The sequence below is a fragment of the Dama dama genome, chromosome X (assembly GCF_033118175.1).
Source record: "Dama dama isolate Ldn47 chromosome X, ASM3311817v1, whole genome shotgun sequence".
Lineage (NCBI taxonomy): Eukaryota > Metazoa > Chordata > Mammalia > Artiodactyla > Cervidae > Dama > Dama dama.
In genome coordinates this window covers 131519540-131591628 of record NC_083714.1, presented here as the reverse complement: position 1 = coordinate 131591628, position 72089 = coordinate 131519540, and the positions used below count along the sequence as shown (strand labels likewise).

Genomic DNA, 72089 nt, shown 5'->3' with positions numbered 1-72089 from the left:
TCATCTAGTATTCAGGGCAGACCAATGGAGTGGACCCTGGTAGCTGTTGACCCTCTATAACCCTATGGGGACAGTGCTTCACTTCTGAGGGCTATACGCAGCATCTGCCAATATACAGTGTTTGACATGGAAGGATACGTGAAACCTTAGTCCTGCATTGACATTGTGATTTGCCAAGTGGCTCCCAATCCCAGTCACTATGATGTCCAGGACTGCTTCCATATTGAGTCTCTGAGGAGGGAACACAGGGCTGAGTGGTGGGATGCAAGGACATCACCTTGGTTTTGGAGGGCCCCAGTGTACCCTCTTGAGCTTCAAGGACAGCCTGACCCAATGCCCGACCCAGAGCCTTATTCCTGGACAGCACCACTGAGGGCCCAGCACTTTTCAGAGATTTGGCCTAGGGTGGCCCAGTTCTGGAATCTGCAGTCTCTATGTCAAGGGCGACCTTCTCCAATGCCAACACACCATTCCTCCCAGAACTGCTGCTGCCAGTGCCCCTGACACTGTGGCAGGCCACTGTCAACCCACACCTCTGCCAGAGACTCCCAAACACTCACAGAAGATGAGTGCACGTCCTTCTACTCGACCTTGTGTAACTCAGTGAAGTTACGAGCCATGCAGGACTCAGGGTCACCCAAAACAGATGGATCACAGTGGATAGTTCCAATAAAATGTGGTCCACTGAAGAAGGGAGTGGCAAACAACTTCAGTATTCTTGCCTTGAAAAGCCCATGAACAGTATGAAAAGGCAAAAAGATATGACACCAGAAGATGAGCCCCCCAGGTTGGTAGGTGTCCAATATGCTACTGAGGAAGAGCCCAGAAATAGCTCCAGAAACAATGAAGAGGCTGAGTCAAAGCAGAAACAACACCCAGTGATGGATGTGTCTGGTGTGAAAGTAAATTCCAATGCTATAAAGAACAATATTGCATAGGAGCCAGGCATGTTAGGTCCATGAATCAAGGTAAATTGGAAGTGGTCAAACAGGAGATGGCAAGAGTGAACATCAACATTTTAGGAATCAGTGAACTAAAATGGATGGGAATGGGTGAATTTAATTCAGATGACCATTATATCTACTACTGTGGGCAAGAATCCCTTAGAAGAAATGCAGGAGCCCTCTTAGTCCACAAAAGAGTCCAAAATGCAGTACTTGGGTGCAGTTTCATTAACAAAAGAATGATCTTGGTTTGTTTCCAAGGCAAACCATTCAACATCACGGTAATCAAAGTCTGTGTCCCAACCACTGATGCTGAAGAAGCCAAACAGTTCTATGAAGACCTATAAGACCTTGGAGAACTAATACCAAAAAACATATCCTTTTCATAATAGGGGCGGCTGCTGCTGCTAAATCACTTCAGTCATGTCCGATTCTGTGTGACCCCATAGACGGCAGCCCACCAGGCTCCCCCATCCCTGGGATTCTCCAGGCAAGAACACTGGAGTGGGTTGCCATTTCCTTCTCCAATGCATGAAAGTGAAAAGTGAAAGTGAAGTCGCTCAGTCGTGTCTGACTCTTATGGATCCCGTGGACTGCAGCCCACCAGGCTCCTCCGTCCATGGGATTTTCCAGGCAAGAGTACTGGAGTGGGGTGCCATTGCCTTCTCCGTCACAATAGGGGATTGGAATACAAAAGTAGGAAGTCAAAGAGATACCTGGAGTAACAGACAAGTTTGGCCTTGGAGTACAAAATGAAGCAGGACAAAGGCTAACAGAGTTTTGCCATGAGAACACACTAGTCATAGCAAACACCCTCTTCAAACAACACAAGAGACGCCTCTACACATGGACATCACCACATAGTCAATACCAAAATCAGATTGATTATGTTCTTTGCAGCTAAATATGGAGAAACTCTAAACAGTCAGCAAAATCAAGACTGGGCACCGATTGTGGCTCAGACCATCAGCTTCTTATTGCAAAATTGACTTAAATTGAAGAAAGTAGGGAAAACCACTAGCCCAATCAGATATGACCTATCAAATCCTTTCTGGTTATACAGTGGAAGTGAAAAATAGATTCAAGGGATTAGATCTGTTAGACACAGTGCCTGAACAACTATGGACGGAGGTTCATAACATTGTACAGGAGGTGGTGACCAAAACTATCTGCAAGAAGAAGAAATGAAAGAAGGCAAAGTGGTTGTCTGAGGAGGCCTTGCAAATACCTGAGAAAAGAAGAGAAGTGAAAGGCAAAGGAGAAAAGAAAAGATATACCCAGCTGAATGCAGAGTTCCAGAGAATAGCAGGGAGAGATAAGAAAGCCTTCTTAAGTGAACAAAGGGAAAAAAAATCAGGAAAACAATAGAATGGGAAAGACTAGATATCACTCCAAGAAAATTAGAGACATCAAGGGAACATTTCATGCAAAGGTGGGCAAAATAAAGGACAGAAATGGTATGGACCTAATAGAAACAGAATTATTAAGAAGAGGTGGCAAGAATACACAGAAGAACTATACTAAAAAGATCTTCATGACTCAGATAACCACAATAGTGTGTCACTCACCTGGAGCCAGACATCTTGGAGTGCAAAGTCAAGTGGGCTTTGGGAAGCATTACCAGAAACAAAGCTAGTGGAGGTGATAGAATTCCAGCTGAGCTATTTCAAATCCTAAAAGATGATGCTGTGAAAATCTTGCACTCAATATGCCAGCAAATTTGGAAAACTCGGCAGTGGCCACAGGACTGGAAAAGGTCAGTTTGCATTCCAATCCTAAAGAAGGACAATGCCAAAGAATGTTCAAACTACCATATAATTGCATTCATTTCACATGCTAGCAAGGTAATGCTCAAAGTCTTTCAAGTTAGGCTTCAACAGTAGGTAAACCAAGAATTTCCAGATGTATAAGATGGCTTTAGAAAAGGCAGAGGAACCAGAGATCAAATTGCCAACATCTTTTGGATCATAGAAAAAACAAGAGAATTCCAGGAAGACATCTACTTCTGCTTCACCTACTATGCTAAAGCCTTTGACTGCGTGGATCACAACAAACTGTGGAAAATTCTGAAAGAGATGGGAATACCAGACCACCTTACCTGCCTCCTGAGAAATCTGTATGCAGGTCAAGAAGCAACAGTTAGAACTGGACATGGAAAAACAGACTAGTTCAAAATTGGGAAAGGAGTATGTCAAGGCTGTATATTGTCAACCTACTTACTTAACTTCTATGGAGAGTACATCATGCAAAATACCAGACTGGATTTCTCACAAACTGGAATATAGGTTTCCAGGAGAAATATAAATAACCACAGATATGCAGATGATAGCACACTAATGGCAGAAAGTGAAGAGGAACTAAAGAGCCTCTTGAGGAGGGTTAAAGAGGAAAGTAAAAATGCTAGCTTAAAACTCAACATTCAAAAAAATAAAATCATGGCATCTACTCCCTAACTTCATGACAATTAGATAGGGAAAAAACTGTGACAGACTTTATTTTCTTTGGCTCAAAAATCACTGTGGATGGTGAGTGCAACAAAAAAATTAAAAGATGCTTGCTCCTTGGAAGAAAAGCTATGACAAACCTAGACAGCATATTAAAAAGAAGAGGTGTCACTTTGCTGACAGAGGTCCAATTAGTCAAAGCTATGGTTTGTCTAGTAGTCATGTACAGATGTGAGAGTTGAACTATAAAGAAGGCCAAGCAGCAAAGAATTGATGCTTTTGAACTGTGATGGTGGAGAAGACTCTTGAGAGTCCCTAGGACAGCAAAGAGATCAAACCAGTCATCCTAAATGAAATCAATCCTGAATATTCACTGGAAGGACTGATGCTGAAGCTGAAGCTCCAATACTTTGGCCACCTGATGCAAAGAGCCGACTCATTAGAAAAGACCCTGATGCTGGGAAAGATTGTAGGCAGGAGGAGAAGGAGGCAACAGAGAATGAGATGGTTGGATGGCATCATCAACTCAATGGACATGAGTTTCAGCAAACTCTGAGAGACAGTGAAGGACAGGGAAGTCTCCTGTGCTGCAGTCCATGGGGTCAAAAAGAGTCAGATAAGATAGAGTGACTCAACAACAACAACAAATGAGAAACAACAAATTGTTGGCAAAAGTCTGGAGAGTGACTGTAGGTGTGAATGTAAATTGGCACAGCCACTATAGAAAATGATATCACAGTTTCTCCATTGATTAAAAATAGAACATGATCCAGCAATCGTATCACTGGGTATGTATGCAAAGGGATTGAAATCAGGATCTTTTTTTTTCCCAATTATTTTTATTAGTTGGAGGCTAATTACTTTTCAATATTGTAGTGGTTTTTGCCGTACATTGACATGAATCAGCCATGGATTTACATGTGTTCTCCATCTTGAACCCCCCTCCCACCTCCCCCCCCCCCCCATCCCATCCCTCTGGGTCATCCCAGTGCACCAGCCCTGAGCACTTGTCTCATGCATCCAACCTGGGCTGGCGATCTGTTTCACACTTGATAATATACATGTTTCAATGCTATTCTCTCAGATCATCCCACCCTCGCCTTCTCCCATAGAGTCCAAAAGTCTGTTCTATACATCTGTGTCTCTTTTTCTGTCTTGCATATAGGGTTATCATTACCATCTTTCTAAATTCCATATATATGCTTTAATATACTGTTTTGGTGTTTATCTTTCTGGCTTACTTCACTCTGTATAATGGGCTCCAGTTTCATCCATCTCATTAGAACTGATTCAAATGAATTCTTTTTAATGGTTGAGTAATATTCCATTGTGTATATGTACCATAGCTTCCTTATCCGTTCGTCTGCTGATGGGCATCTAGGTTGCTTCCATGTCCTGGCAATTATAAACAGTGCTGCGATGAACATTGTGGTACATGTGTCTCTTTCAGATCTGGTTTCCTCGGTGTGTATTCCCAGGAGTGGGATTGCTGGGTCATATGGCAGTTCTATTTCCAGTTTTTAAAGGAATCTCCACACTGTTCTCCATAGTGGCTGTACTAGTTTGCATTCCCACCAACAGTGTAAGAGGGTTCCCTTTTCTCCACACCCTCTCCAGCATTTATTGCTTGTAGACTTTTGGATAGCAGCCATTCTGACTGGCGTGTAATGGTACCTCATTGAGGTTTTTGAAATCAGGATCTTAAGGAGATATCTGCACATACATCCATGCTCACCAAAGGATTATTCAGATATACCTAAGATACAGAAAAATCCTTCATGTCCATCAATGAATAAATGGGTATTAAATAAGATATGACTGGCACACACACATGATAGATTATCATTCAACAATGATAAAGAAGGCCTCCTGTTTGTAAAAACTTAGGTTGACTTTGAGGGCACTATACTAAGTGAAATAAGTCAGAGAGAGAAATATTTTATGACATCACTGATATGTGGAAACTAAAAATGCTGACCACAGAGAAACAGTGGAGTTGTGATTACTGGGGAGTGGGGGAAATGGGAGATCATGGCCCAAGGATATAAACTTCCAATAAGAAGATTAACACATTGGGAGACCTAATATACAGTGTGGTGATTATAGCTAATAATACTGTATTATATGATTGAAGTTGCTGAAGTATAAATAATTTTCTCACCACACAAAAAAAGAAACAGTAATTATGTGATATGATAGAGTTGTCATCTAATGCTATGGTGGTAGTCAACTTGTTATATAGAAATATATAAAATCAATATGTTATACACAATAAACTCAGTGTTTTATCACAATTATATCAATAACACTGTGATCAATTTAAAAAAAAATTCCCATAACCTCCATCCAGATCGCAATCTATAATTATTTTCTGTACTGTTTGAGAATAAGTCATGTTCAGTTCAGTTCAGTTCAGTTCCTCAGTCATGTCCGACTCTTTGCTACCCCATGGATGGCATGCAGCACTCCAGGCCTCCCTGTCCATCACTAACTCCCGGAGTTTACTCAAAGTCATATCCATTGAGTCAGTGATGCCATCCAACCATCTCATCCTCTATCATCCCCTTCTCCTCCTGCCTTCAATCTTTCCCAACATCAGGGTCTTTTCAAATGAGTCAGTTTTTCGCATGAGGTGGCCAAAGTATTGGAATTTCAGCTTCAGCATCAGTCCTTCCAATGAATACTCAGGACTGATTTCCTTTAGGATGGACTGGTTGGATCTCCTTGCTGTCCCAGGGACTCTCAAGAGTCCTCTCCAACACCACAGTTGAAAAGCATCAATTCTTCAGTGCTCATCAGCTTTCTTTGTAGTCCAGCTCTCACATCCATACATGACTACTGGAAAAACCATAGCTTTGACTAGACGGACCTTTGTTGGGAAAGTAATATTTCTGTTTTTTAATATGCTATCTAGGTTGATCATAACTTTTCTTCCAAGGAGTAAGTGTCTTTTAATTTCATGGCTGCAGTAACTATCTGCAGTGATTTTGGAGCCCCCCCAAAATAAAGTCTGTCACTGTTTCCCCATCTATTTGCCATGAAGTGATGAGACTGGATGCTATGATCTTAGTTTTCTGAATGTTGAGTTTTAAGCCAGCTTTTTCACTCTCCTTCTTTACTTTCATCAAGAGGCTCTTTAGTTCTTCTTCACTTTCTGCCATAAGGGTGGTATCATCTGCATATCTGAGGTTATTGATATTTCTCCTGGCAATCTTGATTCCAGCTTGTGCTTCATCCAGTCCAACATTTCTCATGATATACTCTGCATATAAGTTAAATAAACAGCCTTGACGTACTCCTTTCCCGATTTGGAACTGGTCTGTTGTTCCATGTCCAGTTCTAACTGTTGCTTCTTGACCTGCATACAGATTTCTCAGAAGGCAGGTCAGGTGGTCTAGTATTCCCATTTCTTTAAGAATTTTCCACAGTTTGTTGTGATCCACACAGTCAAAGGCTTTGGCATAGTCAATAAAGCAGAAGTAGATATTTTTCTAGAACTCTCTTGCTTTTTTGATGATCAAATGGATGTTGGCAATTTATCTCTGGTTCCTCTGCTTTTTCTAAAATGAGCTTAAACATCTGGAAGTTCATGGTTCACGTACTGTTGAAGCCTGGCTTGGAGAATTTTGAGCATAAGTCATATAAGTCACACTAAAAGAGATCAATGTTTGTTTCCTAAAACCAAGGAGGTCATCATCACAGTACAGCTACTAAAACTAGCCTACTAATTTGAACTAGGGCTACTAAAAGTAGCAGAATGCTACCACAAAATATGCCACTCTGGCATAAGATTAATTTTCTCCTGAATATCATTGAGAAGAGGTGTATATGTGGAAAAGCTTTCTGTCCTCCACCCTTTGCCTAAAAGCCAGAGATAAATTTGTAAACGTGTCCCCCATCCCCTCTATGAGGAAGGACAGAAGTTAATCACAGGAGACAGCTCAAGACCCTTATCAGTCTGGAGATGGGACCAGAAGGCACTACATAACAAACTTTCCAAACTAACCCTTATGTTCACTAGTTTCATTCACTTTCCTACAATTTGCCACCCTAGAAGTTCAAAGTGCTTCTCTTTTCTCATGTCCCTTCTCTAAAAATGTTTTGTTCTTTTGTAAAGATGCCATATAATCCCATGTTTTTGAGGTTCTTGTGTTAATAAACTTCTTTTTCTCTCATTAAAAAAAGACAGTTGTAGTTCTGGCATAAAGATAGACATAAATCAGTGAAACTCAGAAATAAACCCACACATCTATGGTCAACTGAGTTTTGCCAAGGGCACCAAGACCATTCAATGGGGAAAAGAATAGCCTTTTCATTAATAAAATATAATCAATATAGAATATCAATATATTTTATAGAATAACTGGATATCCACAGACAAAAGAATGAGCTTGGATTCTGTACTTCACATCATGTATAAAAATTAACTCAAATGGATCAAAGACTTAAATGTAAGTGCTAAACGATGAAACATCCTAGAAGAAAACAATCTTTATAACCTTGGGTTAGGCATCCATTTCTTATATATGACATCAAAACCCAAGGAACCAAAGGAAAAATAGACAAATTGGACTTTAATAATATTAAAAACTTTTCTGTTTTAAAAGAAAGCATCAAAAGTGAAGAGACCAATAGCATCAAAAATAATACAATACTTGGGAATAAACTGAATCATGGAGGCAAAAGATATGTACACTGAAAACTATAAGACATTGATTAAATAAATTGAAGACACAAATAAATGTTAAGATATCCTGTGTTAATGGATCATAAAATTAGTACTAAAATTTCCATATTACCTAAACCATCTATAGATTCAATTCAATCTTTATCAAAATTACAATGGCATATTTTATAGAAATAGAAAAAGTACAACTGAAAAAAAAAACCCTAAATTTTATGTGGAACCACAAAAGACCATGAATGACCAAAGCAATCCTTAGAAAGAAGAACAAAGCTGGAGGCATCATCCTATTTTCTGATTTCAAATCCTACTACAAATCTATAATAATCACAACAGTATGGTACTGGTATAAACCAGACACAAAGACCAGTAAAACAGCATTGAGAGCCCATAAATAAACCCATGTTTATGTGGCCAACTAATATCTGACAAGGGAAGCAAGAATACTCAATGGCGAAAAGATAGTCTCTTCAATAAATGGTACCAGGAAAACTGTACATCCACATGCAAAAGAATGAAACTGGACGCCCTGTATTACACCATGCAGTAATTAGCCTAGAACTAATAAAAATAAATGAATAAAATAAAATAAAATAGTAAATTATCATGCTAAAAAAATTAACTAGAAGTGGATTAAAGGCTTAAATATAAGGCCTGAAACCATACACCTCCTAGAAGAAAACACAGGAAAAAACTGCCTTCACATGGATCTTGACAACAATCTTCTGGATATGACACCTAAAGTACAGGCAACAAAAGAAAAAACAAGTGAGACTACTGCATCAAACTATAAAGCTTCTGCACATTAAAAGAAACCACAAATAGAATGAAAAGGCAACCTACAAAGTGGGAGAAAACAACTTGTAAACCATCTTTCTGATAAGGAGTTAATATCTAAAATATATAACTCATACAATTCAGTAGGAGAAATACAAATAATCTAATTAAAATATGCCAAGGACCTGGATAGATGTCAGAAGGAAACAGAATCACCGTGTTCCTGTGTCAGCATGTTCACTGCAGTCTTATTTACTAGCCAAGACATGAAAATAACCTAAATGTCTTCAATTTATTTAATCAATGTCTTATAGTTTTCAGTGTACATATCTTTTGCCTCCATGATTCAGTTTATTCCCAAGTATTGTATTATTTTTGATGCTATTGGTCTCTTCACTTTTGATGCTTTCTTTTAAAACAGAAAAGTTTTTAATATTATTAAAGTCCAATTTGTCTATTTTTCCTTTGGTTCCTTGGGTTTTTCTAAATAAATTATTAAATGGCCAACAGCTCCACAAAGAAGTACTCAATGTCACTATCAGGAGAATACAAATCGAAACTACAAGGAGCTATCACCTCACGTCTGTTATAATGGTAACTATCAAAAAGACCAGAGATAACAAATGCTGACAGGTATGTGGGAAAAGAGAACCTGTGTACTGTTGGTGTGATTGTAAGTAGGTATGCCACTATGGAAGATAGTATGGAGATTCTTCAAAGAATTAAAAATAGAACTCCCATATTATATAGCAATTTAACTTCTAGGTGTATATCAGAAGGAAACAGAATCACCGTGTTCCTGTGTCAGCATGTTCACTGCAGTCTTATTTACTAGCCAAGACATGAAAATAACCTAAATGTCCATCAACAGGTGAATGGGTAAAGGAAATGGTGAAGGTGGTCCAATAGCCCAAACTTTCAGTTATAAAATGAATGAGTTCTGGGGATCTAATCTATGGAATGACGATGTTAGTTAACATTACTGTATGGTATACTTGAAGGTTGTTAAGAGAGTATATCTTAAAAATTCTTACCACACACAGAGAAATGGCAACTAATTATGTGAGGTGATAGGTATGTTAACTAACCTTTTTGTGTTATTAATTTCACAGTATATATGGATGTCAAATCATCACATTTTATACTATAAACTCATACAATGTTCTCTGTCAAATATATCTCAATTAACTTAGAAAAATAAAGTGAAAAGACAACCCATACATGTGTCAGTATGCTGTAATGTTCTTTATCTTTCTGGCTTACTTCACTCTGTATAATGGGCTCCAGCTTCATCCATCTCATTAGGACTGGTTCAAATGAATTCTTTTTAATGGCTGAGTAATATTCCATGGTGTATATGTACCACAGCTTCCTTATCCATTCATCTGCTGATGGGCATCTAGGTTGCTTCCATGTCCTGGCTATTATAAACAGTGCTGCGATGAACATTGGGGTGCACGTGTCTCTTTCAGATCTGGTTTCCTCAGTGTGTATGCCCAGAAGTGGGATTGCTGGGTCATATGGCAGTTCTATGTCCAGTTTTTTAAGGAATCTCCACACTGTTTTCCATAGCGGCTGTACTAGTTTGCATTCCCACCAACAGTGTAAGAGGGTTCCCTTTTCTCCACACCCTCTCCAGCATTTATTGCTTGTAGACTTTTGGATAGCAGCCATCCTGGCTGGCGTGTAATGGTACCTCATTGTGGTTTTGATTTGCATTTCTCTAATAATGAGTGATGTTGAGCATCTTTTCATGTGTTTGTTAGCCATCTGTATGTCTTCTTTGGAGAAGTGTCTGTTTAGTTCTTTGGCCCATTTTTTGATTGGGTCATTTATTTTTCTGGAATTGGGCTTCAGGAGTTGCTTGTATATTTTTGAGATTAATCCTTTGTCTGTTTCTTCATTTGCTATTATTTTCTCCCAATCTGAGGGCTGTCTTTTCACCTTACTTATAGTTTCCTTTGTAGTGCAAAAGCTTTTAAGTTTCATTAGGTCCCATTTGTTTAGTTTTGCTTTTATTTCCAATATTCTGGGAGGTGGGTCATAGAGGATCTTGCTTTGATTTATGTCGGAGAGTGTTTTGCCTATGTTCTCCTCTAGGAGTTTTATAGTTTCTGGTCTTACATTTAGATCTTTAATCCATTTTGAGTTTATTTTTGTGTATGGTGTTAGAAAGTGTTCTAGTTTCATTCTTTTACAAGTGGTTGACCAGTTTTCCCAGCACCACTTGTTAAAGAGGTTGTCATTTTTCCATTGTATATCCTTGCCTCCTTTGTCAAAGATAAGGTGTCCATAGGTTCGTGGATTTATCTCTGGGCTTTCTATTCTGTTCCATTGATCTATATTTCTGTCTTTGTGCCAGTACCATACTGTCTTGATGACTGTGGCTTTGTAGTAGAGTCTGAAGTCAGGCAGGTTGATTCCTCCAGTTCCATTCTTCTTTCTCAAGTATATGGAATTTAGAAAGGTGATAACGATAACCCTATATGCAGAACAGAAAAAGAGACACAGAAATACAGAACAGACTTTTGAACTTTGTGGGAGAATGTGAGGGTGGGATATTTCAAAAGAACAGCATGTATACTATCTATGGTGAAACAGATCACCAGCCCAGGAGGGATGCACGAGACAAGTGCTCGGGCCTGGTGCACTGGGAAGACCCGGAGGAATCGGGTGGAGAGGGAGGTGGGAGGGGGGATCGGGATTGGGAATACATGTAAATCCATGGCTGATTCATATCAATGTATGACAAAACCCACTGGAAAAAAATAATAATAATAATAATAATAAAAAAAAAGAAATAGGTGAAGCTAAAAAAAAAAAAAAAAAAAAAAAGACAACCCATACAGTGAGAGAAATATTTGCAAGTTATTTATCTGTTCAGCATCTAGAATCCAGAATATAAAGAGAACTCTTATAACTGAAAATAAAAAAATAACCCAATTAAAAATGGCAGAGGACTTGAATACATATTTTTCTAAAGAAGATACACAGATGGCAAATCAAATCATTGAAGTGTGAAGTGAAAGTTGCTCAGTCATGTCCAACTCTTTGCGACCCCATGGACTGTAGCCTTCTAGGCTCCTCTGTCTATGGAATTCTCCAGGCAAGAATACTGGAGTGAGTAGCCTTTACCTTCTCCAGGGGATCTTCCCAACCCAGGGATCGAACCCAGGTCTCCCGCGTTGCAGGCAGATTCTTTACTCAGATACTGTCTGAGTCATCAGGGAAGCCTAATTAATCATTAGGGAACTGCAAATCAAGACTACAATGGGATGCCAACTCACACACATTGGGATAGCAATAATAATAATGGGAGAGAGTCTGAAAAAGAATACACACACACACACACACACACACAGAAACACACATATAAAACACTTTGCTGTATACTTGAAACTAACAATATTATAAATCAACTATACTTTAATAAAATAATAGTAATAAATAACAGAAAATACATGTACTGGTGAGGATTTGGAGAAATTGGAATTCTCGTGCATTGCTGGTGGACCCAGGAACAGAGGAACAAGCCATGCATATCTGGACATCTGACCTAGAAAACTGTGAAATAATAAATTTATGTTAAGTCACTAAATTTGTGATAATATGATATGGTGGCAGTAGAAACAGTAATGCTACAAGCAATACTACACAAATAATGAACACAGTAATACTGCAAGACTATCGAGGCTAGGTTGTAAAAAGCAGAAAGGAAGTACAGTTTCAACCTGGCATGTTTCTCTCTGGGCTCATACCTTTGGAACCCTCAGCAACCATGTAAGAAGCATGGCTGATCTCAAGCCACCATGCTGGAGAGACCACATAGACATAGAGATGTCTGAGCTGTTCTTTGCCTAAGCTGCTTGAGTCTTCCAGTTTTAGGTGGCAGGCATCTCAGAGGATGCTTTTGATAATGATTTAGACTCAGCTACCATGGGACTGAGAGGCTCCTCATAAGTACCATTTAGCTTGGCCTTATCAACGTCCGTAACTATGAGATGATGATGATACACTGATAATTGTTTTTTGTTTTGTTTTGTTTTGTTTTTGTTTGTTTTTTGGCTGCACTGCATGGCTTACAATATTTTACTTTCTTACCCAGAGATTGAACCTGGGCCCCCCAGCAGTAGAAGCTTGGAATGCTAACCATTAGACACTGTGGAATTCCCACAATGATTATTGTCTTATGAAGCTAAGTTTGTAGTGACATTATGCATCCACAAAAATATCCAAACACTTGTTTAGCTTTTTGTCCCTCCACAAAGAGAGGCAATCAAAAACTTTCTCTGTATGAAAGAAGGAGGAGTTGAATCACAGAGTAGACCAAAAATCTGAGAATGAGGTACTGATATAGGCCTTCATCCTTATTTCTCTGGTAGGGCTAAGGGAAAATCATTTCTCTGTTAATATCTGTGACTCACTTTTCATCTAAAGAAGAAAGTGGCAAATTTTTACTTAAAGGGTAAGATAGTAAATAGGCTTCTCAGGCCAAGAAGCAAAATCAAGGCTATGATGTAGCAGCTTACATTTACCATTTAAGATATAATCCTTTACTTTTACTGCCTAAATAGTATGTTTTATGCTTTATATTTTGCATTTTTGCTTCCAAATATCCTGCTAAAGGCAGGTTGCTCTTCAGTGAAGGCTGTGTTTCTAGTTGTGAAATGTGAGTGCGTTTGATTCTGTAGACAAGGGTTGTGTGGGTTGTGATTTTAGCCATTTCAGTGGATGGCCTGCTTGTCTTTGCACTTGTCTTCTTTGACTTAAAAGTTGCCAGACACCTTGACTTAAGCTGAGCAGAACAATGCTAAATTGAATTTGAAACAGAAATTTTGGATTTTTCCAGAGCTTTCCCAATACTTTTGCACATGATGTCATTTCAAGTGTAGCAGAAAGAAAACTAGGTCTCAAGCTATGAGATTTGAATACGAGGCATTCTCTAGTTGCAGTGCAATGACTATGACAGTTAACATCTCTGAGCCTCAGTTTCTGTGAGCTGATGGGATTAATATCTTCTTGCTTGCTTACAATGAGTGGCTGAAGTTTAAATGAGATCAAATTTATGAAGGTGAATTGTAGCTTCAAAGTGCAAGGCACCTGTTAATGTTATTGATGTGCCTATTACAAAGCATTTGGTCTTCCTTTCTCTCAATATCTCTCCCTCCCCCTTTGTTGTTGTTTTTTCCATTTATTTTTATTAGTTGGAGGCTAATTACTTTACAATATTGTAGTGGTTTTTGCCATGCATTGACATGAATCAGCCATGGATTTACATGTATTCCCCATCGCGATCCCCCCTCCCACCTCCCTCTCTACCCGATCCCTCTGGGTCTTCCCAATGCACCAGGTCCGAGCACTTGTCTCATGTATCCAACCTGGGCTGGTGATCTGTTTCACCCTTGATAATATACTTGTTTCGATGCTGTTCTCTCTAAACATCCCACCCTCGCCTTCTCCCACAGAGTCCAAAAGTCTGTTCTGTACATCTGTGTTTCTTTTCCTTTGTTGTTTTTTGAAATCTTCACTATTTTTCGTTCTGCTTGGATCTTTGCTTAACTGATAATTTTTGTGGCGGATCATTCAGTATGCCCTCCTCTGCAAAAGTGAGGATCTTCTGTGGTGGACACTGTGGACATAAAGGCACATGACTGTGGGAGGTATACCTCTGGGAGCTTATGTTAGCCTTTTATCTATAAACTCATTATTTCTCAAATAGTTAAGAATGCTTGGTACTGCAGATAAAGTAGTGGATGAGACAGACATGGTAATAGACCTTACATAGATCTTACATGCTAATGGAGAGTGTTTTAGTTTCCTATTGCTGTCGTAACAAGTTATCACAAACTTACTGGCTTAAAGAAACACCAACTTATCTTCCAGTTTGCAGGTCAGAAGTCTGGATCCAGAGGGCTGCATTCCTTCTGGAGGTACCATTGTGTGTTAGTTGCTCAACTATGTCTGATTCTTTGCGACCCCATGGACTGTAGCCCACCAGGCTCCTCTGTCCATGGGATTTCCCAAGCGAGAATACCAGAGTGGGTAGCCATTCTCTCCTCCAGGGGATCTTCCTGACCCAGGGATCGAGCCTGGGTCTCCTGCATTGCAGGCAGATTCTTTACCAAAGTCTCTATTTTCTTGCACTTTCTTGCTTCTAGAGGATGCCTCCATGCCATGACTCATGTCCCTTTTCCTCTATCTTCAAAGCCAGGGATTTTTTCCTGAATGAGTAGAAGAGAAAACATTCTCTACTACTATAGCAATTGTCCAGTTCCAACCAGAGAAAATTCACTTGGGTGGTAAAGTAGCACACTGCTCATAGTGCTTCATTTTTGTCCTTATATATCCACATACTTGCCCTGGATTCCTGGTGAACTGAGTCTACTTCCTCAACTCTTGATTTTGGGCTTAGCCATGTGACTTGTTTTAGCCAAGAAAGTGTTAACAATTCTGACATAAGCACAGGCTATGAAATTACTTGCATAGTTGGGTTTAGCCTCTTGCATTCCTGTGATTGCCATGAGAACAGCCTATCCTGTGTCCACTGGTCCAAGGACAGTGTGGAGACATGTGGTAATGAAGTGAATCCAATCCAGAGGCTGACACTTGAGCCTGAAGTCCATCCTAGCCCAGCTGAAGTTATTGCCAATCTGCAGGTCTGTTTTAAGACACAGAATTTTGAGTTAATTTGTTACTCACCATTATGGAATCACCGCTGACTCATACAACAGAAATGCAAGAAGGATTTCTCCTTTTTTTGGAGCACTGTGTACATCAGCCTCCATTGTTTTTCCAAGCTCCCTCTGGATTTTACTTTTAATGTCAGGGAGACCAGACAGGAATTATTTACTTTCAAGGCAGTTTCTGTTAGTAGTTTTAAGAATAGGGAGACCTTCAAAGTCTAAGGATTTGTGTAACAGAAATTGCATGGCTCAGTGAGCAAGGCAGCTGAGTGGAATCCTTCACTTTAACAAGGTCTATTTCTAGCTTCAATGACGCAAATTTCTCCTTCATGAACTCACCATCTTTCAAGCCTTGTTACCAGGAAAGCAAGGGTAATCACTACCTAGTCTTCCTTTTGAACTAAGTGTGATGAAAAACAAAAGATGGCCAAGACTTTTAAAAGCCCACAGTACTTTAAATGTGTGGCTTTTTTTAAGTACCTAGATGGCTGAAAATAAACCTGGCAATACCTCTCAGATGGACAAGCTTAGCCACCTCTCCTGTTGTTTCTCCGCATGGCCAAAGTTGAGTGAATTTTTCTCCCTGTGATTTTTGTTGCCTCCTGAGCATTAATAATGCTGGAATGGCATTGTACTCTCCCCACAGGTGCATCGATTTTCCTGCTTGAATTGATGTAGTCTCACAAAGAGAACACCTCACTGTTATTATCCTTTTCGATGTTCTATTTGCTGGCTTGGCCACTCCACTCAGCTTAACCAAAAGTAGGTTGTGTCTGTGGAAGAAAGGACAGCTTTTCAGAAATGGGAAAATTCTTGAGCTTGAAGCATGAGAACAGGCATCTACACAGATTAAGGGAACCATATTCCATAAATTTAACATAGCAATTGATGAAGTTATCAATGGAACAGCAAACTACAGACTGCAAGATTTTGAACTCTGCTTGCTTTATGTATACACAGGGTAAAAAAATCATTTCTTGTGTGTTTGAATCTCGCAACAGAGGCTAAAAATCAAGATTATTGCCTGAATTTCCTCGTTTTGGATGAGGTTGTTACATTCTCTGAGGAAGATTTTAAATTGAGGCAGATAATTACCAACATCCACACAGGGAAGTTTGATGCATTCCTCTGTGCTCCTGTCACACTTGTTCAGCTCAGTTATATTATGCCTATTTGTGGCGTATGCCCAGAAACTTCTCCCCAGGCCAGAGGTCAGATAGGCTATCATAGTCCTCTGAGGACAGGACTAATGGAGCGATTCTTTTCCCTGAAGCTTCAGCATGGCCAAAAGCAAGCAGGATGCATAGCTTAGTTGAATAGGAAGTTTGACTCTATAAGCCATAAAAGTAAAATCAAAGCAGATGGTTAAAGTCACAAGGCCAGAAGCAGATAGTAGCAGGGATTTGGTGCCAGGGAGAAGAGAGATTCACTTCAAGAAATCAGGGAATTATCCCAGGTAATTCTTGGCACAGGCACTATTGTCCAAGCTGCACCTCTATGCCTGTAGGAGTATCTTAAGAAGGAGCCAGCTATAAAAGATAGAGATGGGCTCCAGCAGAGTGAAGTAAGCCAGAAAGATAAAGAACATTACAGCATACTAACACATATATATGGAATTTAGAAAGGTGATAACGATAACCCTATATGCAAAACAGAAAAAGAGACACAGAAATACAGAACAGACTTTTGAACTTTGTGGGAGAATGTGAGGGTGGGATATTTCAAAAGAACAGCATGTATACTATCTATGGTGAAACAGATCACCAGCCCAGGTGGGATGCACGAGACAAGTGCTCCGGCCTGGTACACTGGGAAGACCCAGAGGAATCGGGTGGAGAGGGAGGTGGGAGGGGGGGTCGGGATTGGGAATACATGTAAATCCATGGCTGATTCATATCAATGTATGACAAAACCCACTGGAAAAAAAAATAATAATAATAAAAAGAAAAAAAAAGAAAAAAAAAAATCCTAGAGGGCAAAAGAAAAAAAAAAAAAAAAAAAGATAGAGATGAGATGTGACCTATCCTCCAAGTCTGTCTCTCCCACAGACTGTGAGCTCCCTCAGGAAGCCTTTATTTAACTACTCCTTACTCCTGTAATGCTTATTATATAGGAACTAAATAAATTTTGGCAGCATGGAAAACTAATTATCCAGATTCTGTAGATACACAATATTTTTGTTAGTGTAATGATTCAAAGTAACTTAAGTCATACAAAGAGACTATTGGGTTAGGTGAGTTAACTTTCATTTATATGATTAGCTGCAACTTGTATAATAGAAGAACAGAAAGAAAAAACAGAATTAAAAAGGCAAAATGCACAGTTGTTGAAGGAAAAATGCTGGTCATAGCCAGTTTTCTGGTAGCAAACTAGGTATATATTTTCAAAAAGGCCATAGTGATTCTCTGGAGTTAGTAAAAACTGTGGCTTCTACTGCTGTGAAGAGAAGATGGACTTAAAAATGTACCCTTTAGGTTCTTTTTAGAGAGAGGCACTTTGAAAGGAGACAACACCATATAAATGCCAAGTCTTATTATTATCATTACTGCCATGAACACCTCCAAGTCACACACATGCACACACACACACAAAAAAAACATGTCCATAACAGAAGTCTGCTTTGAAGATGAGCTGGTAAAGAAAATTCATTTGAGATATTCCATGTACAAACTGCCTGCATTTAGTGCCATCTCCCTGAAATTCCAAATTACTGTTGTCACCACTGTGTGCAGTAAAAGTTTCAGGTAAATAAAAAGCACAGAGGGAAGAAAAAGTTAAATGCTTATACCATGGTCTAATGACACCAATCTGAGAGCATTGTTTGCTTTCATGGTAAATGATAGCATGAAAATAGCAATATGCATTCCTATTACTGACCACTGTCACCAACCAGCATGGAACACTGGCTCTTTTCTTCTTCCCCTACAATTGTAGAAAACCTGAAATAAATCTTCCACACATGGATGTCCAGGATATTTGGCCTCCAGCTTTTCTAGAACTGCTAAAGTTATCAGGCCCATATTCATCCATACATTTCTAATATGTTTATACACAAGCAGATCTAGAACAGGGGTTGCAAACTACAGCCTTTGTCCATATGTAGTCCAAAATGCCCACTTTGCATTTTTGTATGTCTCATGAGCTAAGATTTGTTTCTACATTTCTAGATGGTTGGAAAAAAGTACAAAGAAGAAGAATATTTCATGACAAAAGTTATGTGAAGTTTAAATGTTGATATCCATAAAATTTTATCATAACACACTCATCTATGGCTGCTTTTGCACTGTAACATAGGTAGGGAGCTGTGACAGAGATCTTATGACCCACAAAGCCAAAAGTTTTTGCTTTCTGGTTCCTTGAGAAAAAATTTTCCAACTCCTGATCTAGAATATGGTTGTTACTCCCTTTGAAAATTACTTTCTTGCTGAATCATAATGTAATACTTGAATAAAGAGTATGACATTTGAGCTTTCAAATAGGGATTCACTCGGGTGACCATCACATAGAAAAAAAGAAAAAAAAAAGATTTCCAGCATCACAGAAAGTCTCTCTCCTAGTCAACATTCCCTCCCAAAGTTATTCATTTTTTTTCTAAAGGTTATTACCATGAATTAATTCTGCCTATTTTGAAATGTATATAAATAAGGTATTATATATTTTTCATCTATTTATTTTTACTCAACATTCTGTACATGAAATTCACTCATGTTGAGGCATGTGGCAGTAGTTTGTTCTGTTGTATGAATACCCTATAATTTATATAGTCTTCTGTAGGTTATTAGGTAGTTCTTAATTTTTTTTAATATTGTGAATATAGCTGCTATGAACATTCTTGTACATGCATTTTGATGAACATATACATTTGATTCTTGAGTAAATACCTAGAATAGAACTTCTGGAATGATGAGGCTTTTTTTATAAAGTTGAGCTCCAGTTTGATATGAGCAAGACACATTCAGTAGGATCTTTTAAAGGTATGAAACAAAAGTATTTTTACTTTTGTAGATGCAAACTTAAGTATTTAAGGGGTAAATTCTGAGGTGTTGCTTAAAAGGCTATAGCAAAGGAGAAGGTAAAGGGGAATAGGTTTTTTTAATGCCAAAATATTTATGGTGACTGAAAGTATGTGATAAATTCATTAAGATTCATTCTACTTTCTATTCCTTAATGCATTTGGAAACCTTTACAATAAAAATTAGAAAAAAGTAGAAATGGGTTGAAGTAAATAATGAAGCGGGTGAACTATTACCCAACAATAATGCTGGACATTGAGGAAAGTTTCAACTTCTACAAGTGTGATGAGAGATGCATTTTCTAGTATGTGAAGGAAAAACAAAACTCCAAATTTGTCTCATTTAATATTAAAATAATTACAGATATCTAGCATGAGATGTGAGGACAAAGATACAACTAAATGTATGAAATGCCACACCTGGAAATTACAAAGTATACAGTCTCAGACAATACCTTTACCTTTGTCTATAAAATGGAAATTCTTGAACCCAGTGTTACTATGAGGATTATTAGATAAATAGGTATAAGCCTTTTGTTTAGCACCCCGTATTTAGGAAGCACTCAAAAGATTTTGTGTAAGCCTATGTCTATTGTGCATAGACTGAGAGGGAATACAGCATTTGGCAATGTAATATCTCTCTCACTGAGAACAATGAGAGAATATGAACAAAGTATTATTTTTTAAAAAAACCCTCTATTTGAAGGCACAGGAAATATATCAAGGTACAAGGATTAGATTAGTGGCCCTAGGATCCTACGGAGAAGAAAAATCAGAGAAGTGAGCCTGGAAGTTGGCATTGCTTTGTACCTCAAGGTGTTTGACAATTCCAAAAGCATTTGCTGATAGGCAAATAAGTGGGACAGAGCTTTCAACAGACTCAGAAGCATCCTGGGGTGAATCCTAATATATACTCCAGGATTACTGTTGGAACCCTAAAAGCAACTAAATATATAAAGCAAATATTAACAGATCTAAAGAGAGAACTAGACAGCAACATGAAAATAGTACAGGACTTTACTACCCCACTCACATCAATGGACAGATCACCCAAACAGAAAATCAATAAAGAAACATCAGCCTTAAATGACATGTTATACCAGACAAACCTAGCAGGTATATATACATAACATTCCATCTAAAGGCAACAGAATACACATTCTTCTTAAGTGTACATTGAAAATTCCCCAAGATAGCTATGTTAGGCCACAAAACAAGTCTGTATGAAACTAGAAATCAATTACAAGAAGAAAACTGGAAAATTCACAAATATATGAAGATTAAATGATATGCTACTGAACAACCCAAGGGTAAACAAAGAACTCAAAAGAAATATTCAAAAAGGCCTTGAGACAAATACAAATGGAAATACAATACACCAAAACTTACAGCATGCAGCAAAAGCAGTTCTAAAAGGGAAGTTCATAGTGATAAATGTCTGCCTAAAGAAAAAAGAAGGATCTGAAAATAAACAACCTAACTTTACAACTCAAGGAACTAGGAAAGAACAAATAAAGCCCAGAGTCAGTAGATGGAAGGATATAACAAAGATAAGATAATTAAATGAATAGAATCTAAAAAGAAAAGATCAATAAAACCAAGAGCTGATTCTGAAAAAAGATAAAGAAAAAAAGAGGGCTCAAATAATTAAGGTCAGAAATGAAACATGATACCACAGACATAAAGAACATCATTAAGAGACTGCTAAGCATACTTACATGCCAGTAAACTGGAGAAATTAGAAGAAATTAATAAACTATAAATATACAACTGAAAGAATGAATCATGAATAAATAGAGAACAGACCAATCACTAGTAAAGAGTCTGAATCAGTAATCAAAAACCTCCCAACAAACAAAAATCCAGAACTAGACGGATTCACTGGTGAATTCTACATTCAAAGAATTAATACCAGTCCTTATCAAACTCTTCCAAAAAACAGCAAAAAAGAAACACTTCCAAACTCATTTTATGAGGCCAACATTACTCTGATACCCATACCAAAGATACCACAAGAAAGAAAATTGCAAGCCAATATCCCTGATGAACATAGGTGCAAAAATACTCAACAAAATATCTGTAAGCCAAATTCAATAGTATATTAAATGGATTATACACCATCATCAAATGGGATTCATCCCAGTGATGCAGGATGGTTCAATGTCTGCTAAACAAAGTGATATAACACATTGCACAATACATAAACATCACATGATCATTTCAACAGATGCAGAGAAAACATTTGACAAAATCCAACATTCATTTATGATAAAAACTCACAACAAAGTGGGTATCAAGGGAATGTACGTCAACATAACAAAGACTATATATTTCAAGCCCAGCTAACATCATATTCAATGTTGAAAAGCTGAAAGCTTCTCTTCTCAAATCAGGAGCAGGCCAAAGATGCCCACTCTCACCATTTGTATTTAACATAGTACTGGAAGTCCTAGCCACAAGAGTTAGGTAAAGAAAAGAAAGAAAAGGCACACAAACTGTAGAGGAGGAAGTAAAACTGTCATTATTTGTGGACAATATAATTTTATATATTGAAAACTAAATACTCCACCAAAAACATGTTAGAACTAACAAAAAAAAAATCAGTAAAATTGCAGGATACAAAATAAATATACAAAAATCCATTGTGTTTCTATACACTAATAAGTAACTATCAGAAAGTAAAATTAACAAAACAATCCCATTTATAATTGCATCAAAGAGAATAAAATGCCTAATCATTTCTCACAGAATTAGAACAAAAAATTTCACCATTTGTACGGAAACACAAAAGACCTCAAATAGTCAAAGCAATCTAGAGAGAAAGGAGAATGGAGCTGGAGGAATCAACCTTCCTGACTTCAGACTAAACTACAAAGCTACAGTCATCAAGACAGTATGGTACTGGCACAAAAACAGAAATACAGACCAATGGAACAATATAGAAAGCCCAGAGATAAACCCACACACCTATTGGCATCTTATCTTTGACAAAGGAGGCAAGAATATACAGTGGGGAAAAGATAGTCTCTTCCATAAGTGGTGCTGGGAAAACTGGATAGCTGCATGTAAAAGTATGAAATTAGAACACTTCCTAACACCATACACAAATATAAACTCAAAATGGATTAAAGACCTAAATGTGAAACCAGAAACTATAAACTCTTAGAGGAAAACATAGGCAGAACACTGTATGCCATAACTCACAGCAAGATCCTCTATGACCCACCTACCAGAGTAACAGAAATAAAAACAAAATAAACAAGTGGGACCTAATTAAACTTAAAAGATTTTGCACAGCAAAGGAAACTATAAACAAGGTGAAAAGACAACTCTCAGAATGGGAGAAAATAATAGCAAATGAAATAACTGACAAAGGGTTAATTTCCAAAATATTCAAGCAGGTTGTACAACTTAATATCAGAAAAACAAACAATGCAATCAAAAAGTGGGCAAAAGACCTAAATAGACATTTCTCCAAAGAAGACATACAGATACTTAATAAACACATGAAAAGATGCTCAACATCATTCATTATTAAACAAATGCATATCAAAACTACAATGAGATATTACTTCACACCAGAATGGGCATCATCAAAAAATCCAAAAACAATAAATGCTGCAGAGGGTGTGTTAGAAAGGGAACCTTCTTACATTGTTGGTGGGAATGTAAATTGATGCAGCCATTATGGAAGACAGTATGGAGATTCCTTAAAAAGATAGGAATAAACCTACCACATGACCCAGCAATCCCACTACTAGGCATATACCCTGAGGAAACCAAAACTGAAAAAGACACATGTACCACAATGTTCACTGTAGCACTATTTACAATAGCTAGGACATGCAAACAACCTAAATGTCCATCGACAGATGAATGGATAAAGAAGCTGTGGTATACACACACACACACACACACACACACACACATATATATATAAAGGAATATTATGAAGCCATAAAAAGGAGCCCATTTAAGTCAGTTCTAATGAGACTCCAGGTAGGAGTTCTAATAGATGCTAACCTAGAGGCTATTACACAGAGTAAAGTAAGTCAGAAACAGAAAATATTGTATATTAATGCATATATATGGAATCTAGAAAGATGATACTTATGAACCTATTTGCAAGGCAGCAATGGAAACACAGTCATAGAGAACAGACTTACGGACACGGGCGGGGGGACGAAGGAGAGGGTTGGAAGAATGGAGAGAGTAGCATGGAAACATATCCACTGCCATATGTAACATAAATAGCAAATGGGAATTTTCTGTATGACTCAGGTAACTCAAACTGGGGCTCTGTAACAACCTAGAGGAGTAAGGGGTAGAGGTGGGAGGGGGTTTCAAGAGTGAGGGGACATATGTATACCTATGGCTGATTCATGTTGATGTATGGCAGAAACCAGCACAATATTGTAATTATCCTTCAAGGAAAAAATCAGTAATTTTTTTAAAAGAGAATAAAATGCCTAGGAATAAATTTATCCAAGGAGGTCAAAGACCTGTACGTGAAAACTGTAAGACACGTATGGAAGAAACTGAAGAAGATACAAATAAATGGAGAGATAGTCCATGCTCATGGATTAGAAGAATTAATATTGTTTAAATGTCCATACCACCAGAAGAAATCTACAGATTAAGTGCCCTCCTTATCAAAATTCCAAAGGCATTTTTCACAGAAATAGAACAAACTGTCCTAAAGTATGTAGGGAGCTACAAAGGACCCTGAATAACCAAAACGGTCTTGAGAAATAAGAACAAAGATGGAGGCATCATGCTTCCTTATTTCAAATTATATCACAAAACTATAATAATGAAAACAATATGTTACTGGCATAAAAACAAACACAAAGGTCACTGAACAGAAAAAATAGCCCAGAAATAAAACCATGCATATAGATCAATTAATTTAGAGCAAAGGAGGCAAGAATATACAATGGGGAAAGGACAGTTTCTTCAATAAATGATTTTGGGAAAACTGGACAGCCACACACACGCAAAAGAATGAAACTTGACCACTTTCTTGCACCACACACAAAAATTAAGTCAAAATGGACTGAAGACTTGAATGTAAGTCTTGAAACCATACAAGTCTTAGAAGAAAACACAGGTGGTAAGCTCCTTGACATTGATATTAGTGATGATTTTTCAGATATGACTCCAAAAACAAAGGCAACAAAAGCAAAAATAAACAACTGGTTGTCACCAAACTAAAAACCATCTACACAGCAAAGGAAGTCATCAACAAAATGAAAAGGCAACCTATTGAATAGAAGAAAATATTTGCAAGTCTTATATTTGACATTTATATTCTTTTTCCAAACTGTATAAAGAATTCATATAGCTCAATAGTAAAAAAAAAATCTGATTAAAATGGGCATAAGATATGAATAGACATTTTTCCAAAGAAGACATACACTAGACTGGCCAAAAAGTTCATTCAGATTTTTTTGTAAAATGGCACAGAAAAACCCAAATGAACCTTTTGGCCAACTCAATAGATATCCAACCTGTACATGAAAAATTGTTCAACATAACCAACCATCAGGCAAATGCAAATCAAAACCATGATGAGATATCACCTCACACCTGTCAGAATGGTTATTATCAAACAGACAAGAAGTAACAAGTGTCTGCTAGGATGTGAAGAAAAGGGAACCTCTGTGGACCACTGATGGGAATGTAAACTGGTACAGCCACTATGGAAAACAGTATAGAGGTTCCTCAAAAAATTAAAAATAGAACCACTATATGACTTAGCAATTCCACTTCTGGGTATTTATCGGAAGAAAATGAAAACACTAATTTAAAAAATAATCTGCACCCCCATATTCACATATTCATGGCAGCAATATTTACAATAGCCAAGATAGAAACAACTGAAGTATCCATCAGTACATGATTGGATAAAGAATGGATAAAGAAAAGTGATACACACACACACATATAACATGCATATATACATACATACAATGAAACATTATTCAACCATAAAAAAGATTGGGATCTTGCCATTTGTGACATGGATGGACCTTGAAGGCATTATGCTGATTAAGGTCAAACAGAGAAAGACAAATATCATGTGATTTCACTTACATGTGGAATCTGAAAAAAGAAACAATAGCAGCAAAAACTAAACCCAGGCTCATAACTGATAAATACAGAGGTGACTGGTGGTTGCCAGAGGAGGTAGGTGGGAGAAATGGGCCAACTGTTATTTTTTGTTTGTTTGTTTGTTTGCTTGCTTAAATGAAAAGACAAAGGAACAGAAAAACAGGCAAGAGACTTAAATAGGCATTTCATAAAATATGATATTGAAATGCTAAACTAACTTTAAAGAGGGAAACTAAACATCTAAAGACTTACCAAAATGGCTAAAATTAAGAAAAAAAACAAAAAAAAACCCCTCTAAACTTATCTAATGTAGGCAAGAATGTGGATCAAGGAGAAATGTGTATCCTACTGGTGGGAGGTTTAACCGATTCAATGAAAACTTTGTCAGTGTTTACCAAAACTGAACACATGCATATCCCAAGACTCCAAAATTCCACTCTGAGGCATGTCACCAATAGAAATGTATACATATTTGTACCAGACCTGTTCAGAAGTGTTTTAGCAGCTTTATTTGAAATGACTAGGAAATAGGTGGAAAAATACCATTAAATTTGCATCAAGTATAGAATAGGTAAATAATATTATTGCCTGAAAGAAATTAGCACTAAAGAATAGATACTGTATGATTTTTTTTTCATAAAGTTCAAGAAGAAGCAAAACTAATGTGTGTTCTTGGAATTCAGGATAGTGGTAACATTTGGGAGATAAATGGATCCTGATTGAGAGGAGGCAAGATAGTGTGGCTTTTTGGAGGCTGATAATTTGCTGTCTTGATCTGAGTGATGGTTGCTTGGTGTGTTCAATTTTGTAATAAATAACTGAGCTATATGTTTCTGATTTGGGATATGTGATATACTTCTAAAAGAGTTTAAAAAATAGTTTATTATAAAATGAAGAAGTAAATAATCATCTGTATTTTGTCATGCTTTCCTTTTTGGCAACCACAGTGATATTCATGTTTTTTTTTTAATATTTATGTGCCAATAATTATACATCTTAGTGACAAAACATTTCAAAACAGGTTGAAATGATTACATGTAAAAATAATATTTTTTATTATAGTAAAAACACACACATAAGATTTACTCAATTAATAAATGTTTGCGTGTATAGCACAGTAATGTTTACTATAGGCACCATGTTGTATAGCAGAGCTCTAGAACACGTGAATATCTTGCATAATGGAAACTGTATACTCATTGAACACCAACACTCCATTTCCCCTAGCTCCTGGCAGCCACCATAATTCTTCTTCTTCTATGAGTTTTGCTATTTTTGATACCTCATATAAGTAGAATCATTCAGTATTTATCCTTCTGTGACTGACTTATTTCACTTAACATGTAAAGGACAGAAACGGTAAGGACTTAACAGAAGCAGAAGAGATTAAGAAGAGGTGGCAAAAATATACAGAAGAACTGTACAAATAAAAGGTCTCAATGACCTGGATAACCATGATGGTGTGGTCACTCACCTAGACCAGACATCCTGAAGTGTGAAGTCAAGTGGGTCTTAGGAAGCATTACTCCAAACAAAGCTAGTCAAAGTGACAGAATCCCAGCTGAGCTATTTCAAATCCTAAAAGATGATGCTGTGAAGTTCAGCATTCAATATGCCAGCAAATTTGGAAAATTCAGCAGTGGCCACAGGACTGGAAAAGGTTAGTTTTCATTTCAATCCCAAAGAAGAGCACTGCCAAAGAATGTTCAAACTACTGAACAATTGCGCTCATTTCAAACGCTAGCAAGGTAATGCTCAAAATCCTTCAAGCTAGGCTTCAACAGTCCATGAACCGAGAACTTCCAGATGTATAAACTGGCTTTAGAAAAGGAAGAGGAACCAGAGTTCAAATTGGCAACATCCACTGGATCATGGAAAAAGCAAGAGAATTCCAGGAAAACATCTACTTCTTCTTCATTGACTATGCTAAAGCCTTTCACTGTGTGGATCACAACAAACTGTGGAAAATTCTTAAAGAGATGGGAATGCCAGACTACCTTACCTGCCTCCTGAGAAACCTGTATGCAGGTCAAGAAGAGCTGCAGTTAGAACTGGACATGGAAAAATAGACTGGTTCAAAATTGGGAAAGGAACACATCAAGGCTGTATATGGTCACCCTGCTTATTTAACTTATATGTAGAGTACATCATGCGAAATGCCATGCGGGATGAAGCACAAGCTGGATTCAAGATTGCTGGGAGAAATATCGACAATCTCAGATATGTAGATGATACCACTGTGATGGCAAAAAGCAAAGAGAGACTAAAGAACCTCTTGATGAAGGTGAAAGAGGAGAGCGAAAAAGCTGGCTTAAAACTCAACGTTCAAAAAACTAAGATCACGGCATCTGGTCCCATCACTTCATTGTAAATAGATGGGGAAAGTGGAAACAGTGACAGATTTTACTTTCTTGGGCTCCAAAATCACTGCAGATGGTGACTGCAGCCATGAAATTAAAAGACACTTGCTCCTTGGAAGAAAAGCTATGACAAACCTAGACAGCATATTAAAAAGCAGAGACATCACTTTGCCAACAAAGGTCTGTGTAGTCAAAGTTATGGTTTTTCCAGTAGTCATGTACGAAAGGCAGAATTGGGTCATAAAGAAGGCTGAGCACTGAAGAATTGATGCTTTTGAACTGTGGTGCTGGAGAAGACTCTTGAGAGTCCCTTGGGCTGCAAGGAGAGCCAACCAGTCAATCCTAAAGGAAATTAATCGTGAATATTCATTGTAAGGACTGATGCTGAAGCTGAAGCTCCAATACTTTGGTCACCTGATGTGAGGAGTCTTCTCACTGGAAAAGACCCTGATGCTGGGAAAGACTGAGGGCAAGGGGAGAAGGAGGCAACTGAGGATGAGATGGTTGGATGGCATCACTGACTCAGTGTCCATGAATGTGAGCAAACTCCGGGAGATGGTGAAGTACTGGGATGCCTGGCATGCTGTGGACCATGGGGGTCAGAAAATGTCAGACATGACTTAATGACTGAACAACAAAATGTCTTCAAGATTCATCCATGTTTTGCAATATGATAGGATTTCCTTAGTTTTTAATGCTGAATAATATCACATTGTATACACACACACATACACACATACCACATTTTATTTATCCATTAACCTCTCAATGGACATTTAGGTTGATTCTACATCTTGGCTATCATGAATAATGCTGCAGTGAACATGGGAGTCCAAATATTTCTTCAGGATCATGATTTCAAATCTTTGGATAAGTACCCAGAGTGGGATTTCTGGATCATACGACAGTTTTATTTTTAATTTTTGAGGATGCTCCATACTGTTTTTCATATTGGCTATACAACGTCACATTCCCACCAACACTGCACAAGGTTTTCAGTTTCTCTACATCCTTTCCAACACTTGTTAATTTTTGATAATGGCCATCTTAACAAGTGTGACGTGATATTGCACTGTCATTTTATTTGCATTTCTCTAATGATTATTGGGTTCGATCCCTGGGTTTAGGAAGATCCCCTGGAGAAGGGACAGGCTACCCACTCCAGTATTCTGGCCTGGAGAATTCCAAGGACTGTATAGTCCAAGGGGTCGCAAAGAGTCAGACATGACTAAGCGATTTTCACTTCACTTCACTTCAGTGATTATTGAGGTTAAGCACTTTTTCATATACCTGCTTGCTATTTGTATGTCTTCTTTGGAGAAATGTTTATTTAGTTCCTTTACCCATTTTTAATTAAGCTGTATTTATTTTTTGCTACTGAGTTGGAAGAGGACCTTGTATTTTGGATGTTAACCTATATCAGATATGATCTACAAGTATTTTTTCCAGTCTGTAGTTTTCCTTTTCACTCTGTTGATTGTTTCCTTAATAATATTTGTTTAATGTATAAAAATGACAGCACTAAATTAGTTTAATTTGGATTTAGTTTTCCTGCAGTTAAACACAGAACTAATTTTCATCTTATGATTCATAGCTGCCAAAGAGCTCCTTTCACAGAATAGATATGTAATTTAGTTTTTCTATTTTCTATGGATGCATTTGACTGCTTTATCTTCTTTAGAAGTTCTGACTCAGATATGTTTGGACAATTCAATACATTTCTGAGACATAACACAGCCTAATTTTACAAAGCATTCTCTAACTGAGAAATGAGAAAAAGCTGATCTATAATATCCACCTTCTTCATAGACTCTTACTGTTTGTAATTTGGGTCAAATCACTGAACACTGTCTGAAATTTTGATTTCTAATTTTCCAAAATTTTCTGAACTCTAATGTAGGATTTTATGATGGTTCTTTGACTTTTATTTTCCCACTCTTTGTAGTCTAGTCTAGGTAAAATAGTTTCTTCTGGTGGGATTGCCATATCTTTTCCCTTTTAATGCTTAAGACTTACATTATTATGGTTTCCTTTTGCTTATAGAATTCAATGATAAATATTAAATTATTATTCATTCTGGGCTCACTAGAATCAGTCACATGTTTCTGGGCCTGCATGGCCACATGTTTGCTTGAGTTATTTATCTATAATTATATTGCTTTTGAGAAAAATAGGAGATGTAATTGGTGACGCTGTTGAAATGACTGTAATTAAAGTAATACATGAGAAAAGGATCCAATTTTGTGGATAGTTGTTTATTCTTCATTTTACCTTTCAAAACAATTAAGTTGTTGTTATACACTTATATGCTCACAGGGAATATTTGCAATATAATTTTAAACTGGGGAAAATTAGTATTTTATATCAGCCTATTAGAGAAACAAGCAAAGAACCTAATCCCCCTCCATTAGATGAGGCAAATGCTGGTCTCAGGAGATGGCTACACTATTTTTTTCTCTAATAACCAAGAAACTATGGCAGAACTTCCTGTCATCATTCAAAGGCCTGTCAGGCTACTAGGATTGGTAATTAAAGGGCCATACTTCGGCTTAAGCTTCTCTTACCTATTTAGGTACCTACTGATGATGGCTTAAGTTATACTGTAATCCTGCTCCAACCTCAGCCTATTCCCCACTTCTCTCTGATTACAGGAAATTGCCCTGCCATGGAGATACGTGTATTTGGGTGTCTGGATGGACTTGATTCTGCTATTTTTCAACTTAATGAAAATCCACAATGATATTACATTCTAAATGTCTTTCAGAAAGTTTGGATAATTATTCATTACTGTATCTGAGTAGCTCAGTAGCCTTTAGTTTTCATCTAATTGGTAATGACCTTCAGCCAACTTCCTTCTCTCTCAAATTCCCTAATCACATTTCACAGCAGTACCACCAGACAGTCCTGGAAAAGCCACATGCTGAGATGCCAATGCTGGCTTGAAACACTTAAAGAGAACTGGCTCAGACAAGAAAAAGAACAACCATTCAACCCCTTCAAGTTTATAAAAGGCAATAAATCTGGTAATTCATCTCATTAGACAGTCCAAAAGAATACTTCAAGTTATTTTCTGAAAACAGCAAAGACTATATTTCCAGAAAACCCAAGTTTAGCAGTACTTTGCATTGTTCAATCTCACTTCAGAATAGCAACAATGTTCTATTTTATACATTTCACCTTTAAGTGAGCCTGGTATTATTTTTATTGTGATCAATTAATGGAGACATGTAACAAAGTCAGGGCCTATGCCAATCACTATGGAAATGTTGGAAAAGTAACTTAAAGATAGCATTATTCATCAGTAATAAACACAACATTTTCAGAGAATCAGTGGGATTCCAGGGCTTTACTGCCACAAAGCCAAGTCAGTAGATCGGACGTGAAAACAATGTGATCAAGCACCTAAACAATTTATATGTACACTAGATGCTCGGTTTAACGAAGCTGAAACAACCTGACTAACCACCTGAGTGTTTCATATGGCATGGGTCATTAAAGGATTGTATAGAGACTAACTAGATGATGCTAAGATCTACTTTTATTCAGCAAGAATTGTGCATAGTACTGTACATGCCTTGAATTTATATAATGCTCTCTATCATGGCATTTTACAAGAGAAGATGATTTAAAATGTGCCATCTAACTTGCACATAAAAAGAGCATCTCTAAAATGACACCAGTTACTGAAAATATAACAGCAGAGAACTTGTTTCTGGAAAACAAGAATGATTAGAAAACGCTCACTAGAAAGTGCTGTTCTGCAACAAAGGGTTCAGTTGGTAGAGCTCTCTTCTTCATCTGAGGTCTTCCCCTTACTATCTCTTCCCAGTATTGCCTTACTCAGGGTACAGGTGTTTAGGTAAGTTTAGAAGAATGAGAAGGTACTGACATATAATGAAGCATTTTCTTGGAGCATCTGAACCTGTTCTAACAGTTGGCCTAAGACTGGCTCAAAGAAAGTGAAAGAATGTAAGAGAGAAAACCATTATCCTAAAAAAAATATCCAAACCATCATCCTAAAAAAAAAAAAATCAAAATAGGGCTTGATCAAAATGGAAATGGACCTTATAAACTTCATCTAAAAGGAAAATGTAGCAAAAGTGTACAGATGTGAGTGAATATTTTGTCTTATTCTCTTGTGCTTTATGGTCCTTTCAGTTTTAACTGCATATTTAAGAATTTCCTCAATTGTGAGACTAGAAAAGATTAAGAGTAGTTATTAAGGATAGTTGAGAAGAGATAAGCTCTTCAGGGAGTAAAGAACATTTTTTTAAAAGTTTATCTTTGGGATGCACATGAATTTTTTTTTTCCTGGAGTCTTTGTAGTTTCAGAGTAGAACAAAGACTGCTGACAACAACTTATAAACAATTCTAGTAATCTTGGACCTTCCTTCACCTCTTAGCTGGACTATAACTAACAGTTTAAAAATCTTCCTGAATAGGAAATAGTTGTCTAATATTTTTGCCTTTGCACATTTTGATCAGTTGCCAGCTGAGAAACCTTTGGGGCAAAACATTTTAAGCTTATCTCTTGGTTCACTAAGGTTACTGGGGGAAGAAAGAAAAGATAGTCTTCAACTTGCTGCTAATTAAAATGATTGTCAAGACTCATCTCCAAGGACCACTCTTTCAGTTATAAAGTATGTGTAAAAGAAGCACCCCAGGTCATCAGCAAATTGACAAAAGCAAGTCAGAACCAGTGAGGTTTTCTGTTTAAACAGAGCTAGCATACAACAGCCTTGGCTGGGAACCTATTTACAAGGGTTGCATAGATTTTCTTGGGTGAGCAACAGTTTTGAGAAATATCAGGAAAATATTGGTTTCCTTATTTTTTTTAAGCCAGTTATTAGAACTTGGATTTCGCAGGTCTGATCCCAAACTCTGACCTATTTGAATTTTTCATTTAGGGGACTTCAGGTTGATATTTTAGGCAATAACAGTGCCATCAAAGATGCAATCAGTGTCCCACTCAAGAGTCAAGGGCATCTTACTACAAGCTTCTGTGTCTCTCTACCAGAGGGCCGTCTCCAGCCCCAGGAGCTTGCTCAAGCTATGCACAGGGCAGGCCTACTCTGGGGACTTTTGCCCGTGGGAGCAGTTGTCCATCCATAAATGACAATCAGAAGTGGAAGAAATATACCACGAGTCCCCTTGGCTCTTGGGTGAATCAGCTCAGAGATGTCTTCTCCACTGTCTCCTGAAATTTCTCAGTGGGATTGTGGCCCAGTTGCCCTCAGTGGGAACCTGATCACAATGCAGTCTGTCCTGGCTTCATTCCCTTGTCTATCCTATGTCTTCCATGCCTGCTCCATAATTGCTGGAACTACCTCCCAAATAAACTATGTGCATTTAAATCCCTGCTCTGGGTTTGCTGTTGGGAGAACACAACCTAAGACAAGTGCTATTTGCTAAGACAGAGGTACAGAGAGTGTCCAATTTGTATCGATCCAAGTAAGTCACCTGATTTCATTTATGTCCTTACCTTCCTCAGTCATAATCCAAAAAGGAGCCCCCTCGAATATGAGAGTTCTGGTAATTAACCAACACATAGAATGATCACATCTCTGATGTTTAATATTCATCAATGTTTATGAAAACTGTGAAACCATCTGAATTTTAAAAGAACTCACTTGCAAGCATCTCACCTTACTCAGGATATTGTGATACAGTCACAGGAATTTCTGGAAGTTATGTGACATACCTACTATTTTGGAAACATGATTTATTCATTGGATACACAGCAGAGCTCAAGTCAATATCTCCCTGACATCTTTCAGCAAAATATGTGCAAAACTTGAGTTTAAAACCAGAATATTTGGTATTTTACCTCCAACTTTACATGTGTTTAACTATTTGGGAAATTATCACTTTTGTTTCAGTTTCAACCAGATGTTTTCCATGGCATTTCAATACTGGGCTTTGAAATATCATTAAACAACGTATAGAAGGCTATTTCCTCAACCCTTCTGAGTCTTTTAAACAAAGGTATGTTCTTTTGAGGGGCTTCTTTGGTGTACTATTGGTAAAGAACCTGCCTGCCAATGCAGAAGATGCAAGAGACGCTGCTTCGATCCCTGGGTCAGGAAGATCCCCTGGAGGAGGGAATGACAACTCACTCCACTTTTCTTGCCTGGAAAACCCCCATGGACAGAGGAGCCTGGTGGGCTACACTCCATGGTGTCTCAGAGTTGGACACGACTGAGTGACTAAGCACACCCCAATATGTATATGTTATTTGCAAACTCTTAATTTATCCCTCATCCCTAACATCTTTTTGATAATCATAAGTTGGTTTTCTAAGTTTGTGAGTGTTTCTGACTGGGTAAGGTACTTCATTTGTTTTAGGTGGCTCAGATGGTAAAGCATTTGCCTACAACGTGGGAGACCTGGGTCCAATCCCTGGGTCAGGAAGATATCTTGGAGAAGGAAATGGCAACCCACTCCAGTACTCTTGCCTGGACAATCCCATGGATGGAGGAGCCTGGTAGGCTACAGTCCATGGGGTTGCAAAGAGTCGGACACAACTGATTTGACTTCACTTCTTCACTTCACTTCTCTGGTGAGTCAGTGGTAGAGAATCTACTTGCCAATTCAGGAGACATGAATTTGATCCCTGATCCGGGAAGACCCCACATGCAACAGAGCAACAGAGCCTGTATACCACAGCTATTGAGCCTGTGCTCTAGAGCCTCGGAGCCACAACTACTGAAGCCTGCATGCCCTGGAGCCCATGCTCTGCAACAAGAGAAGCCACCACAATGAGAAGCATGCACATCACAACTAGAGAGGAGCCTGCACTCTCCACCACAAGAGAAAAAGCCTGCACAACAACAAAGACCCAACACAGCCAAAAACAAATAAAATTATATATTTTTTAAAAAAGTATGTTCTGTTGATAGGTATAGTAAAGCTGTAAACAGAAACTTTTAAGGGTCCAAAGTCAACCTACCTTTCCCACTCCCTAATTTTTTCCTAGGTATCTAGATGCCACAAGGAAATATGTCATTCTAGCACATACCATTCATTTGTTCAAGTTACTTTCATGTGCTTAGGCATGCAAACTAGGAAAAGGAAACAGACTGAATTCAATCACCTCACAGGTTGTTTACAAAATATCTGATCAGTAATTCAGTTATTTCATAGATTGCAGCTGGTCACAGAAAAGTGTTCATGAAACCTCTGCCACGGACTCACACCACCAGTATTTGAATGAACTCTGTTCCATATGAGAGTTGGGTTTCACATTCAGTTTAGCCAAACGTCTTACAAATTCATTACTTTGGTTACCCTTAAGAAAAACCTTATACTCCTAAAGCAATTCACTATATGTCTCTCAGTACTTCATGGTCCACAGTTGTAGCTTTGTTCTTTGGCTTATTTGACATTCTCCACAACCTCTGAATCTCATTCTGTTATATCTGGAGTGCTGATCTCAAGAAAATGTGATTAGAGTCACCAAAGGGAAAAAAATGAGTCTATTTTTTTGGTTAGCTTAGCTTTGTCTGTAGGGCCTAGAATGCTACATTTAAAAAGATGTCCTCCTTTTCCTCGGAAACCATTGCTGAACTCTTAAAATGTAAATCAGGGTTTTCACTGCAGCTAATAAGTATAAACAAGGATCTCAAGGCTAAGTTTAAACCATATACAGTTGACCCTTGAATAACACAGGTTTGAACTGTGAGGCTCCACTTATATGTATGTTTTTTTCAATAAAGCATTTCCATTTTACAGATCTCTAAGTTCAGGGAAAATTTTGTGTTCGATTAGAGATCACAATATATGGAATCAAAAGAACTATGGTTTGAGTCCTGATGCTCTCCAAACTGTTTCAGCTTCCTGCCCTTGGTGAGTCATTTGTCAGTTAATTCCTTTCTTTTTGAAGCAGAGATAGCAATACAAAGATTTGTGACTGTGTAGGGGGTTGGCACTCCTAAGCTCCGTGTTGTGCAAGGGTCAACTGTATTTCATACTCTTCATTTATGTTGACTAAGGTTGAGTTCAACCTGCATTCTGTGGTGTTTTGATGCTTTTCCTAAGGCATATGCCTCTAGGAGTGAAGGAATAGGCTCTTGCTTTGCATGCTGCTGCTTCTAACACACTGCTTACCTGTTCATTATCCTTTGCCTCTGCTTCTCCTCAACACCTGATCTTATTTTTCTGCATAGTCAGAATACTATGAATTATAGATGAAATCAGTGCACTATAAACTGGCAAAAATCCAAATAGAAAGAAAGGTATTTTGGGAAGAGACATGTAAGGGAGTGTGCCATCTAGAATAGCAAATATTTTATTGATATAATAGTGAAAAGAACAATGAAATGTGTGGATTAGGCAAGCTTAGAGTGGTCCCAAATTCTTTAGAAGTTGAGATTAAAACAAAATGAGATCTTGATAAATCATATAAGACATCCTGGCTTCAAAAAAGACAATGATAAAGTACTGATTGATAATAATACAAAAAAAGATGTTTACACAGAAGTTGAGGGAGTTATTTTCCTCTAAGGAAGGAGATTTAACAGTTCGAATGAAATAAATGTGAAGAAAAAGTGTGAGGAAATGTGAAGAAAAAGAAATGCCACTCAACTCAAATGTGATAAAAAATATTAGAGCAAAACTAACACTGTGAATATATTATTGAGGTAAGTTTGTATTGACAGGAGGAAAATCATTAGCTCTGAAGTCAGAAGTGGGGTTCAAATCTTGACTTCTCCACTAGCTAGCTGTGTGATTCTAGATAAATTATGTATCCTCCTTTAGCCTCATTTTCTTTAGCTATAAAATTATAATACCATTTGTTTTACAAGGGTTTTGTAGGGGTTAAATGAGACCATGTAAGTCAATGGAGGAGCAGTTTTGCTCCTTAGGGAACACTGGGGACACTGTTGGTTGTTACAACTTGGGGATACTCCTGGCATCTAGTTGGTAGGACCTAGGGATGCTATTCAACATCTTACAGTGGATAGTTCCTTATAAACAGGAGTTATCCAACCCCAAATGTCAATAGTGCCAAGATCGAGAAACTTTGGTAAAGTGCACAGCCCATCATGCAGTAAACATGGAGCAAATTATAGGTACTATTTAAATTACTGCTACCTAAATAAGAGGGGCTTCTCAGGTGGTATTAGTGGTAAAGAACCCACCTACCAATGCAGGAGACGTAAGCAATGCAGGTTTGAACCCTGGGTCAGCAAGATCCCTTGGAGGAGGGCATGGCAACCCACTCCAGTATTCTTGCCTGGAAAATCCCATGGACAGGGAAGCCTGGCAGGCTACAGTTCATGGGATCACAAAAAGTTGGACATAACTGAAGTGATCTAGCACACATGCACCTAAATAAAGACTCAGAGAACTCATTTAATTTGATGAGAAGGGACAAAAGGAGAAAGCTGTAGGGTTAAGCTGAGAAAGCATGTTGAAAGTGATCCTGGTTATAACCATTCAAGGTCTTTGCAGAACAAACTAAAATGCTCATTCCAAACATTTTATTTTAAATACTGAAAATAAAAAGTAAAAGTTTAAGCAATTAAAGTGATGAAACTAAAAATTCCTATTGCTAGGGTGATGAAAGGCCCTTGGAAAATTTTAGACTATACAAACAAATAAGACTGGATTAAACACATTCCAGAGTATTAAAGCTATTAAGATTATTAGACTGTGAAATATGCTGCCAAGGAAGTGCCAGAACTACCACCTCTGGAGACACTTAAAACTCAACTACAAAACAGTACAAAGTATATTTCTGGGAAAAGGAAACTAGCACAGAAGGGGATCAAGCTACTGATTCAAGAGATCTTTTTATTTTCCTTCTGATATTCATGTTTCAGCAGCTACTTTTAAAACAGTAGTAGGAAATTTTAGTTTCTGAGTTGCTTTATAGAGGAATTTTAATTATTTCTAGGGATTGATATTTCAGTGACTTTTGTTCATCATTAAAATGGTTCATAAAACAAACAAAAAATTTTCCTTTCTATCTAAAATCTGTCATTCTGTTTAGCAATTATCATATGGATCTATTTGATCTTTTTAGAGATCAAAGCTACCTTCTAGTATCTAAGCAAACTTTGGGGATCTTTCTCTGTGTATTATCATATTTTGCTATTTTATCATTCTATTAATTACTTTATTATTAATAATTCCAATCTATGCTTAAGAAATACTAAGATAACAAGAAAACAGAAGGATGGGAATGCATAAATCAATGAAGTAACAATGAAAAATAACTTAGTAGGAGGAAAAATGTCAAATTGGAAATGAGCTCCATGAGACAAGTCATAAAATCAGTTACTTGATCAGTTTGACAAAGATTGGAAATTGGCAAAAGCTTATCTATCATGAAAAAATTTAAGGCTGTTAAAGAGAAGGAGATATAATCTATCAAATTAGCTTTAGAATCTACAAAGTAGATAGCAGATTTAACTTTTGGTGAAAAAAATTTCTCCAGACATTAACAAAACAACTTGGAAATGGCTACATGGTAGATAATGATAAAGCTCACTGTAATAATTTCTTCATTGAATGCCTATCTCATCCCAGTCATAGTTTCTTTCCCTCACAAATCAAGTAAGAGTTCACAAATCTTTGAAAATATTTAAGGATATAATTTTTGAGGAGCACTTTGTCAACTAAACATGTAGCGAAAACAGATTATTGTGTTTGTGTTTAGTAAGCTGTGCTTCATTCTCTTTAGCAGAAAGTCATTTGACAAGTATCTCAACCGATTAAAACAAAGCATAATATATGCAAATTGACAAGGCAGGTAGAACATACAAAATACAGCAGAATCAGGCTAAATGATGTTTCCTAGGCAGAACTGGATTGGTAGATTTTTGCCTCTCTCAAAACTAGGTTAGTCCTCTTTCTGCTGCTTCCACCCCCCAACCCTCACCCACCATTGCCTGTGGCCCCACTTTCCAATGAGGACTCGTGAAAGGGCAATGCTTAAGGTTTTTATTCTAATAGGCGTCTAAATATTATTTGAGATCTTACATGATTGTGCCCCTACAGTAGCAGTTAGGTATTTACTAAATAAGCTGATTTAACGAGTAAACTTTGAGCTTTTAAGAGAGGAGATTCAATAGATAGAATGTTGAAGTTTAAATGAAATGGATATATTTTCTTAATAATCTCTTTTAGTCAAGATAATCTCTGTTGCAGTTTAGGTTATATCTCTATGAATTGGCAACTACAAATTGTCAACCCTTCATTGTCTAAATTAAGAAGTATAATATGGGGAATTGTTGTGAAGTAGAAGAAATTGTTAATGATTTGTTCTATTTTCATCACCATTAGATAAAAGCCAGAATATGTAAGTTAAAAGAAAATATTTCTGAATATGCAATGGAGATGACAAGGGGAAACCCTAGTAATTTTCCACTCTTGGAAAACTTGTCATGTAAAGAAGAATTAGGTCTATTCCTTGTGGTCCAAGAGGGCAGAACTAGACCAAGATGATAAAAGATGCAGGAAGTTTGTATGAGTAAGCGCTGTCCCAGAGTGGGGAGAGCTTCCTTTGGAAGGAATGGAAAGATGGACAGCCACTCACTAGGAAAGCTGTGCAATGATCTGGATATCGTGTAAAAATTTGGGGATTAAAGCTAAAACATTCATCTTTTAGATTCTATTATCAGGATAGATAAAAATGGATATAAATTCATAAAATTGGTGCCCAGCTCTTTACCTCAAAAACTAGTATCAGTCAACAAAGTTGTACTTAAAAGAAAACCACACAGACTATGTGATCAATGGGGTTAAAACTGTGCAGTCAAATGCACTCACGTTTAACCAGACTTTTCCTATTTGGGCACATTGTTTCTCATTGAAAGTAAGATAGATGGTGTACTGAAACCTAAACGGCGCCAGTAATGGCTTCTAATTATTTTGCTGTAAAAACATAGGCATTCTTTCTCTTTTAATGGCTGTGTTTTCCTGCTGTTTGCAATTGAAACAGCTTCTTTCAGAAACGGTGCGAAATATTTTCTAGGTAATCATTTGGCTAGCCCCAAATGAGCAATTTATGCAAGATATGCTAAATAAAATTACTAAAACTCAATGGTACTGCCCAGTCAAAGGAAAAGTGAGTATGGAATACACTGCCATTTCACTCTGCAGGATCATAGGTGTAATCTCACTGATGGAGAGAATGTTAACTTTGCAAACGGGTTTGCAAATAACCTAATGACCAAAGGAGTGATAAATTAAACCAGTCAAATTAAAATGTAAACACAAAGTGGGGGTGCTAGGGAGGATTAGAAATTATTTTTTTTTCCAAAAAGGCATTTTGTCAAATTGCATGCATGAGCATCACCAGGGGGTTGTTAAAATGCTCAGTTATGGATTCTACTCCAAAAATTCTGATTCAGTAAGTCTGGAATAAGGCACAGAAATCTGTATCTTTACCAAGCAATGGGGGAGGTGGGTGGTGGTGGTGGGTGTCCAACTTAAGTGGGTCATAGATTATATACTGAGAAACACTGGTAATCCTTCTGAATATTACACCTTAGACTCTGTTCCTCACTCCCATATTATGAGTTATAACACAGCTGCTTTTTACGTGTAAGGTGTTTTTATTTAGAATAATGCTCCATAGGACACTCAAACAATTCTATAACCCTTTTGTTTGGAGTCAAACATTATTATTTTTTTATTTTTTTTCAGATACACAAACATTATTTTTATATCCATTTGTAAGAGGAGAAAACTGAGACTCAGAATTAATCTCTATGTTCATAGGGCTAGCAAAAGAACAGGAAATTACCTTTACTTAGCAGGTAAGTTTAACTTTTGTACTTCTAAGATGCTAGTGAAGCCCTGTCCAACACTACTTGCTGTGATGATGAAAATATACTTCACAATCCAATATGGTAGCCAATACCCACATGTAGTTATCAAGCACGTGAAATGTAGCTAATGCGACAGAAGAACTAAATTCAAAGTTTAGCTAATTTAAATTTTTATAGGCGCATGTGGTTAGCAACTATTGTTTGGGAGATAGGACTTCTGAGAGATGCAATTTCTGGGAGTAAACTCTTCCAACTGCTTCTAAAAAAAGGGGGGGAATGGTGAAGACTTCAGGAAGATGTTGGGGGTGAATGCAGTACATCTGGAAAAGATTCTCCCCCCCCCCACTAGACACTAATGGGAATGCCAGTAAAACATCTACTTCTGCTTAATTGACTATGCCAAAGCCTTTGACTGTGTAGATCACAGCAAACTGCAGAAAATTCTAAAAGAGATGGGAATACCAACCTCCTTACCTGCCTCCTGAGAAATCTGTATGCAGGTCAAGAAGCAGCAGTTTGAACTGGACATGGAACAACAGACTGGTTCCAAATCAGGAAAGGAATATGTCAAAGCTGTATATTGTCATCCTGCTTATTTAACTTATATGCAGAGTACAACATGCGAAATGCTGGGATGGATGAAGCTCAAGCTGGAATCAAGATTGCTGGGAGAAATATCAATAACCTCAGATATGCAGATGATACCACCCTAATGGCAGAAAGTGAAGAGGAACTAAAGAGCCTCTTGATGAAGGTGAAAGAGGAGAGTGAAAAAGCTGGCTTAAAACTCAACATTCAAAAAACTAACATATACACTATGGAATATTACTCAGCCATTAAAAAGAATTCATTTGAATCAGTTCTAATGAGATGGATGAAACTGGAGCCCATTATACAGAGTGAAGTAAGCCAGAAAGATAAAGACCAATACAGTATACTAACGCATATATATGGAATTTAAAAAGATGGTAATGATAACCCTATATGCAAAACAGAAAAAGAGACACAGATGTACAGAACAGACTTCTAGACTCTGTGGGAGAAGGCGAGGATGGGATGTTCAGAAAGAACAGCATTGAAACAAGTATACTATCAAGGGTGAAACAGATCACCAGCCCAGGTTGGATGCATGAGATGGGTGCTCAGGGCTGGTGCACTGGGAAGACCCAGAGGGATGGGGAATACATGTAAATCCATGGCTGATTCATGTCAATGTATGGCAAAAACCACTACAATATTGTAAAGTAATTAGCTTCCAATGAATAAAAATAAATGGAAAAAAAAATAAGATCATGGCATCTGGTCCCATCACTTCATGGCAAATAGATAGGGAAACAGTGAGAGACTTTATTCTCTTGGGCTCCAAAATCACTGCAGATGGTGACTGCAGCCATGAAATTAAAAGATTCTTGCTCCTTGGAAGAAAACTTATGACCAACCTAGACAACTTATTACATCATTTTGCCGACAAAGGTCCGATTAGTCAAAGCTATGGTTTTTCCAGTAGTCATGTATGGATGTGAGAGCTGGACCATAAAGAAGGCTGAGCACTGAAGAACTGATGCTTTTGAACTGTGGTGCTGGAGAAGACTCTTCAGAATCCTTTGGACAGCAAGGAGATCAAACTAGTCATTCCTAAAGGAAATCAACCCTGAATATTCATTGGAAGGACTGATGCTGAAGCTGAAGCTCCAATACTTTGGCCACCTGATATAAAGAGCTGACTCACTGGAAAAGACCCTGATGCTGGGAAAGATTGAAGGCAGGAGGAGAAGGGGGCAACAGAGGATGAGATGGTTGGATGGCATCATCGACTTAATGGACATGAGTTTGAGCAAACTCCATGAGACAGTGAAAGACAGGGAAGCCTGGTGTGCTGCAGCCCATGGGGTCACAAAGAGTTGGACATGACAGAGCAACTGAACAACAGCAATAACTGCCCTTTTGCCCAGTTGTTTTTTTTTTTTTTTTTTTGAGGGGGTGGGGCTAAGCTACCATGCTCTGAACCACTTTTTATAATAAAATTGATGGCTTTAGCCTCTCTATGACTACATTTAGTCTGTTTTCCTGTGTTCTTTTTTCATTTTTACAGATGCTGACATTTTTACAGTGAATTACCTTTAACATACACTTACTGAAAGCACACATTCTCACAGCTGCAAAAATGAAAATAAAATATATTCTATTACTGTTTTGGTGACATCCCTCTTGGCAGTAGATCTTGTAAGTTCCATTTCCCAAGTAATACTGCTTTTGATCACTTTCTCAATTCTCCAAAGGAAATATTCATTGGTAATGAAATGTCTGAGTAAGGCAGGTTTAAAAGAGAAGAGGGAAAGCAGATGCTGAAGCATGATCTAAGACTATGGTAAAAATGAAAAAAATCAAAAAGAGATGGAAAAGGTAATATGAGTTTTTAATTAACCTATTAAAGTGTTACTGATTTTTATCCAATTATTTTTCTTGAAAGACTTTATTCTCTTTTTTGTTCCATCCCACATAAAACTGTACCAGAGCAGGTTCTTTAAGTTCAACTGTTAGTAACTCTAGCTGAACATTAGTCTCATTTGGAAGCATTTAAAAAAAATCCACACTCCACTCCTGGAAGTTCTGATTTAGCTGGTTTGATGAGGGGCCCTGGCATAGCATGTTTTAATCTTTCTATACTTTAGAAACCATGGGACTTGAAAAGAGGAGGGAAATTAGAAATCAATGCACCAAGTCCTCTTACTTTGTAGTCTAGGTAAGTGAGGTCCAGAGAAGGGCAGTGACTGGCTTATGCAAGTATTTCTGCTTGCGTTAAGGCCAGAGTCAAGGGTCTGAGTCTGTGTATAATCGTCTTTCTAGAAGAGCAAACTGCCTCCACTGGTGTGTTTCCAAGGTATGTGTTCAACCTACATTTAGTTTGATATGTTTCCTACTAGTCCTACTCCTCCTAATGCCTCTCTGGCTTTCCCTATTATATATTTCAAGTATTCTTAGGTTCTTTGATGCAGTTATACTGCTTAGCCAGTTGAGGGGACTGTTATGATTAACTTTGGGCAGTTTATCTCTACTTATATCACAAATGAGGAGATATATATTAGTTTGTAACAGTGGTTCTCCACACCCAGCTGCACATTAGAACCATCTGGGGGATTTTTAAAAATATGGATGTCTACATTCCATGGACATTAAATCAGTATCTCTGTAGATGGGCCCTTGGAGTTTTCAAAAGTTACCCAGGAGATTCTAATGTGCAGCCAAGCTTGAGAACCTCTGGATCAGAGGAAGATGTCAAGGAAGGCCTTAGAGATTATTAAAAACTAGATAGTCAAGGGACAGAAATAGTTATGCTGATTATACCCCCACCCTTGTCATTTCCTCCAGCTAAGTTAATATGAATCTGCCATGTTGGCTTTCCTAGGCCTCACAATGTAGGCAGTTGCCATGGTTACCACAAATGCAAGGTCGTGATTGGGAATACAGAAAATCAATATTTCTTTCACAGCAAAATGTAAGCTATGTTGAACTTAGAGACCTTGTGACTTTTTTTTTTTTTCCATAGCTTTGAGAGAACTGCTTTATATTTAGTTTTGTGTGAGAGGTATTTTTCAGACTCAGGGGCCAAAGTTAGGAAATTATTTCTTTTTTTTTTTTTTAATTTTTATTATTATTATTTTTTTTTTCCAGTGGGTTTTGTCATACATTGATATGAATCAGCCATGGATTTACATGTATTCCCAATCCCGATCCCCCCTCCCACCTCCCTCTCCACCCGATTCCTCTGGGTCTTCCCAGTGCACCAGGCCGGAGCACTTGTCTCGTGCATCCCACCTGGGCTGGTGATCTGTTTCACCATAGATAGTATACATGCTGTTCTTTTGAAATATCCCACCCTCACATTCTCCCACAAAGTTCAAAAGTCTGTTCTCTATTTCTGTGTCTCTTTTTCTGTTCTGCATATAGGGTTATCGTTATCACCTTTCTAAATTCCATATACATGTGTCAGTATGCTGTAATGTTCTTTATCTTTCTGGCCTACTTCACTCTGTATAATGGGCTCCAGCTTCATCCATCTCATTAGGACTGGTTCAAATGAATTCTTTTTAATGGCTGAGTAATATTCCATGGTGTATATGTACCACAGCTTCCTTATCCATTCATCTGCTGATGGGCATCTAGGTTGCTTCCATGTCCTGGCTATTATAAACAGTGCTGCGATGAACATTGGGGTGCACATGTCTCTTTCAGATCTGGTTTCCTCAGTGTGTATGCCCAGAAGTGGGATTGCTGGCTCATATGGCAGTTCTATTTCCAGTTTTTTAAGAAATCTCCACACTGTTTTCCATAGCGGCTGTACTAGTTTGCATTCCCACCAACAGTGTAAGAGGGTTCCCTTTTCTCCACACCCTCTCCAGCATTTATTGCTTGTAGACTTTTGGATAGCAGCCATCCTGACTGGCGTGTAATGGTACCTCATTGTGGTTTTGATTTGCATTTCTCTAATAACGAGTGATGTTGAGCATCTTTTCATGTGTTTGTTAGCCATCTGTATGTCTTCTTTGGAGAAATGTCTGTTTAGTGTCAAAATGGCTATTCTACCCAAAGCAGTCTATAGATTCAATGCAATCCCTATCAAGCTACCAATGGTATTTTTCACAGAACTAGACCAAAGAATTTCACAATTTGTATGGAAATACAAAAAACCTCGAATAGCCAAAGTAATCTTGAGAAAGAAGAATGGAACTGGAGGAATCAACCTGCCTGACTTCAGACTCTACTACAAAGCCACAGTCATCAAGACAGTATGGTACTGGCACAAAGACAGAAATATAGACCAATGGAACAGAATAGAAAGCCCAGAGATAAATCCACGAACCTATGGACACCTTATCTTTGACAAAGGAGGCAAGGATATACAATGGACAAAAGACAACCTCTTTAACAAGTGGTGCTGGGAAAACTGGTCAACCACTTGTAAAAGAATGAAACTAGAACACTTTCTAACACCATACAGAAAAATAAACTCAAAATGGATTAAAGATCTAAATGTAAGACCAGAAACTATAAAACTCCTAGAGGAGAACATAGGCAAAACACTCTCCGACATAAATCAAAGCAAGATCCTCTATGACCCACCTCCCAGAATATTGGAAATAAAAGCAAAACTAAACAAATGGGACCTAATGAAACTTAAAAGCTTTTGCACTACAAAGGAAACTATAAGTAAGGTGAAAAGACAGCCCTCAGATTGGGAGAAAATAATAGCAAATGAAGAAACAGACAAAGGATTAATCTCAAAAATATACAAGCAACTCCTGAAGCTCAATTCCAGAAAAATAAATGACCCAATCAAAAAATGGGCCAAAGAACTAAACAGACATTTCTCCAAAGAAGGAAATTATTTCTTAGTTCTCTTTTGAAAAGTGTCTTTTTAAGAAAAATAATTTGGAATGTGATATCAGCAAGATAGTGCCAGGTCGTTCCTGACTTAGCCCCTCCTTACAAGAAGAACAACAACTCACAGATACTAGTGAGAGAATCCTAGAATGCAAGAGTGAGGCTGAAGTGCCTTCTCTGCCGCAGAGACCAAGGCAGAGTGTGTGAGATGGGTAAGATGAGTGGCTACACCCTGACCAGTCTGCTCCTCCCCCAGGCCAGCACAGCGCTACTTGGAGAGGTCTCCCCTGAGCCGCTGGTTCCTCCAGTGGGAAAAGAGGCCAGAGGTGATACCTAGCCTCCAAGCATTGTGGGTCACTTCATGGGAGCCCCAGAACTCAGATTTTCCTGAAGAGGGATCACAGGGAAATCTGAGGGACTCAACTATTGGGAATCTCATCATGACACAGAATGGGGGAGCAGTTTGCAAGACTGAGTTTCTACATGCAGAGCCCAACTAATAGTCCCAACCAACGGCTTTACTCATTTTCAGAACCAAGTTCGTGCCGTCTGATCAGGGAACTTAGCGTGGCACAGGTCCACCTGATTTGGGCTCTCAAAGGAGGAGTTTTGCCAGTCCTGGAGCCTGGTCTGCTCACTCCCAGGCAGAAGAGATGAGTCATAGCCCGACCTGCTGGGGAGCTTGGCCCCTCATCCTCATCTGACAGGAAGGGCTAACAAGAAAGCTTATAGACTGAATAATCCAGCAATGCTCAAGCTGAGAGGAGGCGATAGAGCTGATAACTTTGAGAGCAAAGTCAGTGGCCCTGTTTGGTCAAGTAACTTGGGGCATGAATCAACTAAGAGTCAAGACCACAAACAACGAACCATAGTGGCCTTGGAGCTGCTTCTCTAAGCAAGTCCTAGTCTGCTGCCTTGCCAGGGCAAGGAAGCTAATTCATAGTCACACCTTTTACTGAGTATAATACTTATTCCTGAATGTCTAGTAAGCCTAACTAGAGAATCCAGGCATCAGTGCAGCCCATCTTAGAGCCTCACTTAAGGAACTCTCAGTCCTACCTAGCTGTTCTCAGCCACTGGCAACCCCCACCCCACTCCACCACAAAGCTTGAAAAAGGGCCTTTTCTTAAAATAGACCCTAATAGCTGGCCCCACCTGCCCAAGGGCATTACCAGCAGCCATGTCCAGAAACTCAAACTGAGCCAACTGGTGAAGAATTGTCTCTGTCAAGACAAACCTGTGAAGCCTGAAGGAGGAGGCTACTTATCCAAAGGTGCAGATACTAATATAAAGAATGAAGGATCATGAAAAATCAGGTAAATATGATGATACCAAAGGAAACTAATAAAGCTCTAATAATTGACTCTAAAGAAATGGAGATCTATAAACTGTCAGACAAAGAATTCAGAATAATCACCTTAAAGAAAGAAACTACAAGAACACACATATAGAAAATTAAATGAAATTAGAAAGACAATTCATAGACAGAAGTTCGAGGCAGAAGTTTAAGGCAAATTTTTAAATTGCAGTAATCATTTCACAATATATGTAAGCCAAACCATTATGCTATATACCTTAAACTTATACAATGAGGTATGTCAGTTATATAAAAATAAAATTGGGGGAAAAGGCTTAATGAGATCTTGATGAATATATTTTATCTAAAATGAGCTGGTCAAAGAGTGTACATAATAGCCAGGAAATAAATGCTAATGAAAGAGTTGGGAAAGGGAAAAAAGGAGAGTGGGAGAAGAGAAGAAAATGAGAAGAGGGAAAGATGAATAAATAAAGAGAGAAAGAGAAAATTTTTAGAAACGGTACTTTGAACTCTTACCAAGTGTATGTAGTTGTGCTTGGAAAGACAACTTTCCAGTATTATCTCATTTGATCTTAAAAGAAATGTTAGAGTTACGTGTTATTACATTTGTTGTTGTTTAGTTGGGAAAACTATTCCTCAGAGAAATTAACTTGCTCAAAGTTACCTGATTAGCAAGGAATAAAACAGATAAGGGCTTCCCTGGTGGCTCAGATGGTAAAGAATCCACTTGCAATGCAGGAGACCCAGGTTCGATCCCTGGGTCACGAAGAGCCCCTGGAGAAGGGAATGGCTACCCACTTTAGTATTCTTGCCTGGGAAATCCCATGGACAGAGGAGCCTGGTGGGCTATAGTCCACGGGGTCACAGAGACTTGGACACGACTAAGTGACTAACACACAAAGCAGACATACAAGTTCTGGTCTGGCTGCTAGCAAACCCTGGGATTTTAATCATTTCAGTGTCTTTCTTTCTCATTGAGACCCTGGCTTCCAACTCAGGGTAGAAATTATGACTCATGGGACTTTTTGTATTACATATGTCACACTCAGAACATGCAAGAAGTATGTGGCAGATGTCATTAATGGTCCCTGTTCTTCACTGTCTGTTCTTCCTCTATTCATGCCCTTTGACATATGACTTGGTAGCTCCTCCCTCTAAAGAGGTGCATTTTATTTCCTCTCCCTTTGACTTTGGTCATATGATTTGTCCAAAAGAAAGAGAATCAAGTCATGTACTGTGAGTTCTAATCCTAGGCCTTAAAAAGCCTTTTGTGCCTCTGCCATTGTAATAAAGGGGCTGTATCCGCAATGTTCTGAGGAGACAGATGAGACGCACTTATAGCCAATTCACAGATGTACAGTGGGAAGTGGAGCTACCATAGACACCATATCCTTAATCAGTCAAACTCCAGCTGACCTGTTGATCTTTATACACATGACAACATCCACTTGAGTTCAGCAAGCCACCCAATCCAACAACAGATGAGTGATATGTGAGCAAGTCTAGCTGGGGTCAATAGATAAAAAATGAATCAAATGCTACTTTTGTGTAGAGCACTGAGATGTTATGATTGTTTCTATGCCCAAGAGCTCATATTACAGGACAAAAGGGAGATAATACCATTGTAATCTTGAATATATGGACACACAAAATTCCACAAAGGGCAGTCTACATGTTTTGAAGACCAATACTTCTACAAACTAACTAGTAGGAGGAAACAAAAAACCACCCTATTACTTATTTCTTCTAGTCATACAATTCTGAGCAGCACTCAGCCAAGGGATATTTCTTTCCGCCATGGTGACTGATCCATAGTGCAGTATCTAACAGGAAGGACACTGAATCAGAGAGAGCAATCAGAGACCTTCACAGTCTTTAGGTTGATCTGTGACACCAGGTATATAATTCTGAAAATCCTATGGCCTGAAGGTGCAGAAATGGCCAATGGGCTTTCTCTTCCTTGTAAAGATGTCACATATTGCTGAGTTTTGCTCCCACTAAGCAAAATCCATTCATAACCTTTAGGGACTAGAGACCAAGAACAGTGGTGATTGTCAAGATTGGGTAAGTAGGAAAGACTGGTGAGGTGGGAAAGAGCAAACAGGCAGAAAGTATTTTTTAACACATGTGCCTACCCTAAACATTGCTAGTGGGGAAGTGATATGCATATTTTGTAAGATAAAATCACCCAATATATTCTGGTATTTCAAATATGATTTTTCAGTTGAGGGAGATTCACTAAAACCAATTTAAATTTTTTTTTTCAGTCTATGACTCATCTTTATTACTTGTTCCCACTTTTTAAAGGAAAAATGATAATGATTCCAAAAATGATAACCATCATAATAAATAATTATAGGGAAAATAAACAATTTTCAGTAAAATTGTTTTTGGCAAAATATGAATCACTTATTAATCACATAGTTCCAAAAACTATGAGTTTTTAAACATGATTTTCGAGTTCCTGTATATTTTTGAAGTTTAGGAGTCCAGCTGCTCAATAAATGAGGGATTGACAAATTCATGTTTGAACTTCAATACATACACATCTTAAAGATATCTGGTTATTGCAAAATTATACATAAAAATTGTTGATGCAAATATATATCCCTTATCATTATAAGGTGGACAAACAACCATTCCCAAAGCCAAATTAATAATGATGAAGCTAAACTGACAGTATTTATAATTGAAATTCAAGCATTAGAATAAATTAAACCACAATCAAATGAAGACAACACTATGATAAACTCACTGATTACAAATTTCCCTTTCTGGAATTTGGTGGCCTTCCAATTACATATATACTTAGTATCATATGTACCAGTTAGATTTATTAGTAGAGTTTGAATGAAAATGTTTAATAAACTCTAGTAATATGTTAGAGAAAATAAAGTTGGGTCTGAATTAAGAGAAAGCAAGGATGCTTTTCAAAGTTCTGGGGTTGTAGTAAAGTGAGCCCATCTAAAGGGGTTCCAGTGGCCAAATTGTGGTGCTGGAGTATGAAAAACAATAATTATAGTCAGTAGTGCTCCTGAGCATGAAACATACAATCAACAGAGAAATTAGCATTCAAAAGTACGAACTAAAGATTTTCTGCTGCAATGCAGCAGCCATCTACTTGGAAAATATTCACACATTAGATGATATTTTATACATCATCACAAATATTAATGGCTTGTGGCAAGGTTTCCAATTCATGGCTGCAAGAATAGATACTATTGGGCTACATCCTGGAGATTAGATACAATTCAAGGTTCAGCAGAAAGGGCATCACTTCAATTGCACTGTATGGAGCCATATCACATCCTTCCAACTGCTGACCCAATGACAAAGTTTCATACTCCCCAGTCCTAAATCTTTGTTTCCCCTGTGAGATACCTGCTACACTCACAAAGAGCTCCTTGCTCTTAGTTTCATGTATCATGTTCTAGCTGTAAAAATAAATCTGCATTTATTTTCCAGTATTTTCTGCTAGCCCCAAATTTATCATTTAGAATGCCTATCTCATAGGCAAAAATTATTAAGATCATAAACATAGAATTTTCCTTGCCTTCTGAGGGCAACCAATCCATAGGAAAACCATGCTTCCTTCAACCTACCCCCAAAACCACCAAACAGAAGCTTATATCCTGTAACTCTGATCCTGATACTCTCTCACTGAGATGCCTCCTAGTTTCTGTCTTCTGTCACTAGATTCTCACGATGCACTGTCTTCCTCAATACAACAACCAATAAGCCCAACTTTGTTCAACTATGGGAGTGTTCCTGATGGTCTCTGGCTGGAGGAAATTGATATCACAAATAATATTTGACCTAAACCATGTCAAAATAAAATCAAGGGTTACTACTTTAAAATGTAGACTACAAGTTAAGAATCTTTTGTTGACAGAGCTGAAATAACAACCACTGATGTAATTAAGCCTTTAAAAAATCACCAACAGTTAAAAAAAATCACAGCTTGCTATATTGATTTTTCATTTCAGGTTGTAGGTAAATGTCAAAGAAAGGTTAACTAACATCAAAATGATATACCTTTTTCTAGTTAGTATTCATTATCCAAATAACTCTAAATATTAGAGATATGTTCTTAACAATAAGGACTCTAAAAGAGAAGAAGTTTCTTAAATTGAAAAACATTTATGCATACATTTAAAGGAGTACACAGGTATCCACAGTTTGAAATCTACAGATAAACTGTAGACTCAAAGTTAAAGAAAGATGGTACTTAAAAGAAATTGGGGTGGGTGTGTGAAAATTCTCCTTTAGAGAAAAAAAACATGAAAATGGAAACAAGTCTCTCCTTACTGAGAATCAGTTTTAATTAGAACAAAACAAAACTAATCACTTTGACTTACAGAACATCAGTTATTGAGATGGGATCTGCAAGTGACTGACTATCATGTTTAAAAAGGTGAATTTATAACCTGGTGAACTAAAAAATAGCTTTGAATAGGTAACTACTTAGATGAAGCAAATGTCTCAAGTAAGATTTGACTATACTAGAGTCTAACATCTGTCTTAATTTACAAACCTTCTTGTTGAGCTTTCATTCTTTTGTATGTAAAGAGATTCTTTTGTTGTCAAATTGTTTTCCAGTAAGAGTCAGTCTTATCCATTTTAATTTCAAACATGCAGGATAGTGTGGACATCACGTTTGGTGGAAAACATTTACATAATTTATTGTTTCACTGAAGAATTATACCAAACACTTAAAGAATTATACCCAGCAAGGCTCTCATTGATTCAACAGACAAATCAAAAGCTTTATAGACAAGCAAAAGTTGAGAGAATGAAGCATCACCAGACCAGCTATGCAACAAAGGCTAGAGGAACTTCTCTAAGCTAAAAAGAATAGGTCAGTACTAGAAACAAGAAAATTATGCATGGAAAAGCTCACCAGTAAAGGCAAACATAAAGTAAAGGTAGGAAATCATTGGCATACAAATAATGGTATTGAAACCAAGAGCTGTGAGAAGAGCACATATGCAGAATATTGAAAAAACATTTGAAATTAAAAGACCAGCAACTTTAAACAATCTTGTTTATATATACACTGCTATATCAAAACCTCATGGTGATCAGAAACTGAAAATCAACAGACACACAAACAAAAACCAAAAAGGAATTCAAACACAACACAGAAGTTAGTTATCAAATCAGAAGAGGAAAAAAGAGGAAGAGAAGAAAAAAGACGTCCAAAAACAAATCCAAAATAAGAAAATGGAACTAGGAACACACATATCAATGATTACCTTAGATATAAATGGATTAAATGTTCCAACAAAAAGATGTAGACAAGCTGAATAAATACAAAAATGATACTTGTATATATGTTGTTATAAGAGATCCACTTTAGATCTAGGAATACAGAGAGGCTGAAAATTAGAGGATGGAAAAAGATATTCCATGCAAACGGAAATCAAAAGAAAGCTGGAGTAGTAATACTCCTATCAGACAAAATAGGCTTTAAAAACTGTTACAAGAGACAAAGAAGGACACTACATAATTATCAAGAGATCAATTCAAGAAGAAGATGTAATAATTTTAAATATACATACATCCAAGATAGGAGCACCCCAATATATAAGGCAAATATTAACAGGCATAAGAGGAGAAATCAACAGTAGCACAATAACTGTGGGGGACTTTAACATTCCACTTCAATGGATAAATCAGCCAGACAGAAGATCAATAAGGAAACATAGGTCTTTTTTTAAAATTTTTTTTAATTTTTTTTATTAGTTGGAGGCTAATTACTTCACAACATTTCAGTGGGTTTTGTCATACATTGATATGAATCAGCCATAGATTTACACGTATTCCCTATCCCGATCCCCTCTCCCACCTCCCTCACCACCCGATTCCTCTGGGTCTTCCCAGTGCACCAGGCCCGAGCACTTGTCTCATGCATCCCACCTGGGCTGGTGATCTGTTTCACCATAGATAGTATACATGCTGTTCTTTTGAAACATCCCACCCTCACCTTCTCCCACAGAGTTCAAAAGTCTGTTCTGTATTTCTGTGTCTCTTTTTCTGTTTTGCATATAGGGTTGTCGTTACCATCTTTCTAGATTCCATATATATGTGTTAGTATGTTGTAATGTTCTTTATCTTTCTGGCTTACTTCACTCTGTATAATGGGCTCCAGTTTCATCCATCTCATTAGGACTGATTCAAATGAATTCTTTTTAACGGCTGAGTAATATTCCATGGTGTATATGTACCACAGCTTCCTTATCCATTCATCTGCTGATGGGCATCTAGGTTGCTTCCATGTCCTAGCTATTATAAACAGTGCTGCGATGAACATTGGGGTGCACGTGTCTCTTTCAGATCTGGTTTCCTCAGTGTGTATGCCCAGAAGTGGGATTGCTGGGTCATATGGCAGTTCTATTTCCAGTTTTTTAAGAAATCTCCACACTGTTTTCCATAGTGGCTGTACTAGTTTGCATTCCCACCAACAGTGTAAGAGGGTTCCCTTTTCTCCACACCCTCTCCAGCATTTATTGCTTGTAGACTTTTGGATAGCAGCCATCCTGACTGGCGTGTAATGGTACCTCATTGTGGTTTTGATTTGCATTTCTCTAATAACGAGTGATGTTGAGCATCTTTTCATGTGTTTGTTAGCCATCTGTAAGTCTTCTTTGGAGAAATGTCTGTTTAGTTCTTTGGCCCATTTTTTGATTGGGTCATTTATTTTTCTGGAATTGAGCTTCAGGAGTTGCTTGTATATTTTTGAGATTAATCCTTTGTCTGTTTCTTCATTTGCTATTATTTTCTCCCAATCTGAGGGCTGTCTTTTCACCTTACTTATAGTTTCCTTTGTAGTGCAAAAGCTTTTAAGTTTCATTAGGTCCCATTTGTTTAGTTTTGCTTTTATTTCCAATATTCTGGGAGGTGGGTCATAGAGGATCTTGCTGTGATTTATATCGGAGAGTGTTTTGCCTATGTTCTCCTCTAGGAGTTTTATAGTTTCTGGTCTTACATTTAGATCTTTAATCCATTTTGAGTTTATTTTTCTGTATGGTGTTAGAAAGTGTTCTAGTTTCATTCTTTTACAAGTGGTTGACCAGTTTTCCCAGCACCACTTGTTAAAGAGGTTGTCTTTTGTCCATTGTATATCCTTGCCTCCTTTGTCAAAGATAAGGTGTCCATAGGTTCGTGGATTTATCTCTGGGCTTTCTATTCTGTTCCATTGGTCTATATTTCTGTCTTTGTGCCAGTACCATACTGTCTTGATGACTGTGGCTTTGTAGTAGAGTCTGAAGTCAGGCAGGTTGATTCCTCCAGTTCCATTCTTCTTCCTCAAGATTACTTTGGCTATTCGAGGTTTTTTGTATTTCCATACAAATTGTGAAATTCTTTGGTCTAGTTCTGTGAAAAATACCGTTGGTAGCTTGATAGGGATTGCATTGAATCTATATATTGCTTTGGGTAGAATAGCCATTTTGACAATATTGATTCTTCCAATCCATGAACACGGTATGTTTCTCCATCTGTTTGTGTCCTCTTTGATTTCTTTCATCAGTGTTTTATAGTTTTCTATGTATAGGTCTTTTGTTTCTTTAGGTAGATATACTCCTAAGTATTTTATTCTTTTTGTTGCAATGGTGAATGGTATTGTTTCCTTAATTTCTCTTTCTGTTTTTTCATTGTTAGTATATAGGAATGCAAGGGATTTCTGTGTGTTAATTTTATATCCTGCAACTTTACTATATTCATTGATTAGCTCTAGTAATTTTCTGGAAGAGTCTTTAGGGTTTTCTATGTAGAGGATCATGTCATCTGCAAACAGTGAGAGTTTCACTTCTTCTTTTCCTATCTGGATTCCTTTTACTTCTTTTTCTGCTCTGATTGCTGTGGCCAAAACTTCCAACACTATGTTGAATAGTAGTGGTGAGAGGAAACATAGGTCTTAAATGACACATTAGACCTGAGGTACTTAATTGATATTTATGTAACAGTCCATCCAGGACTTCCCTGGTGGTCCAGTGGTTAAGAATCCACCTGCTGACACAGGGGACACAGGTTGATCCCTGGTCTTGGAGAATCCCACGTCTCAGAGCAACTGAGCCTATGTGCCACAACTACTGAGCCTGCTTTCTAGAGCCCGTGAATCACAACTACTGACCCCAAACACCGAAGCTACTGAAGCCTGTGCACCTAGATCTGGTGCTACACAACAAGAGAAGCCATCACAATGAGAAGCTACATACTGCAATGAAGAGTATCCCCTGTTCTCTGCAACTAGAGGAAGCCTGCGCACAGCAATGTAGACCTAGTGCAGCAAAAAAAAAAAAAAAAAAAAAGAATAAATCTTTAAAAAAGAAAAGTCTATCCAATAGCACATGAATACACATTCTTCTCAAGTGCACATGGAACATTCTCCAGGATTGATCACATGCTGGACCACAAGGTGAGTCTTGGTAAATTTAAGAAAATTCAAATCATATCAAGCATCTTTTCTGATCATAATGCTATGAGATTAAAAGTCAGCTACAAAGGAAAAAAAACTATAAAAACACAAACACGTTGAAGATAAACAATATACTATTAAACAACCAATGGATCACTGAAGAAACCAAAGAGAAAATTATAAAATAACTCTAGACAAATGAAAATGAAAATACGGTAATCCAAAACCTATAGGACACAGCAAAAACAGGTCTAAGAAGGAAGTTTATAGCAATACAATATTACCTCAGGAAACAAGAAAAAAATCACAAAAAAACCCCTTAACCATATGCCTAAAGCAATTAGAGAAAGAGCAACAAACAAAATCCAAAGTTAGTAGATGGAAAGAAATCATACAGATCAGAGAAGAAATAAATGAAATATAAGTGAAGAAAACAATATAAAAGATCAATGAAACTAAAAGCTGGTTCTTTGAAAAGATAAAATTGATAACTCATTAGCCAGCTTCACAAAAAAAAAGAGGGCTCAAAACAATAAAATTAGAAATTAAAAAGGAGAAGTTACAGTGAATACCACAGAAATACAAAAGATCAACAAGGGACAAGCAACTTTATGCCAATAAAATGGACAACCTGGAAGAAATGATCAAATCCTTAGAAAGGGACAATTCCCCAAGACTGAACCAAGAAGAAACAGAAAAAAATGAACAGACTGATCACAAGTAATAAAATTGAAATTGTGATTAAAAACTCTCAAGAAGCAAACATCCAGGACTGAATGGCTTCACAGAAAAATTCTATCAAACATTTAGAGAAGAGTTAACACTTATCCTTCTGAAACTATTCCAAAATATTGCACAGGTAAGAATACTCACAAACTCATTCTATGAGGCCACCATCACGCTGATACCTGCACACAAAAGATACTGCACACAAAAAAATTGCAGGCCAATGCCACTGATGGACATTGATGTAAAAATCCTCAACAAAATGCTCGCAATACAAATCTAACAATACACCGAAAGGATCATACACCATGATCAAGTAGGATTTATCCCAGGGATGCAAGGGTTTTTCAATATCCTCAAATTAATCAGTGTGATACATCAACAAAGTGAATAAAAACCATATGATCATCTCAATAGATGCAAAAAAAGCTTTTGAGTATGTCAAGGCTGTATCTTGTCACCCTGCTTATTTAACATATATGCAAAATACAACATGAAAAATGCCAGGCTGGATGAAGCATAAGCTGGAATCAAGATTGCTGGGAGAAATGTCAATAACCTCAGATATGCAGATGACACCACCCTTATGGCAGAAAGCGAAGAAGAACTAAAGAGCCTCTTGATGAAGGTGAAAGAGGAGAGTGACAAAGTTGGCTTAAAACTCAACATTCAGAAAACTAAGATCATGGAGTCCGGTCCCATCATTTCATGGCAGATAGATGGGGAAACAATGGAAACAGTGACAGACTTTATTTTGGGGGGCTCCAAAATCACTGCAGATGGTGACTGAAGCCATGAAATTAAAAGACGCTTGTTCCTTGGGGAAAAAAAGCTATGACCAACCTAGACAGCATATTAAAAAGCAGAGACATTACTTTGTCAAAAAAGGTCCATCTAGTCAAAGCTATGGTTTTTCCAGTAGTCATGTATGGATGTGAGAGTTGGACTATAAAGAAAGCTGAAAACTGAAGAATTGCTTTTGAACTGTGGTGTTAGAGAAGACTACTGAGAGTTCCTTGGATTGCAAGGAGATCCAACCAGTCCATCCTAAAAGAAACCAGTCCTAAATATTCATTGAAAGGACTGGTGCTAAGGCTCCAATACTTTGGCCACCTGATGCAAAGAGCTGACTCATTTGAAAAGACCCTGATGCTGGGAAAGATTGGATGCTGGAGGAGAAGGGGATGGCAGGATGAGATGATTGGATGGCATCACCGACTCAATGGACATGAGTTTGAGCAAGCTCCAAGAGCTGATGATGGACAGGGAAGCTTGGCATGCTGCAGTCCATGAGGTTGCAAAGAGTCAGACATGACTGAGTGACTGAACTGAACTGAACACCGATTTATGATTTAAAAAAATTCTCCAGAAAGTGGGAATACAGGGAACCTATGTGCATGCTAAGTTGCTTCAGTTATGTCTGACTCTTTGTGACCCTATGGACTGTAGCCCACCAGGCTCCTATGTCCATGGGATTCTCAAGAATACTGGAGTGGGTTCCCATGCTCTTCTCCAAGGGATCTTCTCAACCCAAGGATTGAACCCATGGCTCCTGTGGCTCCTGCATTGCAGGTAGGCTGTTTACCACTGAGTCACTGGAGAAGCCCAGAGTCACCTCCTCAACAAAATAAAGGCCATGTCTGACAAATCTACAGCTAACATTATTTTCAATTGTGAAAAGCTGAAAGTATTTCCTCTAAAATGAAGAAAAAGACAAGGATATCCACTCTCACCACTTTTATTCAACATAATTTTAGAAGTTCTAGCTCTGAGAATCATAGAAGAAAAATAAATAAAAGTAACTCAAATTGTAAAGAAGTAAAACTGATAGTGTTTGCAGATGATATGATACTATAGATATAGACAGAAAATCCTAAAGATACTACCAGAAAACTACTAGAGCTCATCAATGAATTAGGTAAAGTTGCATGATACAAAATTAATAAGAAGAAATCTGTTGCATTTCTATATACTATCAATGAAAGATCAAAAAGGGAAATTAAGAGAATAGTCCCATTTACCTTCACATCACAAAAAATATAGTATCTAGGAATAAACCTATCTATGGAGACAAAAGACCTGTACTCTGAAAACTGTAAGATGCTGATTAAAGATACTGAAGATGACATAAACAGATGGAAAGATATACCATGTTTTTGTATTGGAAGAAGCAATATTCTGAAAACGACTATATTACCCAAAGTAATCTGTAGATTAAATGCAAGCCCTATCAAATTACCAATGGCATTTTTCATAGAATTAGAGCAAAAAACCTTGAAATTTGTATGGAGACACAAAAGACCCCCCAAATAGCCAAAGCAATCTTGAGAAAGAAAAATGGAGCTGGAAGAATCAGGCTCCCTGACTTCAGACTATACTACAAAGTTACAGTCATCAAGAGTATAATATTGGTGCAAAAACAGAAATATAGATAAATAAGAAAGCCTAGAAATAAATCCACACATATATGGCCAATTAATCTATGACAAAGGAGTAAATAGCACTGGGAAAATATGTAAAAATGAAATTGGAATATTCTTTAACACCATACACAGAAACTCAAAATGAATTAAAGACCTAAATGTAAGACCAGATACTATAAAACTCTTAAGAGGATAGCATAGGCAGAACATTCTTTGACATAAATTGCAGCAATATCTTTTCCAAGCCATCTCCTAGAGTGATGGAAATAAAGTAAAAAATATACAAATGGGACCTAAGTAAACTCAAAAGTTTTTGCACAGAGAAAGAAACTATAAACAAAATGAGAAGACAACCTATAGAATGGGAGAAATATTTGCAAACAATGCAACTGGCAAAGGATTAATCTCCAAAATTTATAAACAGCTCAGCATCAGAAAAAAAGGGAGAGAAACCAATCACCCTATCAAAAATGAGCAGAAGACCTAAACAGACATTTCTACAAAGAAGGCATACAGATGGCCAAGAAACAACAGAAAAAAATGCTCAACATTCCTCATTATTAGAGAAATGCAAATCAAAACTACAATGAGGTGTCACATCACACCAGTCAGAATAGCTATCATGAAAAAAAATCTATTAACACAAACTATGAATCCTGGAAAGGATATGAAGAAAAGGGAGCCCTCTTCCACTGTTGGTGGGAATGTAAACTGATACAGCCACTATGGAGAATAATATGGTGGTTCCTTAAGAAACTATTAATAAAACTCCCACATGTGTGTTAGTTGCTCAGTCATGTCCAACTCTTTGCGACCCCATGGGGTGTAGCCCACCAGGTTCCTCAGTCCATGGAATTCTCCAGGCAAGAATACTGGAGTGGGTAGCCATTCCCTTCTTCAAGGGATGCTCTGAACCCAGGGATCGAACCAGGGTCTCCCACATTGCAGGCAGATTCTTTACCATCTAAGCCACCAGGGATGCCCCATACTTACCATATGTCCCAGCAATACCACTACTGGACATATACCCTGAGAAAATCATAATTCAAAAGTACACATGTACCTCTGTGTTCACTGCAGCACTATTTACAGCATCTAGGACATGGAAGCAACTTAAATGTCCATCAACAGATAACTGGATAAAGAAGATGTGGTTCAGTTAGTTCAGTTCAGTCGCTCAGTCATGTCCAACTCTTTGCAACCCCATGAATTGCAGCACGCTAGGCCTCCCTGTCCATCACAAACTCCTGGAGTTCACTCAAACTCATGCCCATCGAGTCGGTGATGCCATCCAGCCATCTCATCCTCTGTTGTCCCCTTCTCCTCCTGCCCCCAATCCCTCTCAGCATCAGGGTCTTTTCCAATGAGTCAACTCTTCGCATCAGGTGGCCAAAGCACTGCAGTTTCAGCTTCAGCATCAGTCCTTCCAATGAACACCCAGGACTGATCTCCTTTAGGATGGACTGGTTGGATCTCCTTGCAGTCCAAGGGACTCTCAAGAGTCTTCTCCAACACCATAGTTCAAAAGCATCAATTTTTCAGCGCTCAGCTTTCTTCACAGTCCAACTCTCACATCCATACGTGACCACTGGAAAAACCATAGCCTTGACCAGATGGACCTTTGTTGGCAAAGTAATGTCTCTGCTTTTTAATATGCTATCTAGGTTGGTCATAACTTTCCTTCTAAGGAGTGAGCATCTTTTAATTTCATGGCTACAGTCACCCTCCGCAGTGATTTTGGAGCCCCAAAAATAAACTCTGACACTGTTTCCACTGTCTCCCCATCTATTTCCCATGAGGTGATGGGACCAGATGCTATGATCTTAGTTTTCTGAATGTTAAGCTTTAAGCCAACTTTTTCACTCTTTTCTTTCACTTTTTATACAAAGGAATCTTAGCCTTAAAAAGGAATGAAACTGGTGCTCGCTTCGGCAGCACATATACTAAAATTGGAACGATGCGGAGAAGATTAGCATGGCCCCTGCGCAAGGATGACACGCAAATTCGTGAAGCATTCCATATTTAAAAAAAAAAAAAAAGGAATGAAACTGGGTCATTCATAGTGATGTGGATGAACCTAGAGTCTGTCATACAGAGTGAAGTTTGAAAGAGAAAAACACCATATATTAATGCATATAGATATAGAATCTAGAAAAATGGCACTGATGAACCTCTTTGCAGGGGAAGAATAGAGAGGCAGATGTAGATAACAGACTTGTGGACATGGGGGTCAGGGAAGGAGAGGGTGGGATGAATTGAGTGAGTAGCACTGACATATGTACACTACCATGTGTAAAATAAATAGTTAATGGGAAGCTGCTATATAGCACAGGGAACTCACCTCAGTGCTCTGTTATGGTCTAGAAGGGTGGGATGGGGGCTCCAGAGGGAGAGGATATATGTATACTTATAGCTGACTTACCGTGCTACACAGTGGAAACTAACACAACATTGTAAAGCAATTATACTCTAATTTAAAAATAAATTTAAAAACTGCATATTTTAGTTTCTAAGTATGTGAGTCTTTTTGTGACTATTTTTATTGTTAATTTGAAGTTAAGTGATTTAATGGTCAGAGAGGTTTTTGTTTTTGTTTTTGCTTTTGCTTGTTTTATATAATTTGGGATGAAATGCTCAGGACTTCTTTTGGCTTTAAATATTCAATGTGCTTTGGAAATAATTTATAATAAAGTTTAAAACTTGGTCAAAATATTTATCTGGGTCCATAGAGGGTTCTAGATGCATGTTTTAGATCAAACTTTACATTTTTATTCAAATATTTTATATGTTGATTCATTTTATTATCTTCAGCTATCAGTTTCTTAGAGTCCTGTTAAATATCCTGATATGATGGTGGATTTTACTTCATATCCTGTTAAGAATTTCTGTATGGTTTTATTTAAGAGAAGGGGGATATTAGCTCAATGTCACAATACTGAAGCTGAAATAGATCATTTATTCTTTCAAGAGCTACAGAAATGAAAACCTTATTAAGCCCATAGAAATCATTAATTCTATTAGGTAAAAAAGTAGAACTTAGCATTTGATCCTGAACCTTGATTGTTACAGTGAGAAAGGATCTTAGAGATGATGAAATTACTAGTTATATGTTAACTGCTGTGGGCTGAATTATTGCTCCCTCAAATGAACAACAGATGCAAATCCTGACTCTTTCACTTATTTTAATGTGGATGTTGACACAAACTATTTCTTGGGAACAACAACAACAACAATGACAACAACTTGTTGTTCTTATTAATGTAAAAGAATCATACATTTTAAATAAAAATACTTCTTCAATCAGTCAGTTCAGTCGCTCAGTTGTGTCTGACTCTTCGCAACCTCATGGAATGCAGCATGACAGGCCTCCCTGTTCATCACCAACTCCCAGAGTTTACTCAAACTCATGTCCATTGAGTCGGTGATGCCATCCAGCCATCTCATCCTCTGTTGTCCCCTTCTCCTCCCGCCTTCAATATTTCCCAGCATCAGGGTCTTTTCAAATGAGTCAGTTCTTCACATCAAGTGTCCAAAGTATTGGAGTTTCAGCTTCAGCATCAGTCCTTCCAATGAATATTCAGGACTGATTTCTTTTAGGATGGACTGGTAGGATCTCCTTGCAGTCCAAGGGACTCACAAGAGTCTTCTCAAACACCACAGTTCAAAAGCATCAATTCTTTGCTGCTCAGCTTTCTTTATAGTCCAATTCTCACATCCATACATGACTACTGGAAAAACCATAGCCTTGACTAGATGGACATTTGTTGGCAAAGTAATGTCTCTGCTTTTTAATATGCTGTCTAGGTTGGTTATAACTTTTCTCCCAAGGAGTAAGTGTCTTTTAATTTCATGGCTGCAGTCACCATCTGCAGTGATTTTGGAGCCCAGAAAAATAAAGTCTAACACTGTTTCCACTGTTTCCCCATCTACTTGCCATGAAGTGATGGGACCGGATGCCATGAGCTTAGTTTTCTGAATGTTGAGCTTTAAGCCATCTTTTTCACTCTCCTCTTTCACTTTCACCAAGATGCTCTATAGTTCCTCTTCACTTTCTGCCACAAGGGTGGTGTCATCTGCATATCTGAGGTTATTGATATTTCCCCCCGCAATCTTGATGCCAGCTTGTGCTTCATCCAGCCCAGCGTTTCTCATGATATACTCTGCATATAAGTTAAATAAGCACAGTGACAATATACATCCTTGACGTACTCATTTTCATATTTGGAACCAGTCTGTTGTTCCATGTCCAGTTCTAACTGTTGCTTCCTGACCTGAATACAGGTTTCTTAAGAGCCAGGTCAGATGGTCTGGTATTCCCATCTCTTTAAGAATTTTTCACAGTTTCTTGTGATCCACACCGTCAAAGGCTTTGGCATAGTCAATAAAGCAGAAGTAGATGTTTTTCTAGAACTCTCTTGCTTTTTCGATGATCCACTGGTTGTTGGCAATTTGATCTCTGGCTCCTCTGCCTTTCCAAAAATCAGCTTGAACATCTGGACGCTCATGGTTCACATATTGCTGATGCCTGGCTTGGAGAATTTTGAGCAAAACTTTAATAGCATGTGAGATGAATGCAATTGTGCAGTAGTTTGAGCTTTCTTTGGCATTGACTTTCTTTGGGATTGGAATAAAAACTGACCTTTTCCAGTCCTGTGGCCACTGCTGAGTTTTCCAAATTTGCTGGCATATTGAGAGCAGCACTTCACAGCACCATCTTTTAGGATTTGAAATAGCTCAACTGGAATTCCATCAGCTTGACTAGCTGTTCGTAATGATGCTTCCTAAGGCCCACTTGACTTCACATTCCAGGATGTCTGGCTCTAGGTGTGTGATCACACCATCATGATTATCTTGGTCACTAAGATTTTTTTTGGTATAGTTCTTCCGTGTATTCGTGCTACCTCTTCTTAATATCTTCTGTTTCTGTTAGGTCTATACCATTCCTGTCCTTTATTGAGCCCATCTTTGCATGAAATGTTCCCTTGGTATCTCTAATTTCCTTGAAGAGATCTCTAGGCTTTCCCATTCTATTGTTTTTCTCTATTTCTTTGCACTGATCACTGAGGAAAGGTTTCTTATCTCTCCTTGATATTTTTTGGAACTCTGCATTCAAATGGGTATATCTTTCTTTTTCTCCTTTGCTTTTTGCTTCTCTTCTTTTCACAGCTATTAGTAAGGCCTCCTAAGACAGCCATTTTGCTTTTTTGCACTTCTTTTTCTTGGGGATGGTCTTGCTCCCTGTCTCCTGTACAATGTCATGAACCTCCATCCATAGTTCTTCAGGCACTCTATCAGATCTATTTCCTTAAATCTATTTCTCACACTTCCACTGTATAATCATTAGGGATTTGATTTAGGTCATACCTGAATGGTCTAGTGGTTTTCCCTACTTTCTTCAATTTAAGTCTGAATTTGGCAATAAGGAATTCATGATCTGGGCCACAGTCAGCTCCTGGCCTTGTTTTTGCTGGCTGTATAGAGCTTTTCCATCTTTGGCTGCAAAGAATATAATCAATCTGATTTCGGCATTGACCATCTGGTGATGTCCATGTGTAGAATCTTTTCTTGTGTTGTTGGAAGAGGGTGTTTGCTATGACCAGTGCGATCTCTTGGCAAAGCTCTTTTATCCTTTGTCCTCCTTCATTCTGTACTCCAAGGCCAAATTTGCCTGTTACTCCAGGTGTTTCTTGACTTCCTACTTTTGCATTCCAGTCCCCTATAATGAAATGGACATCTTTTTTGGGTGTTAGTTCCAGAAGGTCTTGTAGGTCTTCATAGAACCGTTCAACTTCAGCTTCTTCAGCATCACTAGTCGGGGAATTACTGAGAAAATGTGGTCCACTGGAGAAGAGAATGGCAAACCCCTTTAGTATTCTTGCCTTGAGAACCCCATGAACAGTATGAAAAGGCAAAAAGATAAGACACTGAAAGATGAACTCCCCAGGTCAGTAAGAACCCAACTATCTCCAGTAGGAGATCAGTGGAGAAATATCTCCAGAAAGCATAAAGAGACGGAGGCAAAGCAAAAACAACATCTAGCTGTGGATGTGACTGGTGATGGAATCAAGGTCTGATGCTGTAAAGAGCAATATTGCATAGGGACCTGGAATGTTAGGTTCATGAATCAAGGCAAATTGGAAGTGGTCAAACAGGAGATGGCAAGAGTGAACATCAACAGTTTAGGAATCAGTGAACTAAAATGGACTGGAATGGGTGAATTTAACTCAGATGACCATTACATTTATTACCGTGGGCAAGAATCCCTTAGAAAAAATGGAGTCACCATCATAGTCAACAAAAGAGTCCGAAATGCAGTACTTGAATGCAATGTCAAAAACAACAGAATGATCTCTGTTCGTTTCCAAGGCAAACCATTCAATATCATGGTAATCCAAGTTAAAAATACTTCTTAATAATCCATTAATAGAAACCAGAGGGGAAGGTGAATAAAAGAAGCTAATTTCAGAGATTTAGTTAGTAGAGGGAGGGAGGGAGGAAGAGGGGGGCGAAAGAGGTATGAGAGAGGTGGGCAGAGAGAGAGTGAGAGAGTGAGAGCATGTCTAATGGTCCTGGGGTCAAAGTGAAATTTCTGCTCCATTAAATCTGCCTTCTGTCCCTACCTCTATTGTATTAGAGCATGAGAATTGATATTCTGAGTGACCCCAGTGAAAATCCTAAGTAATCTATGACTCAATTATATTTCCTATATTCAACTTGGTAAGGTAAGAAAATAAAATATTTCATTTTCATTTTATTTCAAAAGACATTTCAGCAATAAAAATGAGAAGGGTATAGATTTAAATTTTAATTAGTAGGAAAATTAAATCCTCATTCTTGAGGATCTCTGGTTAACTGAAATTTTACTGTAGTAAATAAAATTCAGACGGCATTTTTACTGAGTAAGAGATTTTTCCTGTATTCTAATTCACAGCTTTAAACAAATACTACTTAATTTCTATTTAAAATTTGTCTCAGACCCATCTAATGAACAACCACCATGAAGAGTGCCTTCACTCATCTTTCGGTCAAGCAATTTTGCCCAAGAAATTCTATTTATTTGATGTTCTGCTAGGATGTAAAAATATACAAATATACACATGTATATAATTTTTATCTCTATGTATATTCAATATTCCTAAACTATATCCTCAAGTCAAAATCTCATATATTTGGTTGAAGAGCTAATAGCTTCACCATTTGTATATGTTACTTGAAATTATATTTTTCAAAGAAGTTTTGTCTCTGAAGGGAAGAATCAAAGAAATAATGACAGAAGGAACAGAAAATATTTTATAGACTGAACTGAAAAATTAAAAAGCATTCCTGTTGTATCATTCACCTTCAAAAAGTGTTTTTCAAGTGTTTCCCTTCCAGAAGTACAGATGGTCTTTGCCATTTAGCATCCTCATCCCTGTTAGAAGAAGCCAATTAATATCATATCCCTATACTTCTAATCAAGGCTGCCTTATTAGTGCTCTGTTGAATGAACTGTTGCTGATTAACTGAAAATTAGTCAGTGAAACTAATGATTTTCCCTCCAGACCCAGTGGGCCCATAAAATGTTCGTCAGAATTAAGGACAGTTCATTATGGTGTATGATTTGCCAGTAGACTGAACTTACTGAGTCAGTATGAGGAGTCCAGGTGGGGAAGGTGGGTGATATGATGCAGGCTGGCAGATCTCTCTTTCACGGTTTGCTGTTTTCCTCTGAGCTCTCTGTCTCTTCTAGGTATTTCCAGGAGATGGTGTCTGGCAGCTCTTTCACTCAGTTTACAAGAGAATCTCCCAAATGTATCCTACAAGGAAGAGCAAAAGAAGAGCAAAAGAAGAGCAAAAGAATCTTTCATCACTGCTAATGTATTTTTTGGTAAGCAGCAGAATTTCTGGGGGGTCACAAAGATCATTATGATTTTAATATGCTTTTAAGCTGCTGAAATATATCTCAGTCACGATGGAGATATGGCACCCAGGTTATGATGGTTAGGCTCCATCTGTAACAGTATAGTGAACATTTGTGAAGATAATGCTCTTCTAAACTGTTGGTCATTGAGATCCCAACAGAACGAAGAGAAGGCTGGGGCAAATTTTTTTAAGAGCAATAAGGAGAATCCTCAACTTAATAAGACAAAACAGTAGATATACAGTGAAATGCCAAAGACAGAACATTCCAATATACTAACTATCTGTCAGTTCAGCCGCTCAGTCGTGTCAGACTCTTTGTGACCCCATGGATTGCAGCACCCCAGGCTTCCCTGTCCATCACCAACTCCTGGAGGTTGCTCAAATTCATGTCCATCAAGTTGGTGATGCCACCCAACTATCTCATCATGTCGTCTCCTTCTCCTTCTGCCTTCAATCTTTCCCAGCATCAGGGTCTTTTCCAATGAGTCAGTTCTTTGCATTAGGTGGCCAAAGTATTGGAGCTTCAGTATCAGTCCTTTCAATGAATATTCAGAATTGATTTCCTTTTAGGATTGACTGGTTTGATCTCCTTGCAGTCCAAGGGACTCTCAAGAGTCTTCTCCAACACCACAGTTCAAAAGCATCAATTCTTTGGTGCTCAGCTTGCTTTATGGCTTTCTTTATACTGACTATAAGATACTGGAATTCAGGATATCTCTTTCTTCAGATCTCAAACTACAGCTTTATACATGGTATTGTTGGTAGTTATGTCATTTTGGTACTTCATTTGTTAAACCCATTAAATATAATTTAAGATGGATTTGCCTTTTAATATAACGTGAGGACTGGCAAATGTAAAGTATTTCTATTTTAATTTGTTTTTATTTTTTTAAATTTATTGGGGTACAATTGATAAACAATGTGTTAGTTTAAGGTGTACAGCAAACTGAATCTGTAATACAAATACATAAATCCACTCTTTTTTAGATTCTTTTCCCATGTAGGAGATACAGAGTATTGAGTAGAGTTCCCTGTGCTACACAGTAGGTCCTTATTAGTTATCTATTTTATATATGGTAGTGTATATATGTCAATCCCAATGTCCCAATTTATCCCTACCACCCCTCAGTAGCCATAAGTTTATTTTCTACATCTGTAACTCTATTTAAGTTTTGCAGATAAGTTCATTTATAGCCCTTTTTTGGATTACACATATAAGCAATATCATATGTCTTTCTTTGACTGGCTTCAGTCAGTACGAAGCTCTCTAGGTTCATGCGTGTTCTTTTTTGATCTGTTTATCACATGTCAGAGTAAAGATTGCCTAGCACTTTTTTACATATGCTACTAATGTAATGGTTAAACAAGAGGGAGAAACAATTCATATAAGTCTAAATAGTGTTTTATTAAAAGAACCTTAGTAGTCTTCCATTATTATTTACTGAACCTGCTTTTCTAGATATAGATGACCCTAGGGCCAAACTGAAGCCTTTCTAGGACACCATCTCCCTTCATTTTATATTTTAGTTCCACATCTTATAATAAAAGAGACTGTCTACTTATAGATGCAAGAGTGTAACAACAGAATCCTATTTTGAGCTGAGGAATTAATATTAAATGAAATTTATCCACTTGTTCAAATATCACTGGTGAGAGAAAAACTCAACCAAAAAAATGTTCTTTTTTCTTTCTTTTTAAAAGATTTCTTCACACGAGGAACATGGAAGCTCAGAATCAGGTGCAGGTGTGGGTGAACCAGAAATTAGGTGAATCAAAAAAATAATTTCAAGAGACCCTTAAATGTGATGTCTTTAATACACTGAGGTAATCACTGAGACTGTGTAATGAACAGAGGCACTCAGGATTTTAAAAAAATAGACTAATTTGCTGAAATATTTACTTCAGGTTTTACCATGGTAAATGTTGTGAGGCATGAATGAATGGCTGAATTAATCAGGATTTCAATCAACCTAGCTTGGTTCAAGCCTTGGCTTCACCATCTTCACTGTCTAAGTTTGGTTGCATCACAGACCTTCTCCGTGTCAGATGAAAGCACTGGCCAAAACCTGTGGGGTCTGGTGTGGCCAAATGTGCTTAACAGGAAGCTGGGTGGCAAAACACTACTGTCTAGTTTACCGTCTTACCCTAGCTCTCCAATATACAATTTTACACTCAGTCCTTGTTTGTCAACTAATCTTAGCATAGATATTCAATGATCAGGTATCATCTGTACTTCCAGACCTTCATGTAACTTTCTTTTAAGCAACCATTATGTCACAGAAATTGACCTTTCTACAGCTAAATAAGTTAGTTTTGGCTAACAAGGTTTAAAATGACAGTGGATGAAGACAACAAGGATGATTTCATAGTCTTCCCCCCCCCTCTTATTCATTCCTGCAGAAACAGCTGTCTTGGCAGTAGCTTTAAAGTAACCCCATCCCTTTCTTCTTATTTAGCAAGAATGACTGCAAATTGACTTTGGGCACACCTTTAAAAGCTAGTAATTCCTAAAAGATCCTTCTATTTTGAAAGAAAAGTCTGTTTGTATTATGTTTTAGTTCTATGCACTGTTCCTAGAGGACTATGTTAAAAAAAAAAAAAAAGTTGGAGGAGTTCAAGAGAGTGGCAACTAAAATGATGAAGGGGCTTCCACAGCATATTGGAGTCAAAGAAAATTCTTCAAAAGAATCATCAGATCTATAGATTCCTCCACACTTTGAGTTTTTTTAAGTGAACACTAATACCCTAAAATTACTTCCTGCAGAGGGTTTTCACATGTACAATTTTTCAACAGCCTTGAGAAAGATATCAGGGTAGGTATTATCTGAATTTTAGAGATAAAAACATAGATGTCTGAGAGATATTATAACTTATTCAAACTCTGCTGGCCATTGATAACGTAAAGAATCCAGCCTTGGAATCTGATCTCATACTTGTTCTGCTCTTCCAAATTGACTGAACTAACATATCCCCCTTCATATCATCCTTCGCTAGAGGATGTCAGAGAGGATTTAAGGCATTGATCAGAGATTAGCAAGCTATGACCTATGGGCCAAAAATGCTTGGCACTTGTTTGTTAATAAAGTTTTATTGGAACACAGACACAGTCTTTTATGTGTTATCTATGTCTTCTTTTCTACTACAATGGTAGAGCTGGGCAGTTTTAACAGAAGAGTTTACGGCCTTCAAAGCCTGAAATATTTACTATCTGGCCTTTTACAGAAGTTTGCCAACTCCAGACCTGAATAATCACAGATAGTGTCTTTCCCTGAAAAGTAATTAAGGAACAAGCAATGGAGAGTGGGCTGTCCTGTTTCTTTTTATGAATTTGATACTTCATGAGCTGTTACTATTTCAGAGAGAAAAGGGTTTTTTTGGGTACTTAAGGAATTGGTTTGGCCAAAATGTTTATTCAAGTTTTTACATAATATGTTACATAAAAACCTGAATGAATATTTTGGCCAACCCAATAACAGGAAGTAGAAAGAGGGAACTATAAGAGAATCTGGCAAAATTACATTTCAGAAAGGCCGAAGAATTGATCCTTTTGAACTGTGGTGCTGGAGAAGACTCTTGAGAGTCCCTTGGACTGCAAGGAGATCAAACCAGTCAGTCCTAAAGGAAATCGATTCTGAGTATTCATTGGAAGGACTGATGCTGAAGCTGCAACTCTGATACTTTGGCCACCTGATGCAAAGAGCTGACTCATTGGAAAAGACGCTGATGCTGGGAAAGATTGAAGGCAGAAGGAAAAGGGGACGACAGAGGATGAGATGGTTGGATGGCAATACCACTCAGTGGATGTGACTCTGAGCAAACTCCAGGAGGTGATGAAGGACAAAGGAGATTGGAGTGCTGCAGTCATGGGGTTGCAAAGAGTCGGACACTACCTGGCAACTGAACAACAGCAACTTCAGAAGGCGAATTATATTCAGTAGAGTTATTCTACAATCAATTAAGAGTTTAAGAGGTAGAACTGAATGAGGTAAAGGTATGGGGCAAACTCTGGGAAGACAGTGGAGGACAGGGAAGCCTGGCATGCTGAAGTCCATGGGGTCACAAACAGTCGGAGAAACGACTTAGCGACTGAACTACAATAGCAAGGTATGAACTGGATGGCACGTTGAAAAGTATTTGTCATAAGCTGACTGGTACCTTTTATAATACAAAGTAAATTTCTTAATGCCAATCAAATTCCAAACTTAAGTTTAAAAAAATCATTTAAATTATTAGAGTTTAAACTAGCAGGTTTTCTTTCTTACATGAGTAAATCCTGAATCTTGGGACATGGATTCAGGTTAAGCAGATGTTAGCACAAATTGCTGTGTGTCAGCTATTATAAAAACAAAATTCTAATATCTCATTTTTGAGATTTATGGAGGTGACTTTCCTTTTCTTTGGAGATGATGAATGTGTGCCGACTGGTGCCGCTGTTTAATTATAGATGGCTAGCTGTGAGGAATGTGAAGATGATCTCAGCCATTTAAACCTCAAGGCAATCTCCTGGTGTGACCTAAAAGGTGTTCATTTTATTTATGTAGCTATTTTACCTACTCACCCAGATTTCTGTTGCACTTAGAAATTCCCAAATGAAGTATCTACAGTTATTTTGTAAAGGGTTTGAAATAATATCCCCTTCCTTCTCATTCTCACTCCCAGGAAATTTTTGCTTAAAGGTGCATTTGGGAAATAGTGCATGGGAAGCATCATGGTATGGGGCAAAAAGAACAGACTTTAGACTCAGGCATTCTTGGAAGGCCCTTGGAAAGCTCACCATGTGTTCAGGGAACTTCCAATGGCTGACCATGCCTGGATAGCAGAGTGGATGCTAAGTGTGGACAGTGGCATGTCTGCAGAGGTGATTGGGAGCCTGATACTGAAGAATGCTGTGTTCCATGCTAAGGAGTACAGGTAGTTCTCAAGGTAATATGGAACCACTGAAGGGTTCTGGGACAAAAATGTAACACAAATTTACAATATTGAAAAATACTCTGGCAGAGTAGATGATGGACCAAAATGTAGAGAGTAAGGGCACAGAGAGATTTGAGGGGCTGGTGTCAGCACTGAGATTTTCCAGGAATGATGAAGTCTAAAGTTGGGAGTATGTGAGGGCAGGAGATTG

At 37.8% G+C, this 72089-nt stretch overlaps 1 non-coding gene across 1 annotated transcript; it reads left to right on the top strand.

Annotated features, from left to right (window-relative positions):
• Positions 1-60984: 60984 nt before the first annotated feature.
• Positions 60985-61091, top strand: LOC133053231 (U6 spliceosomal RNA). The gene has a single exon (XR_009692165.1). It is a non-coding gene; the product is annotated as a U6 spliceosomal RNA (small nuclear RNA).
• The last annotated feature ends 10998 nt before the right edge of the window (positions 61092-72089 follow it).